The sequence below is a fragment of the Bos mutus genome, chromosome 17, assembly GCF_027580195.1.
Source record: "Bos mutus isolate GX-2022 chromosome 17, NWIPB_WYAK_1.1, whole genome shotgun sequence".
NCBI lineage: Eukaryota > Metazoa > Chordata > Mammalia > Artiodactyla > Bovidae > Bos > Bos mutus.
In genome coordinates this window covers 9766985-9837374 of record NC_091633.1, presented here as the reverse complement: position 1 = coordinate 9837374, position 70390 = coordinate 9766985, and the positions used below count along the sequence as shown (strand labels likewise).

The 70390-nt window shown below is 44.1% G+C and overlaps 3 protein-coding genes across 3 annotated transcripts in view; 1 reads left to right on the top strand and 2 right to left on the bottom strand.

Moving 5' to 3' along the window:
- Nucleotides 1-15083, bottom strand: part of COQ5 (coenzyme Q5, methyltransferase) — a 16981-nt gene extending 1898 nt beyond the window's left edge. The window contains exons 1-4 of the mRNA XM_005891483.3: nucleotides 14848-15083; nucleotides 11758-11907; nucleotides 8344-8565; nucleotides 1264-1370 (exon numbers count right to left, since the gene is read on the bottom strand). Coding sequence (XP_005891545.1) covers nucleotides 1264-1370; nucleotides 8344-8565; nucleotides 11758-11907; nucleotides 14848-15049 — 681 coding nt within the window. The 5' untranslated portion in view covers nucleotides 15050-15083. The remainder of the gene's footprint in view (nucleotides 1-1263; nucleotides 1371-8343; nucleotides 8566-11757; nucleotides 11908-14847) is intronic.
- Nucleotides 15084-18664: 3581 nt separating this feature from the next.
- RNF10 (ring finger protein 10) lies at nucleotides 18665-51995 on the top strand. The gene is made up of 17 exons (XM_005891485.3): nucleotides 18665-18963; nucleotides 29470-29666; nucleotides 34728-34927; nucleotides 35975-36065; nucleotides 37268-37452; nucleotides 37532-37668; nucleotides 40307-40467; nucleotides 42134-42259; nucleotides 42520-42793; nucleotides 43005-43138; nucleotides 44128-44245; nucleotides 44476-44577; nucleotides 45547-45702; nucleotides 47450-47550; nucleotides 50137-50194; nucleotides 50292-50450; nucleotides 51041-51995. The coding sequence occupies exons 1-17, from the start codon at nucleotides 18807-18809 to the stop codon at nucleotides 51115-51117; spliced, it is 2433 nt and encodes an 810-aa protein (XP_005891547.2). The 5' UTR covers nucleotides 18665-18806; the 3' UTR covers nucleotides 51118-51995.
- A 1218-nt stretch (nucleotides 51996-53213) lies between these two features.
- POP5 (POP5 homolog, ribonuclease P/MRP subunit) lies at nucleotides 53214-55527 on the bottom strand. The gene is made up of 5 exons (XM_005891484.3): nucleotides 55437-55527; nucleotides 55209-55351; nucleotides 53967-54116; nucleotides 53710-53793; nucleotides 53214-53611 (listed from the first exon to the last, which is right to left on the bottom strand). The coding sequence occupies exons 1-5, from the start codon at nucleotides 55454-55456 to the stop codon at nucleotides 53496-53498; spliced, it is 513 nt and encodes a 170-aa protein (XP_005891546.1). The 5' UTR covers nucleotides 55457-55527; the 3' UTR covers nucleotides 53214-53495.
- Nucleotides 55528-70390: the final 14863 nt, after the last annotated feature.

Sequence of the window (70390 nt, the reverse complement as noted above, 5' to 3'; positions counted from 1 at the left end):
AGAACAAACCCAGTTTCCTAAATCTTTTAGCCATTCCGCTGCCCATGACTAGAGAAGGTTACCTGGAGTAATCTTCTCTAGTAACTGACTCAGATTGGGGCAGGGCAATTTTTGAATTACTTCTCAAAATCATGATGGCTATCCCTCTTTGATCCAGCAATTTTCCTTCAAAGAGTCTATCTTACAGAAATGTTTCTACCGTGGAAATGACGTGGGGTTATTCATTACAGCACGATTTGAACAGCCTAAGAGCAGAAGCATCTTAATCATCAATGAGAGACTGGTTATATTAGGGAATATATATACAAATGGAATCTATGCAGCTATTTAAAAAAGGAAGAGCCAGAGTTCTTTATGTGCAGACATGGAAAAGTTTGCAGATATATATATATATATATATAAAATTGTTTTGCAGGTATATTTTTAAGGGAAAAAGCAATGGGCAAAATGTTTCATATGCTAATATTTTTATTACAAAAAGAAAGGAAATGAATACACTTAATATGCCCAAGACATCTTTCCAAAGATACGCCACTCAGAAATTGGTGACCACAGAGGGAGGACCACTCAATGGTTAGCACACAAGGATGAAGATTTTTTAGGGATATATCCCTTTTGTGCTGCTTGAGCCTTGAATTTATTAAATTTTTTTTTTAATTTACAAAGAATAATAAACTGGCTATAGACACAGGAAAAAAATGAAATTAAAACACACCATAAACAACATCCCACCCAAAGCTGGCAACCAGGCAACTGGAGTCCACGGTACAGAAATGAAACTGGGGGCCTTGCCTGTCATCTTCAAATGTTTGGACAGAATGTTCAAGTAGAAATAAAAGAAGAGCTGCATCAAATTAAGGGCTGAACATTCCCTTCTTCCAACAGAGGATCCGTGAATCTAGCCACCTTCTGCCAAAATAGGGGCTGAGTGCCTTTTCTGGTGTCAGCCTTGGGAATTGCTCTGATCTGTGAACTCTGAGTCAGGAGGCTTCATGGAGAGAGAGCAAGACTGACGGGCTCGAAGATATGAATACCAACTCAAGCAACAAAGGCTTCTATGGGGATCTGCTCTGTGGTTTTGTTTTTTTTTTAATTTTGTGAGCAGGAAAATTGGCAATTAAAAGGATTAAGACCTCTCAGCCTGAAACATTCAACTCAGGAGCTGGGCCCGGAGAAGAATCTCTCCCTTTCCTCATTCACTGTGGAGCCACCCCCAGAGAGCTAATATCCTGAGTCACACCAGCAGATTCGGCCATGGTTAACCTGATCAATGTGTGTGACGTTCCGGATCCCAAAGGCAATGGTGTAAACATCAAACTTGTTATCGTCGAAGGGCAGTTCTTCTGCATCTCCCAATATCCAGGCAAGTCCTGAAAGAGAAAAGCAGTTCTGGCCTCAGCCTGGACTGCTGTCTCCTCTGCACCCAGGGAACTGTCAAACCTGGGAAGAGGGTTGTGGGAACCCCTGAATTTGTAGTCAGCTGGACAGAAGTATGGGTACCCTGAACACCCTGTTTGTGGCTGTCTTGTGAACTGGGGGCAGTCTTGTGGCAATAAGCCCTAAACCTGTGGAATCTGATGCTAACTCTGGTAACTAGTGTTAGAACTGAATTGAATTGTTGGACAGCTGGCTGGCGCTGGAGAATTGGAGAACTGTACAGTGCTGCAGAGTACATCATGAGAAACGCTGGGCTGGAAGAAGCCCAAGCTGGAATCAAGACTGCTGGGAGAAATATCAATAACCTCAGATATGTAGATGACACCACGCTTATGGCAGAAAGTGAAGAGGAACTAAAAAGCTCTCGATGAAAGTGAAAGTGGAGAGTGAAAAAGTTGGTTTAAAGCTCAACATTCAGAAAATGAAGATCACGGCATCTGGTCCCATCACTTCATGGGAAATAGATGGAGAAACAGTGGAAACAGTGTCAGACTTTATTTTTGGGGGCTCCAAGATCACTGCAGATGGTGACTGCAGCCATGAAATTAAAAGAAGAAAAGTTATGACCAACCTAGATAGCATATTGAAAAGCAGAGACATTACTTTGACAACAAAGGTCCGTCTAGTCAAGGCTATGGTTTTTCCAGTGGTCATGTATGGATGTGAAAGTTGGACTGTGAAGAAAGCTGAGTGCCGAAGAATTGAAGCTTTTGAACTGTGGTGTTAGAGAAGACTCTTGAGAGTCCCTTGGAGTGCAAGGAGATCCAGCCAGTCCATTCTGAAGGAGATCAGCCCTGGGATTTCTTTGGAAGAAATGATGCTAAAGCTGAAACTCCAGTACTTTGGCCACCTCATGCAAAGAGTTGACTCATTGGAAAAGACTGATGCTGGAAGGGATTGGGGGCAGGAGGAGAAGGGGACGACAGAGGATAAGATGGCTAGATGGCATCTCTGACTCGATGGGTGTGAGTCTGAGTGAACTCCGGGAGATGGTGATGGACAGGGAGGACTGGCGTGCTGCGATTCACGGGGTTGCAAGGAGTCGGACACGACTGAGCGACTGAACTGAACTGAACTGATGGTGCTGGGGGAACATCACACATGCGGTATCTGAAGCGGTGTCAGAAAACGCACACCTGCCTTCTCCAGTGGATTCCTGGCCACCGTCTTCAGGGTGTCCTTCAGTCCTGAGAATTTGAAGTTTCTGGTGTCCTTGAAGTTTAGAAGAAAGTTTCCCCCAAGGTTCTCAGAGTAGACACTGGTTACTTACTTATGCCTTACTACTAAGTCACTTCAGTCGTGTCCAACTCTGTGCGACCCCATAGACGGCAGCCCACCAGACTCCCCTGTCCCTGGGATTCTCCAGGCAAGAACACTGGAGTGGGTTGCCATTTCCTTCTCCAATGCATGAAAGTGAAAAGTGAAAGTGAAGTAGCTCAGTCGTGTCTGACTCCTAGCGACCCCATGGACTGCAGCGCACTAGGCTCCTTCGTCCATGGGATTTTCCAGGCAAGAGTACTGGAGTGGGGTGCCATTGCCTTCTCCATAGTTATGCCTTACTCTTAACCAATTTTTATCCAACGAGGTGTAAAGCAGTATGCTTACGAGCCCAGGTCCTGGTGTTGCCTGGGTTCTAATGCCAGCTTTCCCAATTATTAGCTATATAACCTTTTTCTTTTTTTAAATAATACAAGTTTTTGAACAGAGTCATTTTTTATTTTTGGCTGTGCTGGGTCTTCGTTGCTGTGTGGGCTTTTCTCTAGTTTCAGAGAGCAGGGGCTACTCTCTAGTTGTGGTGCATGGGCTTCTCACTGTGGTGGCTTCTCTTGTTGCGGAGCTCAAACTCTAGGCTCCCGGGCTTCAGTAGCTGCAGTGCATGGTTTCAGTAGCTGCAGTGCATGGTTTCAGTAGCTGCAGCTCCTGGGCTTTAGAGCACAGGCTCAGCAGTTGTGGAGCATGGGCTTAGCTGCTTCATGGCCTGTGGGATCATCCCGTACCAAGGATCAAACTCATGTCTTCTGTACTGGTAGGCAGATTCTTTACCACTGAGCCACCAGGGAAGCCCCTAGCTATATAATTTTGGATAAACTACATTGCCTCAGTTTCCTCATGTGTAAAGTGGAGTCAATAATAGTACCTACTTCAGATAGTCATTAGAATTTATTCTAAGTACATAATTTAGCATAGTTATATTGGTTCTACTGGACTCACAGAGAAGCAGAGTGTCTTGACCCCAAGTCTGGTCATGAATTCAGAAAGCACCCAAGGGAGCTGCCTATCAGGGTGGCTATATCCTCCAAGAATCCTGATTCAGCTTCAGTATTATTCGACATGCAGTGAATCAGACACGAAGTATGATTCAGTAGGGAGGCTTCATCAGTTCAGGTCAGTTCAGTCGCTCAGTCGTGTCTGACTCTTTGCGACCCCATGAATTGCAGCACGCCAGGCCTCCCTGTCCATCACCAACTCCCGGAGTTTACCCAAACTCATGTCCATCGAGTCAGTGATGCCATCTACCCATCTCATCCTCTGTCGTCCCCTTCTCCTCCTGCCCCCAATCCCTCCCAGCATCAGAGTCTTTTCCAATGAGTCAAGTCTTTGCATGAGGTGGCCAAAGTATTGGAGTTTCAGCTTCAGCATCAGTCCTTCCAATGAACACCCAGGACTGATCTCCTTTAGAATGGACTGGTTGGATCTCCTTGCAGTCCAAGGGGCTCTCAAGAGTCTTCTCCAACATCACAGTTCAAAAGCATCAATTCTTCAGCACTCAGCCTTCTTCACAGTCCAACTCTCACATCCATACATGACCACTGGAAAAACCATAGCCTTGACTAGACGGACCTTTGTTGGCAAAGTAATGTCTCTGCTTTTGAATATGCTATCTAGATTGGTCATAACTTTCCTTCCAAGTAGTAAGTGTCTTTTAATTTCATGGCTGCAATCACCATCTGCAGTGATTTTGGAGCCCCAAAAAATAAAGTCTGATACTGTTTCCCCATCTATTTCCCATGAAGTGATAGGACCAGATGCCATGATCTTCGTTTTCTGAATATTGAGCTTTAAGCCAACTTTTTCACTCTCCACTTTCACTTTCATCAATAGGCTTTTTAGTTCCTCTTCACTTTCTGCCATAAGGGTGGTGTCATCTGCATATCTGAGGTTATTGATATTTCTCCTGGCAATCTTGATTCCAGCTTGTGCTTCTTTCAGCCCAGCGTTTCTCATGATGTACTCTGCATATAAGTTAAATAAGCAGGGTGACAATATACAGCCTTGATGTACCCCTTTTCCTATTTGGAACCAGTCTGTTGTTCCATGTCCAGTTCTAACTGTTGCTTCCTGACCTGCATATAGGTTTCTCAAGAGGCAGGTCAGGTGGTCTGGTATTCCCATCTCTTTCAGAATTTTCCACAGTTTATTGTGATCCACACAGTCAAAGGCTTTGGCATAGTCAATAAAGCAGAAATAGATGTTTTTCTGGAATTCTCTTGCTTTTTCGATGATCCAGCGGATGTTGGCAATTTGATCTCTGGTTCATCTGCCTTTTCTAAAACTAGCTTGAACATCTGGAAGTTCATGGTTCACGTATTGCTGAAGCCTGGCTTGGAGAATTTTGAGCATTACTTGACTAGCGTGTGAGATGAGTGCAATTGTGCGGTAGTTTGAGCATTCTTTGGCATTGCCTTTCTTTGGGATTGGAATGAAAACTGACCTTTTCCAGTCCTGTGGCCACTGCTGAGTTTTCCAAATTTGCTGGCATATTGAGTGCAGCACTTTCACAGCATCATCTTTCAGGATTTGAAATAGCTCCACTGGAATTCCATCACCTCCACTAGCTTTGTTCATAGTGATGCTTCCTAGGGCACACTTGACTTCTCATTCCAGGATGTCTGGCTCTAGGTGAGTGATCACACCACCGTGATTATCTGGGTTGTGAAGATCTTTTTTGTACAGTTCTTCTGTGTATTCTTGCCACCTCTTCTTAATATCTTCTGCTTCTGTTAGGTCCATACCATTCTGTCCTTTATAGTGCCCATCTTTGCATGAAATGTTCTTTGGTATCTCTAGTTTTCTTGAATAGATCTCTAGTCTTTACCATTCTGTTGTTTTCCTCTATTTCTTTGCATTGATCTCTGAGGAAGGCTTTTTTTATCTCTCCTTGCTATTCTTTGGAACTCTGCATTCAGATGCTTATGTTTCCTTTTCTCCTTTGCTTTTCACTTCTCTTCTTTTCACAGCTATTTGTAAGGCCTCCTCAGACTTCATAGGAGGCTTCATAGAGGAAGGTAAATGGAAATAATCTTCCTGTGAGGCACACTAACAGTATTTAACAAGAACCTCAGCAATGAGCATGCCCTTTAACATAGCCATTTGATTTTTTGGAGGAAATTTTTCAGAGGAAGACACTAACAACATTATCATCAAAGCTACTGCTTACTAAGCCCACGATGACGAGGTCTATGTAATCACTTTACATACATTAGCTTCTACAGGCCCTCTGCAGTGAGAATGCAGAGTCTTAACCACTGGACCACTGGAATTCCCAGGAATATTTCTTTTTAAGACTTATTTTTTTTTTAATGTGGACCATTTTTAAAGTCTTTATTGAATTTGGTTACAATATTCATTGTGTTTTATGCTTTGGTTTTTTTGACTGTGAGGGGCATGAAAGAATCTTAGCTCCCTGACCATGGATCGAACTCCTACCTCCTGCATTGGAAGGCAATGTGTTAACCCTGGAGTACCAGGGAAGTCCCCAGAAATTTTCAATAACATGGAAAAATCTCATGATACAATGCTAAATTAAACAAAGCAGAATACTAAATTATATCTCCAAGATGTTGTCAATATTATAAAAAGGAAATGATTAGGAAAAAGCTAGGGAGCAAATATACTAAAATACTGAGGGTCATCTCTGGATGCTGGAACTATGGTTAATATTTACCTCTTCATAATGTAACTTTTCAAATGTTTGATTTCTAACATCCCAAATTTTCCCAAATATATCACTTTTATAATCCATCAAATCTTTTTAAGGTTTCTGCCCTCCAAACTTCTACTTTGGGAGGAAGTGCTGCATGTAAATACAACATATAATGGTGCTACACACAAAAATGCCTTTCTACATTAACTTTTATAGTTATTAAATAATTTCTAGGATCCTTCTATTTAGTTTCAAATTTATTTTGGCATGATATGTGTTGCAAAGGCATTATTATTGGAGACTGGTACCTTGTAACTCAGCTGGTAAAGAATTTGCCTGCAATGCAGGAGACCCTGGTTCAATTCCTGGGTCGGGAAGCTCCCCTGGAGAAGGGAAAGGCTACCTACTCCAGTATTCTGGCCTGGAGAATTCCAAGGACTCCATGGGGTCGCAAAGAGTCGGACATAACTGAGTGACTTTCATTTCACTTTCAAAGCAGAGGAAAAATAAAACCAAACTCTGCAGCACCTAATGATTCCTACACAGGTGGATCTGTCTTGGCTGTTAGGAGACTCTGAAAGGCAAGCTATGCTATGGCAGAGATGATTCCAGAAGTGGAACGTTACCCATCATTCCCATCTTTGTTCTCCACTCTTCATGGCTGAGCACCAGAGAGAAGGGAAACACGTTTCTCAGTAGGAGTAAGAACACAGTGCCTTTGTCTAGAAACACTAGTGACTGTCCGCCTTCTGATCAGTGCTGATGGTTAACAAAAGAGCCCTTCATCTGGGGGGCCAAGTGGGCTGCAGTTCGTCTAGGCAGCTCGTTCTGGGGGTGGAAGTAGGAGGAGGAAGAATTAACCTAAAACAACCACAGACACTCGTGGTGGGGAGTTGGTGGGAGAGGAGAGAAGTGCTGATGTTGACCCGAGGGACTTGGGTTCTTTGTTGGGTACCACTGCCTCTCACTGGGGCTGCCTGCAGTGCTCGGCCAGTGTGGAAGAGGGCAGTACAGTGGCTCTGAAAAGCTGGGTAAACGTGCTGCAGCTGCCAGATCAATACATCTACTGGGGCAAAATACTGGGGGCAAAAGTATTTCAAAATATAAAAAGAGAAAGCCAAATGTAAAATGTGTATCTTTAAGCTAGAGCAGAAACTGTCCATTTGGGAGCTGCAGCAGCTGCCTGGAGATAGCCAGTCACTTTCCCCTTGGCTGAAGAGCAGACCGTGCGAGGGAAGTTTGAAGAGTACCATTTACGGGTGATTCTTCAACAGCATCAGCTGCGCCCTCTGAGAAACCCATGCTGAAATAGAGATAGGAGGGCAAAGTTTTCTTTTCTGGCGGGGGGGTGGGTTGGTTGGGGGGTGACGGGAGATACCCGGAAAAAAAATAAAAAGAAGAGGAAGCAAGGATGTGTGTGGGAAGAGCCATGAGACCTTGACGCAGATCTGAGAAAGCCCCAGCCAACCCAAGAGGGGGGTTCTGGAACAAAGACTGCCTGTGAAGAGAGCCCACATGGCATATGTTCAGGCCTGGGTGCCCCATGGATCCTTGGTCACTGGCTGGGTGCCACCAGGTTGGAAAGCTGAGGCAGAGCTTAGTTTTGGGAGGGGGATGAAATGGCTCAAGAATAGGGTGCTGGGGTCATCAGAGAGCTGCTGGGAATTGAAAGCCAAACTTCTGTCTCAGGGTCCAAGAGCTGAGACCCAAAGAGTCAGTCCACATTTCAGATCTGCCATTTAAACTGCATGACTTGAATAAGATACTTAACCTCTTTGGGTCTGGGTTGTCTCCCCTGTCACTTGAGGCTGGTAACTGGTTTCTGAAATAACTTATGCAATAGTACACATGCTAGACTCGGCCCCACAAAGTCCACTCCTATGTATCTATTAGTTTCTGAAATCTGGAAAAGAAAGCACTTCAGCACTGTACACATTCCATTTATAAACATCTCCTCCAGGTCCACTTTCTGCAGGACTTACCAGCTTTGTATCCTTGAGCACGGGCTTTCTGTTTTCCAATCTTTAGCATCTCCTTGTTGATGTCACAGACCATGACATGAGAACCACCCAAGGAATCCTCTTCATTCTGGTACTTTCTGGCAATTTCTTCCCAGGATAAATTTTGTTGGGCCCTTAGCTGCCTCTTCTGCTTTCTCTGATGCTGCGCCTGAACATAATTAAGGAACCGGAATGCAATGTCACCTGTGGGAAGCCAACAGGAGGAAAGATCAAACACAAACACAACTGCAGCATTTCTTAAACCCAAAAGGAGAAGCAAAGATACAGGGGTTGAGGAGTGTATGAAAACTGAAAGGCTGTACTCATTTCAATAGTTCATTTTGTTTCTAACAGCAATTTTTTAACTGCTAAGATTCTTTAAATAAAAAACCTTTAAAAACTGCATACGTAATGCATGGACACATTCTTACTCTAAAAGGCTCAATACTTAAATATATAGAATAAAACATGAAAGTTGCCATCTCCACACTCTCCAGACATGACAAGTGGGAAGAGCTGAGTGTACTGCTTCCTAGTCTTTTTCTAATAATTTTTTGACAGTAACATGAAGGTATACTCACAAGCAACAACAACTCACTGCCCCACCACTCCCCATAACCAGCTCAGTTCTTTCCCAATCCCTTTAGCGGTTTCTTCTGTTGGTTACAGCTATTTCTTTACTCACAAAATTTATAAAGCTATCCTGCCCCCATCTCTGCTTGCCTCTGTCCTCCCAATATATTTATATCACTTTTAATAGTTCCTCACAGATACCTGTGTAACCTAGAGTAATAAGCTAATCTATATTTTCTTTTTTTTTAATTTTTATTTTTTAATTAGGGGTACAGTTGATTTATAGTATTTCAGGTATATAGCAAGATGACTCAGTTACACATATATTTTCATTTTCAGAGTCTTTTCCATTATGGCTTATTACAAGATATTGACTATAGTTCCTTGTGCTATATAGTAGGTCCCTTTTGCTTATTTTATATGCAGTAGTATATATCTGGAGAAGGCAATGGCACCCCACTCCAGTACTCTTGCCTGGAAAATCCCATGGACAGAGGAGCCTGGTAGGCTGCAGTCCATGGGGTCGCTAGGAGTCAGACACGACTGAGCGACTTCACTTTCACTTTTCACTTTCATGCATTGGAGAAGGAAATGGCAACCCACTCCAGTGTTCTTGCCTGGAGAATCCCAGGGACGGCGGAGCTTGGTGGGCTGCCATCTCTGGGGTCGCACAGAGTTGGACACGACTGAAGCGACTTAGCAGCAGTATATATCTATTAATCCCATTCCAAGTTTATCCCTCCTACCTTGTTTTATTATTCCATCAACTATAGATAGTAACTTTTGACTCCTTTCAACCTTCCATTTTATATATATATATGTGTGTGTGTGTGTGTGTGTGTGTATGTTCTGTCAAGCCTGATAACATTGTATTTGTTCTATAGCTCTAAGTTTTCTGTGCTTTGTTGATGGTTTGAGTTTAAAAGCAGAAGATCAAGTGTTTACATTATTGTGACCATGTCGTAAATACTGTTTAGGCAAAGCCAGTGCTTTCAGGATCATATTTCCTTTTTTATAATGCTGTTTCCTTGTCTTTGTTTTCTTTTTTTTTTTTCCTTGTCTTTGTTTTCTTCTTTGTTTATTTCTTGTAAGAAATACAGCCTTAGGTTTTCCATTTTCTCCATCCAATTAGGTATTCTTCAGTCACTTTCCTATAAATTTAAATATAATTATATGTACTCATGAAACAACTTAAAAACATAAATGAGGGTTAAATTATATCCATTGTATATAACTTTTCTTTTCCTTCCCACTTAATATGTCCTTGATACTGTTCCATCAGTATTCATAGGCTTTTCTCATTCTTTTAAATAGCTACCTAATATTAATATTTTATAGTATTGATGTATCTTAAAGTCATTTTTCACTGAGGTAGAAACAGGTTACTTCCAACTTTTCACTATTACTAAAAATTATGTAGTGTGAGCATATTTGTAACTGTATGTTTTAAATGTCTTTTTAAATGTATGGGCTTACTTTTTAATTGCATTTTCTAAATGGGCAGTTGTTGGCATGTGGTAATGTTACTGGCTGGGATGCACTGGAGGTAGTGGCAGCTCTGAAACTTTTCTGTAGCTGTATCTCTGTGCAAGGTTTTTTTTTTTTTTTTTTTCAGATTAAATGTCTAGAATTGGAATTGTGGGATCCTAGACTAAAAAGCATTTTAGATTTTGATAGATTCTGCTAATGTCCTCTACCTCACTTTCCTCTGTGCTTCTTTTTGGGGAGAGGACCACACCAACAAAGCCAAACATAAACATGGACATTATTCTATTGCAATTTATTATTATGTATTATTCTATTAGTATAGATTATTACATTATTACATTATATGACATTTTCCTCTCCAAATGCCTAGTGTGCACCAGGAGACAAAGGACCATGCATAAATAAAAAGAGGCTTTTTTTTCCAATAAAAAAGCTTTCAATATCTGATATGATAGTACATTAGGCAGAAAAGGCTGCCTTGAAAACTTATATGATAAAAGCCCCTCCCTTCCTCAGCAAAGAAAGACAGCAAGTGGGCTAAAGGTTAAACAGAAAGCAAAAATAGGTGTTTAGATGGGGAAAGGACACTGGAGGAAAAAAATTGCTCAGTTTACTTTGTAATCCTCTGAATTTTAGAAAAATGACAGGTTTTGCCAAATATCAAAATGGCAAAACTAATACAATTATATAAAGTTTAAAAATAAAATAAAAATAAAATAAAATTTAAAAATAAAAATAAAAACCAAAAAAAAAAAAAAGTGCAACAATAGAGTAGATAAAAAAAAAAAAAAAAAAAAAATGACAGGCACAAAGTTGATATTCTGTGTTTTTGATTGGCATTCAGTAGGGCTTCCCTGGTGGCTTAGTGGTAAAGAATCCACCTGCCACTGCAGCAGACAAGAGTTCACTTCCTGATCCTGGAAGATCCCACATGCTGTGGAGCAACTAAGCCACAACTATTGAGCCCATGCTGTAGAGCCAGGGAGCTGCAACTGCTGAGCCCACGCACTACAGCTACCGAAGTCTGTGCACCCTAGAGCCTGTGCTCTGCAACAAGAGAAGCCACCACAGTAAGAAGTCCACGCCCATAGCTAGAGAGTAGCCCCTGCTTGCTACAATTAAAGAAAAGCCTGAGCTTCAGTGAAGACCCAGCACAGCCTAAATAAATAAAACTAAAATAAGAAAAAAGGAAAGAGTAAATCTTTCTGAGAAGTGTATTGATTTTCAATCACCATGTTCAGCCTAATGGAAGGTGAGCTAGCTCATTACAACAAGAGAAACTAGTTTTTATGAAAAGAGTTCAGTGTTACCCAAGGAGACCAAACTGGACATTACCTGTGCCTCCAGCAACATCCAGAAGCTGGGTCCCAGGAAACGGGCGCATCTTCCAGAGCAGCAAATCCTTCCAAACACGATGGATACCGAGACTCATCATATCATTCATCACATCATACTTCTTGGCCACACTTTCAAACACCTGATAGACTTGACATGAGAGAAATACAACATGACTGGGCTACTAATAATATTAACCTGGAAAAGTCCTAAATGTAAGAAAGTTCCCCGTTCCCCCATAAAATTAACTATCTGCAAGGTGGAACCAAGTCATAGTGCTTATGCCCAAATCTGCACATTACCGCTTTAAAAAAAAGGCTTAACTAGGGACTTCCCTGGTGGTCTAGTGGCTAGGACTCCACACTCCCAATGCAGGGCACCCTTGTTTGATCCATGATTGGGGAACTACGTCCCACATGCCACAGCTAAGAGTTTGCATACCACAAGGAAGACGAAAGATCCTGCCTGCTGCAACTAAGACCCAGTGTATCCAAATAAATAAAGAATTTAAAAAGGCTTAAACTGCTTCAAGTAAGAAATAAGTCAACCTCTTTTCTGTTATCTTAGCTTCACATAGGACCATTACCTTGCAATAATGCCATGCACATACTTAGTAGTAAATCGCTTTCTTTTTTGGCCATACTGCATGGCTTGCGGGATCTTAGTTCCCTAACCAAGGATCAGCCCCAAGCTGAGTCCTAACCACTGGACCGCCAGGGAGTTCCCCAGTTTCCATTTCTTAGAGGAAGGGGTGGGGGGATTGGAATTTTTCTAAAAGTATCATAATTAAAGACAACAAAATCCATTAGAAAGACATGAAAAATGGATGGGAAGACCTCAGCTCATCTCTGCCTGTGTCACTGAGAAAAACCTCAGGTTCAACTTGGTGGGCAGATGAATGGTAGGACGTGAGTCACGGCCAAGTTGAATTGTAGAAGGTTCTCATGACTCCACAGGACCAAGGAAGAATGTGGAATATGGACTGGCTGAAGAGTTAAGGGATTTACTATCTAAGATGCTTCAAAGCACAGGCTACATTTAACTTCTTTGCATCTCCATTTCTGTTCATCAGATAACAATATCAGTGCGAGCCTCCTACCTACCTGCCAGAAGGACTGAATCAGGTAAAGAAGGGGAGATATGTTGAGTTCCTCAGATGAAATGTGCTGCTAAGACCCAAAACATTACTGTCCTCTGCTGAATCAGCAGACAATAGAGCCCTCCTCCTTTCACTCAATCTTGAACACCTATTCTCAATCCTGGGATCTTATAAGCTTGCTCTTTGCTTTTGAACATCTGGGATATTTAGAGGGACACTGAGGCTCAACCCACTGAGTATAAGCCCTTCTTGCTTTATGTGGTTCTAATATGCAAGAATTTCAGTTATTGTGGTTTAGTTCAATAACACCAGTCCTCTAGCAACATCATTCAAATACAATGGTATATTAACTGTGAGTAGTTGCATAAAGTACAAATCTTGCTAGTAGTCCTTCAGTCCACAAATCATGCATAAATAAGAGATATGCATCACGATCAGAAACCAATTAGGTCACTTCTCTCAGAGTCTGTAGGGGGTTGGTCACTATACATCCCTTATTCACATGCAGACAGCAAAGCATGTAGCTGTTTTACCTTCTGATCTCAGTTGTGAATCTCTGTAGCATTTTACAAAACTAGATAACTGAAAGAGGAAACTGGGCTACAAAAATGAAAGTGCAACAAAATAATGAAAAGGGATAACCTTAGAGGTGAAATTTGAACAGAATGTCAATGGAATCATAGGAGAAACATGACCATGGGGATGTTGATACTGCCACCCCAGACATTTTGGAATTGCAGCCACAGGAACTTTGGGAAGATGAACTTATGGCGTTTACTATCATTTTACCTGGCTCCACTTATTTCACCCCACAATCAGTTATCAAGCTCCTAATGTGCATCAAATGTTGAGAACACAGTTATGAATGAGTCTTAACTTTCTGGGGATTCACAATGAAATGTGTTAATTTAAATTTGATATTCAAGGAATTATAGTAGAGCTATGTATTTAGTAAGGTTGAGGTGGAAGGTAATACAATATACTAGCCTATAAGAGGATCAAAAATTCAATTGTAGGCTCTTTTTGTTATTTCCTGGGTGACTACAGGCCAAGTTAAGGAACCTCTCAGAGCCTCACCTTATCTATCTGTAATGTGAGCATAATACCTTTCTCATTACAAATGGTACAGCTGGAATTTTAAAACAGGTCTTTTCCTTTCCCAAGTCTTATGGTGAAAACAAAGAAAGTGCTGAACAATATCTAACACTTATTGAGCAATTATGAAGTGCCAGGCATTATTCAAAATTCTTTAGTGTGTGAAGTAATATAATCTTCACAAGAACTCCATGAAAGAAATTACTATCTTCCCTATCTGGCAAATTTGGAAGCTGAGGCACATATTAATAGATAAAATAGTCTCCTCCTTTCTTTCTATAAAAGACGGCCTATCCCTTTAGCAAGAGATTAACAATATGGGCTCAGTAGTCAGACCGAACTAGGTTGGAATAGCAGTGCCACCACCAGTTAACTACGTTAAACTGGGCAAGGTTCTGCTTAACCTTTAAGTCTCTATTTCCTCATGAGTAAGATGGAATAACAATACTCACCATCAGGAAGTTGAAATGAGAATTGTAAATAATGTCTGCACACTGCCTGGCACATCATAAATGCTCAATTGAAGGGGTTCTGAGATAATTGAAAAGAGAAGGCTCTAATTTTGGCAGAGACAGACTAAGGGTACTCTTTGGAGGTCAGGACTGCACAAGTTAATGCATCAGAGGCGCGTGCGTGCGTGCTAAGTGGCTTGAAGCAGTCGTGTCCGCCTGCCAGGCTCCTCTGCCCACAGGGATTCTCCAGACAATAATACTGCAGTGGGTTCCCTTGCCCTCCTCCAGGGGATCTTCCCGACCCAGTGGATTGTTTACCACTAGCGCCACCTGGGAAGCCCCTCAGCGGAGCTCACAGGACGTTAAATCAATCCTTGGTTTGGGCAGAAGAAACTAGACCATAGACGGTCAGATCCTTCCCATTCAACTTCTCACCCCTTTTACCTTTGCCCCCCTTCTCCTCTTCCGACACAGTCTCAAACCCAAAGTGCGTTTCGGTTGCCTCCTTCTCTTGGGACAAGAGCCGTGCACCCAGGGGGCCCCTGGGCGAGGAGCTACGAAGCCCGGGGAGCCTGCAGCCCGACACTGCCCTCGACCACCCACAGCCGCAGAAGCTCCATAGAGCCCAGCTCCTGGGGGCTGCCATCTTGACAGTCGGGTGACCGCTGTCAGACAGGACGTAGCGTAGCATCGCTAGATGGCTGACGGCGGCCGACCGGAGACATTATTAGCTGAACGCGTCTTGAAATCTGATGCTAAGTAGCTCTGCAGGATCTCTGGGATCCTGAGGCTGTTTAGTCTTTGAGTACGCGAAATCCCTTTTTCTCTGTCTTTAAATTAAATATAGAATTCACAAGGAATCAACGGACCTTAGGGAGAGCCCCAGTCACTTCAGATACCAGGTCTCTGAATCCTGCCAATCTGTAGTGTGTTAGTGTCGCTCAGTCGTGTTCGACCCTGCGATCCCACGGACTGTAGTCCGCCAGGCTCCTCTGTCTATGGAATTCTCTAGGCGAGAATACTGGAGTGGGTAGCCATTCCCTTCTCCAGGGGATCTTCCCAATCCAGGGATCAAACCCCCATCTCTTACATGTCCGGATCGAATCCGCGTCTCTTGCGTCTCCTGCATTACAGGCGGATTCTTTACCATCTGAGCCATCAGGGAATCTCATTAGTAGATTAGTAGATTAGTACTACTAATCGGTAGTACTAACTCTGGAGATACCAGGTAGCTCCCTTTTTCCGGTGCGGAAGAGGGCAAAAGGAGCTTTTGAATCAGTAAATGACACTGGGCATGGATTCTAGGAATCTTTTTGATCGAAATTCTCTGGTGATTTGTATGAGAGGGATGTGCAGAATAATCTTGAGAAACTTGTGCTAGATTACTCTGAATGATAGACATAGGAAAGACAGTTCTCTGGTCTTTCCATCTTATGAACCTAGGAAACTCATAAATGGGAAGGAAAACTCTGGTATGTATTTAACTTACTTTTATTTATTTACTTTTTGGCTACGCCCTGCAGCACGCAGGATCTTAGTTCCTGGACCTGGGATCCAATCTGTGCCACCTGCAATGGAAGCTGGATTCTTCACCACTGGACCACCAGGGAAGTCCTTCTGGTATCCATCTATTTAGTAAGTCACAACCAAGCACCATTCAGCCTGTCTCCTACTATCACAAAGCTACATTTCTAGCTCCAGCTGGCACACAATGAGTGCTTTACTGTAACCTCAGACTTTCCCATTATTTTCTATGGAAAGGGTAACGTAGACCATCTTGCGGAAAAGAAGATGGAGGTGGTGAGTTTTATTTGGATTTCTTTGTGTTTTTGCTTTACTTCTCTGCAAATATATGTTTCCAGTAAATGTTTCACAAGGAGAAAGTGCCAAGGCCCCTAAGAAACTACTTTGAAAGTGGAAAATCTTTTCTTGGCTTAATGTAGCCTAACAGATGGACACCTACTGCTTTATTTGGGAACAACTGCACGGGGCTTTCTCTCTTTTTCTCACTTTTAAGAGTGCTAGAAGAAAGAAATGATTTACTCATGTCATCAGAGTTCCCACATCTTTGTTAAAGGAAATAAAAAATCACCCAGGAAACTTAGTGTATCTTCCAAATCTAGTCATACATAAAAATGGACTTTTAGGATTTTCTAGACTTAATTTGATGCATTATGTAGCCATTCTCTCATTTCAGTATGATTTGTGGGGGAAAAAACTGGAAAAGAAAAAACAAGATAAGGACTGGTGGAGGGCATTTAAGAAACATTAAAAAAATTTGAGATTAGTATCTAATTTCTTTTATCCCAGCTAAAACTGTTAAGTTCAAGAAATTGACTTCTATATACTTATTCATATTTTTTATAACATATAATGATTAAAAAGAAGCCCCAAAGGGCCTAATTAGGAGATGTCTAGGATTTTGTCTGTTTATTAATTTGTTCATGTATGACTGCTGAAATTCCACTCATCTTTCTATGCTCAGCTTAACTAACATCACCTCTGGGGAAGCCCTCCTTTACTCCTCCTACCTTTTTGTACTTCTCTCCTTCAGGCCTCTCCTCTGGTCAGCATTTTGTGTTAACTTTATTATAGTCCTTATCACATTCTCCCATTAGCGTATTTTGGAATTCTTTGTTCTCAGCACAGTGCCTGGCATATAATAGGTTTCTAACTAGCTAAGGTTAACCTTATTTACTGTTATAAGAGTTATTTATCTTTTTCACAGTGTTTTTCTGTGATCCTTTGAATCTAAAAATGCTATGGTTGGAAGGAATCATTTATAATGTTTCAAAGTATGGGTGGGTGTCATATGATTTCTAAAATACATATATAATTTTCTAAGTCTCAATGTCCTTATCTGTAAAAGGGAGAACTGCTTATCTTACAGGTAGTTGAGAACTTCACTTATTAGCTGTATGATCCCATTTCCTCGTCTTTAAGTTTGAGTTATTGTGAGGAAAGATGTGATAACTTCATATAAACTTCACAGAGCAGTGTCTGCTAATAATAAGCACTCAATGATAACTATTAGGGCTTCCCTGGTGGCTCAGATGGTAAAATGTCTGCCTGCAATGAGGGAGACCCCAGTTCAATCCCTGGGTTAGAAGGATCCCCAGAGAAGGAAATGGCAACCCACTGCAGTACCCTTGCCTGGAAAATCACATGGACAGAGGAGCCTGGTAGGCTACAGTCCATGGGTCCCAAAAAGTTGGATAACTATTATTATTAACAACGAAATGAAATATTAACAATGATTTATATTAATAAGTGACAATAAAATGAAGTAATTGTACGAGGAAGTGATATTAAATGTAAGGTATTGTCATTATTGTCACTATTATTATTATTAGGAGACTGAATAAGAGCCATAAATAAATTGATATTAATATTAGAATAAGAACTATAAAATAATGAGCCAGTAAAGGAATTCCACAGGTAGTCCGATGTTTTGATGCATTATTATAAGGACTGATGCTGAAGTTGAAGCTCCAATACTTTGGCCACCTGATGCAAAGAACTGACTCATTAGAAAATACCCTGATGTTGGGAAAGACTGAAGGCAGGAGGAGAAGGGGACGACAGAGGCTGAGATGGTTGGATGGCATCACCGACTGGATGGACATGAGTTTGAGAAGGCTCTGGGAGTTGGTGATGGACAGGAAAGCCTGGCGTGCTACAGCCCATGGGGTCGCAAAGAGTCGGACACGACTGAGCGACTGAACTGAACTGATTAGTAGTTTATATTATTATTACGTGCATTAGTGTAATAAGACTAAAACCTGGACTGCAAGTCCAACCACGCTGTAAGTTCTCTCACACAGCGAGGAGGAAGGAAGAAAAAAAGAATCATTGGACCCGGATGTAGACAGAAAACTACATCTCCCAGCATGCTTCACTCTCACACCTCCACTATATATATAGTCCATCCGGGTTCTTCGAGATGCTGTTTGGCGACTCGTCGCCATTCCCGGAGCATCTCGGCCTCGGCCCAGAGGCGAGTGTCGGTCGCTGTGTCGGAGACAGCTGTCCCCGACACCAAGACAACCAGCCCTCTCCGCTGCCCCGCGGCGGGAGAGCGTGTCCGGCCGGCCGGCGGGGCTCGCGCACCCTCCCTTCTCGCCTCCCCTTCCCCCGCAGCCTCCGCCCCGCCAGGCCCGGCCCGGACCTCCGAGCCCCGGCCTCCTCCTCCTTCTTGGTCACCGCCGCCGTCGGGCTCAGCAGCCCCTCTAGCCGCTTCTCCTTCCAGTTTGAGAAGCCGAGAAAGGAAACAGGGAAAAATGTCGCCATGAAGGCCGAGAACCGCTGCCGCCGCCGACCCCCGCCGGCCCCGAACGCCATGAGCCTGGGTCCCCGCCGCGCCCGCTCCGCTCCGACCGCCGCCGCCGCCAAGGCCCCCGTTGATGCCGCAGAGCTCTCCCAGCGCAGCCGCCACCGCCTCCGACATGGACAAGAACAGCGGCTCCAGCAGCTCCTCCGCCTCTTCGGGCAGCAGCAAAGGGCAACAGCCGCCTCGCTCCGCCTCGGCGGGGCCGGCCGGCGAGTCTAAACCCAAGAGCGGTAAGGGCGGGTTCCCAAGGCGGTGGGCGGGGGGCGACTGCCCCTAATGCTGGGGTGGGGGTGCAGAATCCTTCCTCGGATGTCTCCTGGGTCACCCAGGGTAAGGCTCCGCTTTCTACTGTTCCGGTCTCTTTTCCATGGCTTCCATTACTTACAGTTAACACTTAATGAGAACTGCCTGGTTTACATAAATCCTTGCATTAAGGCTGGAAACACTTCGGGGAGATAATTGCTGTTTCTGAGAACTGAGGTTCAGAAAAGGTCAAGTCACCCAGCTAGTCTATACAGCCAGGCCCGAAGACGCATCAGTGTGCAGCTCCTAAAACCACCAAGTTGATCTACCCTTTAATGTTGAGTTAGCATTGGGTAGTATTCAAGTATAAACGGAGGAGGCTCGCCTAAATATTTGTTAAACTCAAATTTTCATGTTGAATAAGTTGACCCCAGATTCCGCTCAGACGAAGAGGACTCATCTTGGAATGGCTTTGTTTAGTGTGGAGTAGGAGTTAAGAGCACAGGCTCTGGATTCAGTCTTTTTAGGTTTAGACCTTGAGTGAATGTCTCTGTTTTCTTACCTGTATGTTGGAGATGGTGAGAAAATAAATTAGCAAACAAATGAACTAACTGATGGCTCAGGAGAGTACCTGACACCTGTTAGGTACCAAATGTGCATGGACATAACCTGTTAGGCTAGGGTTGTGTCCTTTTAGGGGAAATATTTTGTCATTTCTGTAACCATGTCTCTCAGTATTGAATTTCAACCATCATGATGGTTATAGCTACCATTTATGAGGGCTTACCATGTGCCAAGCACTGGACTAGGCTTTTACTTTTTTTCCCCAATACTCCAGTCACTAACGTGTCCAGCAGGGTGGAATTGTTCACATCTGAAGAAGGAAAAAGGTGAGAGACCAGCAGTTCAGGAGTTGGCAGAGTCTGGAGTTGAATATTCTTGCCTTACTTCAAAGGCAGAGACACTTGTCTCTGCTCTTTTGTATTTCTGATTATATTAGCAGTAATAGGAAAATATTTTCCGTGGGAATAGGGGGGATGTGTGGCAGAGAGGGGAACATTTGGAGCCCTGAAATGTGGAACTCCAGTTGTTTAAAGGGTAAAAAGGTTAAGAAAACTGCAGACCTAACTTAGAAACCACATAAACAGCCGTAATGCTGACTGTGGTTCAGAGTTAATCTACTCGATAGAGCAAACTTATTTACCTGGTATGTTGAGGGTTTCTAGAGTTTGCTTTTGGAACTCAGGTGGAAACCAGTTGTCTGGATAAGAAATGAATGCTTTTAATATCTTAAGCAGAGATTAGTGTAGATTCTCAGGCCACGTCAGGCAGTATTATGGAGACTACTTTTGGAATTTTGCACATGTGTAGGTTTATCACAGATCCCCCAAGATCTAGGGATTTGTCAGTCCTCTTGGCCCATGTTGGAGCTGGTTTAGAGTGAGTGGTCTGCCTAATTTTCAGTGTAGTTGATAAATTACTTTTGCATTCTGTTCCTAGATGTTAAAGATTCTGGTTTTATAGCTATATGAATTCTCAACTAATTTTTCCGGGCGCTCCTGTTTAAGCCACTAACATACGGTCATGAGCCAGTTGCAGTAAATGCCTGAAGTTGTTTTACTGTTCAGTGAGGCCACAGGTGAAAGTTTACCAGAACCTAGACAAAGTAAATTGGAGAAGGAAATGGCAACCCCCTCCAGTAAGTACCCTTGCCTGGAAAATCCCATGGACGGAGGAGCCTGGTAGGCTACAGTCCATGGGGTCGCAAAGAGTCAGACAAGACTGAACGACTTCACTTTCAGACAAAATAGCAACAAAAAACTGAGGCATGTAAGGCATTTCCCTCATGTGATCTCTGACTTGGTGACTGTGCTGACTAGTGCAGCTGTCGTTAACCCATAGGATGATAACAGTTCTGTGTGGTTTGACGAAAGCCGGTATTTGTCAGACTTGTACAGAGTAAATATAAGTTGTTGGGTTCATTCTGACTAAAGTGAATTTTTTTTTAACAAATACATAAAGAGACTTCCCTGACTGTCCAGTGGTTAAGACACTGCTTCAATTGCAGGGGCACGGATTTGATCCCTGGTCTGGGAACTAAGATCCTGCATGCCATGTGGCACAGCCAAAAACCAAAAAACTGCCCCCTCCCCCCCAAAAAAAACAACACTCTATAAAAATACTCTTAAAACACTATTCCGTTTATTAATTGAAAGCTTCTGAGGAAGGAAGTAGAAACTCAGTTCAAGGAGTTCTTTGCTGGGTTTTATGCAATACACAGGTGTCCCCCTGTAGCATTAGTTTTTGTTTAATGTGTTTGTGAGAGAGCTTGAATGTTTGCCATTGCTATTGCCTACTTTTCTGACTACTGTTATTTATTAATATATTCCCTTAGCAAAAAGGAAGGATAGGTCTGTAGCTAAATAGAATTCTTCATAGCATATTCTGCCCTAAGAAGATTGCAGCTAAGACCAGTGCTACCACAGCAGATACCACTCAGTGCCTCTTACCCAGTGACTTCTAGGTGGCCACTCTAACAAAACACTAGATTCAAATTCGGCATAATTCCGTAAAAGGGTTTCTGTAGGATTTCAAAAGCTGGCTCAACACTTGGATGTACTTGATTGAGCTGGAAATTGTTGAAAGGACCTCTTGAGTTTAAGAGTACTAAGTTGAAGGAAGAAAAGGAAGAGTAAGGTGAAAAGACATAACTTGTCTTTCTGTCACCAAAGTAACAAGAACAAGTTTTTCAGTTTTTAACTATTTAATTCCCTTTTCCGCTTCCCTTTCCCTGCTTCCCATGAGAAAAAAAACCTTTGGTTTCTAGTCTCTAAACCATGCCTGTCGTAAATGGTTATTTGCTTCCTAGTTACATGATTAATATACTTGAGGTTTTGTTCCTGCGACTGGCTTAAGTTTGTCCTTCATGCACACAGGAAATAAGTCAATTTGGCTACCAGGATTTACTTGATCTTTCCGGCCAGATTGGCATAGCAGTTTCTTTGCTTTGATTAATTGCTTCAAACAGTCACATAATACTTCTTTTCTTGGCTCTCTTCCTACAGTTTTGTTCCAGTAGGGTTAAGATGTAGTTCTAAGAATGTTCAACAGTGAATATCCCAGGAATGTAGCCCAGAGGAGAGAGGTGGGTTAGAGTTTGGGGAAGGTTGTTTAGAAAGAGCAAAGAAAGCAAAAAGAGGCAAGAGAGAGACCTGGCTGTTTATGGGCAAACAATGGACCCTGGCCCAGAACCAGGTTCTTGCTCCATCCTCCTGGGTGGGGGATGGTACTGCCATGGAGGTTAAAGGAAGGTCAGGTATTATGAAGCAGTTATTTTGAGGTTAGCGATATGAAGCACTGTCCTGACACTCTTCCTCTTGTTCTGGTACCAGAAGCCGGGTGCCTGGTGGTAATCTACCTTGAAGAAAGCCTTTGAGCTGTAAATGGACCTGGAGGTTTTAGATGGATTTGAAAATTGAGGTGACTTGAAACCTTCAATAAACACCATTTAGGGAAGTTACAAGAGTTTGCAAGCTGTAACAGTAGGCTTTCCAAAAAAAAAAAAAGTAGACTTTCAAATGACAGTAGCAACTGTCACCACCACGGTAGGTAAAATGCCTACCAGCCACCATGGTAGGCATTTTACAGAAATTTTCTCTTAATCCTTATGACCCAATGAGGAGAGAGGAGAGAGGATTAACTCTATTTTAACTGATAAGAAAACTAGGGCTTAGTTAGAGTGCTTGTCCAAGTAAATTCGTAGGAAGTCCTAGGCAATATTCCTGAATACACTTTGTATAAATTCACTTAGCAGGCATGTAACTTACTGGTATATGCATATTCCTAATATCTGCCCCGCCCCCTTCCTTTCATTCAGAATGACTAATTTCAGCTGGAGTCAGTTTGTTATCAGTGGATTCTGTAGTAAACCATACGCTGCCCCTCTGGAGGTGCCCCTCTGGATGATGGATAAGCAATCTGCTTGTGGCTACGGTATGAATCAGCAGCAGAAACTTCCTGGCTGCTATTCTGACCTCTAGGTTGTGCCACCTGTTAGAACTAGAAATGTTGATAATGCCAATTGTTTTCACTGAAAAATTTATGGACTGTGATTTGGTAATGGGGAAGAGACTGAGATATGCTTCCTTTTACCTGAAGAGACCTTTCTCGGAGGGAAATGTGGAACAGCTGAGACACACCAATTAAGTTTTCAAGTCTCTTGTTGACTCTGGGATCCTGAGTGCTGAATTTGAGCCATTTAACTAATGGTCCGGTTTGGAATGTGTCTCGACGGTAGTTTTTGGCAGTTCTCGGCTCTGGGTATGCATTAGAATCTCCTAAGGACCTTTTTTTTTTTAAAGTAAGGATGTGTGGGAATGTTCTCTAGCAGTTCTTTCTGATTCTTTACATCTAGGTTGGGCCCTGACATCCATAGTTTTAAAAGTTTCTGCAGGTGATTTCTCTTATGCAGCCAGGACTGAGAACAACCACTTTGAAATCTAAAACTTTCAACAGAGAATATGTTTGTCCTAGGAGCTTTAGTGTGACTATTTTGTCTGTTTTCCAAAATGTAAAGCAGATCATCTCGTTGCTGTCACCTATCAGAGAAGGGAGGCCAAGTTCAACCCCCAAGTTATTCACATGTAGATTCTGGCAAGTTGCCTGTAGGACACCTCAAAAACAACACTCTTGAGTTTTATCTCTGGGGCCCAGGCCTGACTGTTCCTTCAGTCTTTAGCTGCTGTTGGCTGGGTCTAGAGATAAGAGGCAGCCTCTCACTTTAGATGTCTGACTTCATTGTTGTCGTTTAGTCACTCAGTCGTGTCTGACTTTGCAACCCCATGGACTGCAGCACACCAGGCTTCCCTGTCCATCTGACTTCATACCTGTAGGTAAATATAAGATGAAAGAGTTGGTTTTAGCAACTAAAATCATGAATCTTTATGTGGTCAGATGTTGAAATGTTTTAGGAGTGAGCAGTTTTCACTGTCAGAGGAGTTCTGTAAGCGTTACGAAACTGTTTCCTTGCCAGTGTGGTAACAAGTGAAGAAATGAAAACAGCCCTTCTTCAGAGTTCCAGCTTGCTTTCTTGAGCCCTTGCAGTGTAGAACCTGACTTTACCTAAATCTGCACAGTCTAAATCTGTTAAGCTTTGGAAACAACAGGGTCAATGCCAGGTCATCTGAAATAGTCTTGGATAGTAAGGTTTGGGGAACATACGTTTTCCCTATATGCCTATCCTCTTCATAAAATCTCTCTTATTTTCATGGTAAGGTTAGCTGGAGTTCTGTATCCCTGTGAATTCTGTTTGTTTGAAATGTTACTATGAACTAATTCCATGGGTTGAGAGCAAGGCAACGTTTGTATGAGTTTGAAGCCTCATCTTCTAGTTGTTACTACTGATGGCCATGTTTGACAGTAACTGTTGCTAACTGCAATAGTAGGTAAAAGTCTAGTTCTTAAATTCTAATTTAAGATTAAACTCTGGCCACTTTCCCTGACTGGGATTAAAAGGTGACAGACAGGAGTGAACCCTAGCCTGGCAGTGTTTCTTGGACCATCTGTTCTCTGTTTATAGTGCTGCCATCTCACAGGACTGTTTGGTCAGGTTTGAAGAGGATGGTGTACCTCTCATCTATTTTCTATGTTGCTGGAAAACTGAGTGTGAGGTGGTTGCTTTCAAAATTTGGATTCTGGTTTATCAGCTGCCATTTCCTTTTCTCTGAGGATATGCTTTGGATTTATTTAGTCTGCTGTAAAGAAGCTGGTCATCTTGTTGGAAATAATTTCTTCTAGGTACTTATAGTTACTAAATTATCCAAATTATTAGTATACAGAACAGTAAGACTGTTTGTTTAAGTCAGAATCTTAGAGGGTGAGGCCTCAGCACAAGAATCCCTTAAAAGCTCATCTCGGTGATTCCTGCCAACTGTCAGGATTGAGAACCATTGTATTAGGCCAAAGTGAATAGTTTTGTTTCCCAAAGGTTACTGTCATCAACAGCCTGCTGTGTTGTCTTTGCAGACATATTTCTATTAATTGTACATTTTAACATAAACAGGATTAAACTGGGGCGGGGGGCGAGGATTTGTGGTTTCTGAGGCTCATGCTGGAGTCTTCTTGACGTTGAAATTAACCACCACCTTAAAGTTTGAGGGTAAGCCTAGTGGATTTCATTAGTTGTCCCTCCAACTTCTGTTTTCTCTGTTTCTGTTAAATTAAAAGGAAAAATTTATTGACGTATAGACGACTTAGAATGTTTCAGGTGCACAGCAAGGTGGTTCAGTTATATAAACACACATGTTATTTTTTAAAATTATTTTCCATCATGGGTTATTACAAGATATTGACTATAGTTCCCTATGCTGTATAGTAAAGCTTTGTTGCATATCTATTTTTTAAGTAGTAATCTAGCATTCTATTCATACTAAGTCAGACAAGTGGAGTCAAAATGTCATAACTTTTTTAGTTAGGCAAAAATTGGTAAGTTTTCTAAACTGTATATATTATACATATTTATATATGTATATACAAAAGCTTCTCTACTACACTTGATAAAGGCTTGAGAGGAAACGTCAAAAAGAGAAGAGAAATTGGAGAACATAAATGAAATGGGAGCACTGAATATGAAATGGAAAAATGAAACAAATTAGGTAAAAGTAAAACATCATTATGTAGTCCAGTTTAAACATGACTGCTCATTAGAAACATATCTGGAGCTCTGGAGAAAAAAAGCGATACCTGAGTGTGTGTATTTTTCAAAAGTTTTCAAGATAATTCTGAATCAGTTTTCCCAATCAATAGCTAGAGAAAAGCTAGAGAAAAAATAAGAGATAATTACAGTTGCAAGCCATAATGAGAACATGATTAACTTAACAATATAATTGCCTACAACTTGGAGGGGGTCAAGCAGAGTGATGTGGTAAGTGGAAGTGCGTACATGCACATGCTTTCATCTACCCAGCCAGTCTCTGCATTTTCATTGGTGCATTTAGTCCATTTACATTTAAGGTATTTATCGATATGTATGATCCTATTACCGTTTTAATTGTTTGGGGTTTATTTTCTGTAGGTCTTTTCCTTCTTTTGTGTTTCCTGCCTAAAGAAGTTCCTTTTAGCATCTGTTGTAAAACTGGTTTGGTGGTGCTGACTTCTCTTAATTTTTGCTTGTCTGGAAAGCTTTTGATTTCTCCATCAAATCTGAAGGAGAGTCTTGCTGGGTGGAATCTTCTTGGCTGTAGGTTCTTCCCTTTCATCACTTTAAATGTATCCCACCATTCTCTTCTGATTTGTAGAGTTTCTGTTGAGAAATCAGCTAGCTTGGACGGGAGTTCCCTTATCTCTATCTTTAATTTTTGTCAGTTTGGTTTCTGTGTGTCTCCGTGTGTTCCTCCTTGGGTTTATACTGCATGGGACTCTCTGTACTTCCTGGACTTGGCTGACTATTTCCTTTCCCATGTTCCAGAAGTTTTCAGCTCTTGTCTCTTCAGATATTTTCTCAGATCCTTTCTCTCTCTTGCCTCTTTCTGGGACCCCTATAATGTGAATGTTGGTGCATTTAATGTTGTCCCCGAAGTCTCTTAGGCTGTCTTCATTTCTTTTCATTCTTTTTTCTATATTCTGTTCCGTGGCAGTGATTTCCATCATTCTGTCCTCCAGGTCATTTATCCATTCTTCTGTTTCAGTTATTCTGCTGTTGGTTCCTTGTAGTGTATTATTCATCTCTTTGATCTTTAGTTCTTCTAGGTCTTTGGTAAACATTTCTCGCATCTTAATCTTTGCCTCTATTCTTTTCCCAAGATCTTGGATTATATTCACTCCATTATTCTGAATTCTTTTTCTGGAAAGTTGCCTATCTCCACTTCATTTAGTTGTTTTTCTGGGGTTTTATCTTGTCCCTTCTTCTGGGACATAACTTTCTGCTTTTTCATCGTAATTAACTTTCTGTAACATGGTTTTTGTTTTAGTTCCTGTGAGATGGTGCTTCTTGCTGCTTCTGTCTGCCCTCTGATGGATGAGGCTAAGAGGCTTGTGTAAGCTTCCTGATGGGAGGGACTGGTAATGGGAAAAACTGGGTCTTGTTCTGGTGGGTAGGGCCTTGCTCAATAAAGCTTTAATTCAATTATCTGTTGATTGGTGGGGTTGCACTCCTTCCCAGGTAGTTGTTTGGCCTGAGGCGACCCAGCCCTGCGGTCAGCGGGCTCTATGGTAGGGTTAATGGCAAACTCCAAGAAGGTTTACGCCAGGGGGACCTTCCAGTGCCCCCATCACTGTGGTGAGCCCCTGCTAACCCATGTTCCACAGGAGACCCTCCAACACTACCAGGTAGTTCTGGTTCAGTCTCCTGTGGGGTCACTGCTCCTCTCCTCTGGGTCTTGGTCCTTGCAAAAATTTTTTTCTTCCCTCTGAGACTGGAGTCTCACAATCGTGTGGGAGTTCTATAATCAAATGCTGCTGGCCCGCAAGGTCAGATTTCCTGGGGATTCCCAGTCCCTTTGCCGGATCCCCAGACTGGGAAGCCTGACTTGGGGTTCACAATCTTCACAGCACTGCGAGAACTTCTTTGGTATTACTGTTCTCCAGTCTGTGGGTCACCCACCCATAGGGAGGTATGGGATTTGAGTTTATCGTGATTGTGCCCCTCCTACCATCTCACTGTGGCTGCTTCTTTGTCTTTGGACGTGGGGTATCTTTTTTTGGTGGGTTCTAGCGTCGTCCTGTTGATGTTGTTCAACAGCTAATTGCCGTTTTGGTGCTCTTGCGGGAGAAGAGGAACGCACGTCCTTCTGCTCCACCATCTTGAACCAGGAGTCTTGTTATTGCTTTTAAAGCCATTGAATTAGTGTACAGAATTGATTTGGTCAGATCTCTATGTTGAAATAAGGCAAACTGGAGTGAGTATTGAAGGGACAAGAAAAAAAATTAGTCTTTTTTTTTTCCAAAGACTAATCTGGGTCCTTCCACCTTTATTCACCTTTTCTTACTTGGTGTGGTTCTCAGGTTTTATTTTGCTCCCCTTTAAGCTGGCAAACTTTGGCACATGTTAACTGTCTGGTCAGAGTTCTTTGTTCTCCAGTAGGAAAAAATGGGGCAAAAAATACAAACGAACTCTTTACACAAAATACAAACGGTTAATAGAAAAAATGTTTGCTGCTAGTCTTCAGAAATTCACGTTTAAAACAAATTATTTTGACCTTTCAATTTAGCACAGTTTATCCACCTCAGTATTATAAAGAGTGTAGTAAGATATCCTCTTTTGTAGTGCTGTTAGAATATAAATAAACTGGTGCGGTGATTCTAGAAAGCAACCTGAGGATTTTGCAAAAGCCTTTATGAGCATACTTGGTCTGCTAATTCTACTTTGAGACTTTGACATAGTCATGCACACAGGTCTCTATGAAGAGGCTCTGGCACCGTGGTGAAAGAATCCGCTTGCCCTGCAGGAGATGCCAGAGACGTGGGTTCAATCCCTGGGTCAGGTCCCCTGGAGAAGGAAATGGCAACCTACTCCAGTATTCTTGTCTGGAAAATTCCATGGACAGAGGAGCCTGGCGGGCTGCAGTCCATGGGGTCACAAAGAGTTGCAGTCAAAAGCTACAAAGCAAATTGGTTATGTTATGTTTGTATGTATGTAAGCATACAGTAGGTACAATGGGGCCGTTAATCTTGCTTTTGAAGCCTAGGGCTGCATGAACTAGCTCATGGATTAATAAGTGGAAGACAGTATATCTTATATGCCTATCATTTTGTGGAAGTGTGTGATGAGTGTATAAAATGGAGACTAAAAGGAAATTAAACACTATAGTTTGGTATTCTGTGGGCACTGACAAATTTTTTCTTTCTGAATTCCAAAATTGAACATATGTTCTGGTAACTGGAGGAAGAAAAGCAGGAAGCAGTTTTTAAAAGGATATAACTTAGGCTGATACACTGTTAGAGTCCTTTGTTTGTGAATTTAGTAGCCTCTCAGTTTGACCTCTAAAACATTATGTAATTACTGTTTTGTTTTTGTGCCTCTTGAATATATATGTGCTGGAAACGAGACCACACCATTGCAGTATAGGATCTAGCTGTGCTGCAGTAAGTTAAGAAGAATGTTTTGTTTCCTGCCTCCAGATAAAGTACTTTTTCCTGATACAGACAGACTTTTTCCTGTTCCTTTTCTATCACTGTGTCTGAATGGACTTTTGCAAGAGCAGTGGTTAAGCTCTGTTATAAAGAGAGCTTGTGAACTGAGTCTACCCAGTTTGATCTGTAGTGTGTCCCTTCTCAGGGAGGGACCCTTTAGGCTTCATTAAAATAAAAAAGGAAATCCGCCTTACTGTGTAATGTCTTGTCCAAAGCACTAATGGTCTGGGCCAACCAGATTTCTTGGAGGTCATGGAAGGGCCCATTTACCCTTGTTTAAATACAATTTTGATGGGAGGTGGAGGGTAATTGGCCAAGTATGTGAATCATTTCTTAACTAATTTTTTCACATTTATTGCTTTCAGATGGAAAGAACTCAAGTGGATCCAAGCGTTATAATCGCAAACGTGAACCTTCCTACCCCAAAAATGAAAATTTTATCAACCAGTCCCGTCGCTCCAATTCACAGAAAAGCAAAACTTTTAATAAGATGCCTCCTCAAAGGGGCGGCGGCAGCAGCAAACTCTTTAGCTCTTCTTTTAATGGTGGAAGACGAGATGAGGTACGGAATTTTAGAATGTCCTTTCTAGAGCATAAGAAGCATGAGGTCTGACTCCCCCACCCCCGGTTTATTAGTGGTTGGAGAAGGTGTGGAGCAAGAGGTCCCCACTTCTCAGACTGTTTGAGTAGTTGAAGAACCAGAAGGAGCAGTTTTGAGTAGTTGAGGGTTAACTTACTTTGGAACTTTGCCTCCTTTCTTCTCTTAAAGATTAAGAAAATTTCCTTAGAGAAAGAAGACATTATAATCATGGATTGTGAGACATTGTAGCAAATTTGTTGTTGTTGCTCAGTGCCCCAGTGGTGTCCGACTCTTTGTGACTGCATGGCCTTCAGCACACCAGGCTTCCCTGTCCTCCACCATCTCCTGGAGTTTGCCCAAGTTCATGTTCATTGAATGGTGATGCCATCCAGCCATCTCATCCTCTGATGCCCTCTGTAGCAAATTTAGGGTACCTTAATTTGTATCATCCTTTTATTACTACTCTTGATTTGTAGGTACCCTTTGGAATATTTAGGTAATAAAATACCATTACTTAATGACATTAATTTGACATATGAAGTGAAGTGAAAGTGTTAGTCACTCAGTTGGGGTCAACTCTTTTCGACCTCATGAATTAAAGCCCACTAGGCTCCTCTGTCCGTGGAATTCTCCAGGCAGGAATACTGGAGTGGGTAGCCATTCCCTCCTTCAGAGGATCTTCCATGACCTAGGGATTGAAACTGAGTCTCCTGCATTGCAGGTGGTTTCTTTACCATCTGAACCATGTATAGTATCTAGCAGTCCCAGGTACTCTGATTTTAGGAGTTCCTTAGGTATCTTCTGAAAGTGCATGAAGACTTATGTACAAGGGAGTTCACTGCCACATTGTAATTGCGTGATTTAGGAAACAGCCTAACTGCTCTCAAAGTTAAATATATTATTGGTTAAATATATTATCCTGTTGTTCCATACTGTGTTCCATACATAACATTCCATACTGTGTAGCCAGTATAGAATAAGATTTAATGGATGCACTCATGGAAGAATTCATTCATTCACCAGAAATTTATTCCTCACTTAATGTGCACTAAATACCGTTTAGAGCTTGAAATACAACATTGGGTGGGGTTTATATTTTAGTTTGGGGAGACAAATCATTTTGTAATAAATACAATGGTAAGTGCTTATTGAAGCACAGTAGACTGAGAGGGAGAGGTATAGAGAGTAATAAAGACAAGTTTTAGGAGGTGAGTGAGGAAAGCTGCCCTGAGAAGGTAAAAGCTTCTCTGAGGCTTCTGAGTCCTGAAGGAAGCAGGGAGCACCCAGTACAGTTTTGAGGAAGGGTGCGTTAGGAAGAGTGAGTTTACACATACGTAGGACCAGAGGTGGTAGTGCTTTTGCTATGTTCAAGGTAAAGCAGATAGGCTGCCGTGGATGGAGAAGTGGAAATGAAGCCAGAACGGGAGCGAGAGGGTCAGATCACATGGGCCCTCGAAGGACACTGGCTTTTCAGAGAGATGGGAAGCTGTTGGGGGCTTCAAAAGAGAAGTAAGGTAACGAACGTGCCCTTGAGTTTAAAGGGGAGAGTGGGAACAGGGAGACTGGTTAGGAGCTTATTAAGGTATCCCTGGTTCAAGTGATGGAAACAGAGTGGTAATGATTCGAGATGAGCAGACTTGGGGAGATATTTGCAGAAAGAGCCAGCAGGATTTTTAAATAGACTAGATGTGGGGTCTAAGCAGGGAAATAGTGGCTAATGTTTTTGACAAGGGCCTGATTCAGGTACCATGTGCTGAAATGGGGGCAGTCTCAAGAGGTACAAGGTTTTGGGCTGGGGAGGAGACGGGGTGTTGAGATAAAGAACTTCATTTAGAAGTGTTGTCTATTGGATCTCTAAGTAGAGCTAGGCTCTTAGTAACTGAATCTAGAGTTCAAGGAGAAGACCTTGGCTAGAGAGCTGTCCAGGTACACTTGGTGTTTGCAGCTGTGGAACTAAGTATGATCTTGAAGGAGTGAGTGTTGCAAAAAGGGAGTGGATTTAAGGACTGAGCCTGGAGTCAGGATGATAAGGAACCTGCAAAAAAGGAGAAAGAGAACTAAAAACCGTTTGGAGAAAGTGATCAGTTTTTGTCTTGTGCTTCTAGGCTGGGTAAGAAGATTGAGTTGGAAAGCTGACCATTAGATTTGGAAATATGAAGGTGGATCAGGTTGTGGGCCTTGTGCTGCTTTGGTGGAGTGGACGAGGACAAAACCTGATTGACATAGATTTAGAGAGAATGGGAAGAAGAAAGAGCAAGTTTAGATAATTAGTTTCTAGAGGTTTTGCTCTTGTAGGGGACCAGAGAGGCAGTGGCTTGAGGGGAATGTGAACTCAAAAGAGATTTTAAGGTTCAAGAAATTGCAGCATACCTCTGCTCATGGAATTGTTCTGGTGAGAGGGAAAAGGTGATGGAGAGAAAAGGGAGAGAGTTGCTGAAAGTGACCTTGAGTTTTTGAGGAATTGGCTTAGGAGCTTCCCCAGTTCATCCACAGTGATAGAGGAAGGCAGGCGACTGGAAGGAAAGCGTAGGAGTTCTCTGATTGTTCTTACTATCTCAGAGACATATCAAAGAGGAGGTGAGAGAGAAGGTTTGGAAGCCTGAGGACTGGAGGAGTTGTCTCGGGGACTGGGGGGAATCAGTGGAGCACAGAAGTGTAATCAGATTGTAGTGTGACTGCTGGGCAGCACAAAAGTCTGCTTTACTGAGGCTGGTTGGCACGGTATGGTTGGCACAGCACGGCTTCAGCCGTGTTTACTTGCTCTCATGCTGGTGTGGATTAATCAGGGGGACGTTCTGCCAGATGAGTACAGTCAACAAGGAGAATGGGGCGATGGACCATAAAATCAGAGCCAAGGGAAAAAGTTTGGGGAGACGGGGATTGGATCACTGGTTTGGAGATCCCAGTGGAGGTGAAATTGTTGTCAGATTCAGAACTAACAGAAACAAGCCGGGAAAGGAGTGAGATTCTGGTAGGGTGCTCAAAGCTAAGATGGTGGAAGAGGTAGAATTGTTACCACCGCAGTCTGGACTGTAGAGCGGTGCCGTCCAGTTGAGATGCTAAGCCATTGCGGGAGGGAGGGAGGGAGGCTCAAGAGGGAAGGGGTAGATGTATACTTATGGCTGATTCATGTTGTATAGGAGAAACCAACACAACATTTTAAAGCAATTATCCTCCAGTGCAAAAAAAAGGCTAAATAAGCCACATATGTAACAAAGTTTTCTGCTGCTGCTAAGTCGCTTCATTTGTGTCCGACTCTGTGTGACCCCATAGACTAGTTGCCACAGTAAAAACAGTGAAATTAATGTTAATATAGGTAATCCCATATAGCTAAAATGCTGTTTAACAATGTGGTACTGGCCACATATCAAGTGCTCAGTAGCCAACATGCCTGGATAGCAGTGGCTGCTTTATTGGACAGTCCAGCTCTAGGTGGTGTGCTCATGGGAGTGGGCAGCAGAGGTAGGGTAGAGGGTAAGCAGATCAGAGGAGAAGATGTCAAGGAACTAAGAGGCGACAGGTTGGAAGTTGTAATCAGGAATTATGATGGGCAGTGTCGGAGACAGTGGGCCAGTTAGAGTAAAAAGATGAAGGTAGAGGATGAGAATTGGGGGGGTTTTGTTGCATGAACACAAGCTCTTATCCAGGTTTGGGGCATTGGAGCAGAAGACTGATTAGGGAAAGTGGAGCCAATTGGAGATGAGAATCTAGGGAGTAAGAGTAAGAGATGACCAGGAAGTCCTGCGCTTCCTGTGGTGAGTTACATAAACAGTGATGGGGTGGAGGTGTGTGTGTGTGGAGTGTTTGTTACGATAAGAGCTTGTCTGACTATATCTTGTGCTGCTGGATTTAATCATAAAGGTCATGTACTCTGATTCTATAAGCATAAAAGATCTCAAGAGGATATATTGGTTGGCTCTGGAATGGAAGGTATCTTTGACTGTATCCTATCTGTACTCTTTAGATTTCTTTATCACGTATGTGCAGGTGCTGCTTGTACACTAATAAGCAGCAAAACCCTTAAATTTGAATTTCCTTTGATTCAATAATTCCTACTATACATTCAAAAGAAATAATCGTAGGCGCTCAAATATTTGTGCACAAAGGTCTGTTAAGTGTATTTATCATAGCATTATTTTGTTAACGCTGGAAAAGCCATGAACAGTCTGCATCCGATACTAAAGCATAATAGGAGACTCATGTAATGGTATATAGTCTTGTAAGGCGACTGTTTACTAGTATTTAGTGACAGGGCCAAGTGCTTTTGAAATTTAAGTGTAAAAGTGGGGTTAGAAAATGCACTGACTGATTCACAGCAGGTACGTGTACCACTTCAGTCTGGGAATGTCAAGTGGACTCAAAAAGCCCCAGCATGATAAAGATTCCATCTCTGTGTGCAGTGGCATTTCTCATAGCTGGTTTCTTGCTAAACTGTTTTGGAATGTGCTGATTGGATTTATTTCTGGACACAGAGCTAGTCTGCCTACGTGTTCTAATTCTGTCAGTTTTAATTAACAGTGAATAGCAGCGTGTGTCTTAGATGGGAGGTCTCTGGCAGGATCCTGAAGCCTTTAGTAGTTAGCAGCTGCCTGCAGGCCGCCTCCAGAGTGTAGTTCCACAGACTCAACGTTGGCCAGAAACAGACCAGGGAGCAAGTAGCTAGCAAGAGTGAAGGTATCGGAATCTTATTGGACTGTGAAAACATTAATCCAGTAAGTAAATCTCTGTGCTTCAAGATAGCTAGAGGAGCTCATGCTGGGTTTTGTCATGTAATGGTTAATTGCCACTTAGGGTAGACTAAACAGTTTATAAGTATCTGTAATTGTATGTTTGAGGCTCTTTTTCTCTTTTTCCACCCCCGTCTAGATCTTGGGTGGCCTTTTCATTACCCCCTCTTGGGAAGATTGTTTACCAAATAAAAGCCTGTGTTTTACTTAGCTCATAGGTTAAGCCGTGTAGGAGGAGGGGTGTGCTGGCTTCTGCTGTCACGTAGCAAGTGTCATCCTAACTGGAAATCCTCTGCTTTGCTCTCATTCTCTCTAGGTAGCAGAGGCTCAACGGGCAGAGTTTAGCCCTGCCCAGTTCTCTGGTCCGAAGAAGATCAACCTGAACCACTTGTTGAATTTCACTTTTGAACCCCGTGGCCAGGCTGGTCATTTTGAAGGCAGTGGACATGGCAGCTGGGGAAAAAGGAACAAGTGGGGACATAAGCCTTTTAATAAGGAACTCTTTTTGCAAGCCAAGTGAGTACTTCTACTCTTAGGAGGGGAGTGAAATGAGCCTCTGGGCGTTTGTGGTACTGAGAGGCCTCTTTTAAGCAACTGTGGGAGAGGTGGAAAGGGAGTTGATTGCTCCCTCTGTTTCTCACCTGGCCTTGAAAACACATATGTGTTTCAAGCACGTGTTCTTGGTGTTTAAAATAATATAATACTTAAATAAATTAATGCTTTAGTATTGTGATGAGGTAGTAAAAATGTTTCCTTTGGAATTGAATCCAGATTTGAATCTTATTTTGGCTTTAGACCTTGAGTAACTTACCTAACCACTTTGAGATTCAGCTATTCCTCTTACATATAGAGGAGGAGAAATTAATTACGGGAGAATCGAATGCCACGCTGGAGTGTTTGGCATGCATTTGTTCAGATACTGATTCTCTTTTGTTTTCCTTTTGTGTGACCTTGGTTCATGTAAAGTTTGACCTTGGGTCTAGACTGAAGTAACCATTTAGTATTTTATGTAAAAAAACTGGTGGGAGTTTCTGGTGGTATAGTGGTTAGGATTCTGGGCTTTCACTGATGTGGCCTGGGTTAAATCCCTGATTGGGGAAGTGAGATATCCCCAAGCCATACTGCGTGGCCCAAAAAAACCCCAAACAAACAAACAACAACAAAAAATCCTGGTACTCAGATGACTGAGTGGGGACAGTCTTTGCTGCTGCCTTGAAGACTGGTGGTTTCTGGTGGTGAGGAAGGACATCTGGCTTCCCTTCTCGTTGATGGAGCCACTGTCTAGGCTAATTTTAGTTCGAGGGGAGGGCCTGCAGGCAGCTTGGCTGGGCCCAGGAGCAAAGGAAACAGAGTTCATGGATTTGGACTCCTACCCGCTGAGTCTTTGGATTCCCTCCAAAGTCAGGACTTGGAACTCAGGCTGAAGTCCTAGTTCAGTGCCTCACAGACCCTGGCTGCTAATTCCTGCGTTTGATTTCTAAATGAAGAGATGGTGACTTTCTGCTGAGGGCTTGTCAGTGATTTCTGACAGTCTGCCCTTTTCTTGTCTCTCCCTGTTTCTAGCTGCCAGTTTGTGGTGTCTGAAGACCAAGACTACACAGTTCATTTTGCTGATCCTGATACCTTAGTCAACTGGGACTTTGTGGAACAAGTGGTGAGTAGTTCAGCTCAGCTGTGAGCTGAGCGTGGCAGAGTGAACTAAAGAGAGGGGCTGTGGTGACAGCAGCTTTTGGCTGAGTGCACTGCTGACCCATCTTTCTGTCTGGCCTTACTGTGGGCATTTTCCAGAGCTCACTGCTGGTTTCGTCTAAAGTTGATTTTCTGCTAATTGGCTCCTGCAGGACTAGGCATTGCAGGGTAAGAGGGTAATAACAGTCCTGTCTGCTACCTCCTCTCCTCTGGGAAGACATAAGCAGGGGAATAGAGAACTCTGGTTATCCTCCTGACCCTGGAAGGGCTCATAACATGTACACTGCTTCATTGGTAGTCATGTGTAGTCATCAGTATGAGATTTGGCCTTGGCCTCGTGACAGGTGAAATGAGCCCCACAGCTGTACTGCAGTCCAAGCTACTGCTGCACTTGTCTTCTCTTGAAGTTACAGACTCTGGGTATCCCTTTGTTACCCCTAGTTATGTGATGTAGAATACCTTTCAAAGTGATAGACTCCAAGGCCTGCACTCTCATTACTGTGAAAATTCATAAAATCATCTGAAAGTGACATGGAAAGCCTATGAAACTTAAGTTCTATATGCATTGGTTTAGGGAAAAAACAGACATAATGTAGAAGCCTCACTGACTCCTCCTGGTACATTACTTCTAGATCCTTTATATGCATGTGTGTGTGTGCGTGTGCATGAGTCACTTGGTTGTGTCCAATTCTTTGCGATTCCATGGACTGTAGTCCACCAGGCTCCTCTCTCTGTGGGATTCTTCAGGCAGGAACACTGGAGTGGGTTGCCATTCCCTTCTCCAGGAGATCTTCCTGACCCAGGATCAAACCTGGGTCTCCTGCATTGCAGGCAGATTCTTTACCATCTTAGCCACCAGGGAATCCTGCCTTTATGTATGTGTACATATAAGTCTTTTTTTGTTAATGGGATCTATATTGATTGTCATTTTTTCCTTTTGATGCCGAACTCTGAAAATACCTGTTATATGGTGGTTTTATTATATTATTATTTTGGTTTCCTTAATGATTTGCTTGAGGTGCTCTTTTGGATATACCTGCACTGTTGAACTGTATTATGAAGATGTGTTGTTAGAGATGTATAGGGATGAGGAGGGGGATGGAAGAGGCTCTAACAGTCCCTAGTCAGTTCTGAAAGCAGTTTAACCTGTGGTGGTGTTTGTTTCAGCGCATTTGTAGCCATGAAGTGCCATCTTGCCCAATATGCCTATATCCACCTACTGCAGCCAAGATAACCCGTTGTGGACACATCTTCTGCTGGGCGTGCATCCTGCACTATCTTTCACTGAGTGAGAAGACCTGGAGTAAATGTCCCATCTGTTACAGTTCTGTGCATAAGAAGGATCTAAAGAGGTAAGATGGAGGTGTTTACCAGATTAGACCTCAGTCTGCCAACTGCTTGCCCTTCTAAATATGAATGTCCATGTTACAGTGTTGTTGCCACAGAGTCACGTCAGTATGTTGTTGGTGATACCATTACAATGCAGCTGATGAAGAGGGAGAAAGGGGTGTTGGTGGCCTTGCCCAAATCCAAGTGGATGAATGTAGACCATCCTATTCATCTTGGAGGTGAGTTTCGTTAATTTGGGGAACACATAATGGTGGGTATATCCGTTAAGGCTACTTGAGTATGTCTTTCTACTGTCAAAAACTGAGCCTTTAAGCTAGCCAATTCTAGCATTGCCAAATTAGACATGGGATTCCAGTAGGTTGGGGGTGAAGTTTGCAGAAAATGATTTAACTCTTGATTTCGAGTTTAGTTCATTTGTGAAATGAAAAATTAAAATACATATAAGGCTTTGTTGAGTAGTATCTAGCCCTGTGCCCAGTTGGGGGGATTCCACAGTCAGCCAGTCTTGACACCTGTCATCAAGGAACTCAGTAGTCTAATCGAAGAGACAGACTGGTAGCCAGACATTTGGATCTAGAGTGTGGTCAGTGCTTATGGTAGGAAAGTGCAAGGGGTTGTATTCTCTGTATTCCAATGGAGATGAGCATTAAAGTGACATTTCAGTTTTTGGGCAGAAGAGGATTTTCAATAAATGGTATAAACAGTTGACTGTTATGGAAAAAAAAAAATTAGATCCCTATCTCATACCATTCATAAAAATCAATTCCTGATGGATTGAAAAATCAAATATAACAAAATTCAAAACTTTTAAAAGAAAATATAGGAAAATATCTTTATTTGGGGTTTTACCTGGGAAGGTGTTTGAACCAAGCTGAAACCATCAATGCTATAAAATAAAAGATTGATAAATTTGATTTTATGAGAATTAAGATTCAGCAAAATTCCTTAAAGTCAACAGGTGATAAATAGGGGAAGATTTTCACATTTAAAATAAAGATTAATGTCTAGAACATACAGATGTTCTATAAATTAACAGTCAAGTAGAAGAATAGGCTAAGCATGTGGCAAAGTATTTCCTAGGAGAGGATATCTGAATAACTTCCCAAGTATCTACAGAAGTTTAACTTTGCCTAGAGTTACACAAATGCCTGTAACAGTGACACACACACACACCCAGGATGAGGCAAATACAGGCATACCTCATTTTACTGTGCTTCACAGATAGGCAGTTTTTACAGATTGAAGGTTTGTGGCAACCCTGCATTGTCAGATGATGGTTAGCATTTTTTGCTCCTCGTGCTGGGTCTTCGTTGCTACGTGGGCTTTTCTCTAGTTGCGGTGTGTGGGCTCCTCATTGTGTGGCTTCTCTTGTTGTGGAGCACATGCTTCAGGGCGTTCGGGCTTCAGTAGTTGTGGCACATGGGCTCAGTAGTTGCAGCTACCAGGCTCTGGAGCACAGGCTCAATGGTTGGGGTATACGGGCTTAGTTGCTCTGAGGCATGTGGGATCTTCCCAGACCAGGGATTGAGTCTGTGTCTCCTGCATTTGCAGGTGGATTCCTTACCACTGAACCACCAGGGAAGCCCATGGTTAGCGTTTTTTAACAGTGTTTTGTAATTAAAGTATCTACATTGTTTTAATGCTATTGCTAGCATATAAACTGCAGAATAGTGTAAGAATAACTTTTGTATGCACTGGGAAACAAAAATCTGTGACCTGCTTTATTGTGATGCTCACTTTATTACAGTGGAACCAAACAAGCATATCACTGAGGTATGCCTGTGCTGGGTTTCGGCAGGGGTGGGGAAGTGGGTACTCTTGTTCTTGGAGTTTAAATTGATACAGCCTTTAGTGTGTATGTGGGGAGGCGGATAGTATATAAAATAGACCCAACCTTTGATTCAGTATCATAAAGAAATCATTTGTACCAAAGAGCATGTATAGGAATTTTTTTGTTATAGTTGTTTTTTTGTTTGTTACAGTCGTAATAGAAATTGGCAATAACCTAAATGTCCACAGGAAACTTAACTCATTAGAGTATATCTTCCATTTCTAACACAATATAGAAGGTAAAAAAAGAAATAGATCTAGACCTTTATTTATGAATGTGGATATATAAATGTATAGGAAAAAGTGTGAAGGACACACATTCAGATTTGTAAGTAGTTATCTCAGGGTTTTTTAAGTCCATAAAATTTGAGAGATGGATGTGAAGGAAGTAAATCATCCTGGATCCTTTTACCCAGAGGTACCCCAAAATGTTAATTGTAGAGTTTTTTCCTATACATGTATATTTTTGTGAGATCGGAATTGTTTTCTTATTTGGCATCTGTTTTTTCTCCCCCCATGTAATGTGGATATTTCTCCATGTCACTAAATGCTTCCTTCTTAGAAGAGCATTTTTAATGTCTGCAAAATTCTCTTTAATGAATATACCATCATGTCACTGTTTCTTTATTGGACTTACTAGTTGGTTGCAACTTTTCTGTTACTAAAGTTTTTTTGTGTGTGTGTAGGGGAGGGGGTGCGCATCATATTACTTTTTGAATCTTAGTTCCCAACCAGGAATTGAACCCCGACCTTCAGCAGTGAAAGTATGGACTACTAGGGAATTCTCAGAACATTAATTTTTTTTTCTACATCTTTGGTTTTCTTAGGATAGCTTTCTTGTGTTATGGAGTCCAAGTTGTAAATTTTAAGTTAAGGGTCATTGCTAAATATTTTTCTTTTAAGGAAAATACACTAAGTCATTCTATTTTCATCCTAGAAAAAAGCTGTATATGAAAGTTGCTATTTAGCCACACAGCTGTGAGCTCTGAGTTTTGCCTCTCTGTGATCTCGTTGGTGTTGTTGCAGATGAGCAGCACAGCCAGTACTCCAAGCTGCTGCTGGCCTCCAAGGAGCAGGTGCTGCGCCGGGTGGTGCAGGAAGAGAAAGCGGCGCTGGAGCGGCAGCTGGCAGAGGAGAAGCACACGCCCGAGTCCTGCTTTATTGAGGCAGCTATCCAGGAGCTCAAGGTGACGGGAAGCCCTGGGAGTGGGGGCAGGGGTTGGAAATTGGCTACTTCAGCCCCACCCACGTTTGAGATGATGAGTAGGGAACAGCTGAGAAAACGGATTTGCTCTGGGCTTTGGTGATGGGAGGGAGAGGGTAACCTAGTGGTTTTTCAGGTGCTTCCTGGGACTGAAAAGATCAAGTCAGGGTGATCTTAAAACTCTGGAGTGTCTTGGATTAGCTGTGTTCTTTTTTTTGTTCTAAGATTTATTTATTTCTGGCTGCTCTGGGTCTTCATTGCTGTGCGTGGGCTTTTCTGTAGTTGTGGCCAGGAGGGGCTACTCTTGTGGGCTTCTCACTGCAGTGGCTTTTCTTGTTGCTAAGCATAGACTCTAGTGCCCTCGGGCTTCAGTAGTTGTGCCGTGGCATGTGGGATCTTCCCTGACCAGGGATTGAACCTGTGTCCTCTGTATTGGCACATGGATTCTTAACCACTGGACCACCAGGAAAGCCCTAAGAAAGAAAGTAAAGAAAGAAAGTGAAGTCGCTCAGTCGTGTCCCAACTCTTTGCAACTGCCTGGACTGTAGCCTACCAGGCTCCTCCCTCCATGGGATTCTCCAGGCAAGAGTACTGGAGTGGGTTGCCATTTCCTTCTCCAGCTGTGCCCTTAATTAAGCAACATAGGCTTTTGTTTGCTTTTTAGGAAAGCACCTGGATTAATTTTTGGAGATGTTTTATTTAAGGAACATTGTGAAGAAATTATTATGGCCTCTCAAGCAGGCTCTACCAATGCCTGCTGAGGATTTTGGAGCAGCAGTATCCAAATAGAGAATTCCCTATGCCCTGTGTCCTCTACAATAGGAATTCTTAAACTTTAAGAGGCAGCAGAATCGCTAGTTGTTGGGCTCTGCCCTAAGAGACTGATTCAGTAGGTCTAGGCTCAGTAAGGTTAATACTTTGCATTATCACAAGTTCCAGGGGAGTCTGGTGCTGCTCACCCCCAGGTCACACTTTGAGAATCAGTGATCTGTTAGAACAGTGAAAGCCCTGATGGAAGGGCCTGTGACAGGCCCTGTGCTGGCGTACTGCTCTTATTTATCATGTAGCTTCATAACTGGGTGTGATAGAACAGCTGTCCCCTTTAAAGTGGAATCATGGGTTAGGTAATTCACTTGAGGACATACAGCTAGTAAGAGGTGAAGCTGGTATTTGAATTCCTTTCTGTTTGACTCACAAGTCCTCTTTGGGCAGGATTCTGTATTTACTTTTCATTTTCTTTCTGTAATGCAGGGCATTAGTTCAAATGCATTTCAGGGAGCTTATAGGAAAGCTTCATATAAGTAGATCTGTCTAGGTTGAGATGGGGGTTGCACAAACCCTTGTTTCCCACAATGGTTCCCTCTCTCTAAGCTTAGTTCATAAAAACTAGAAGACCACTTCTGTGTCCTTGAATTTCTGTTCAGGAAGCTTTTGTGTAGTGTTGTCATTATCACTGCCAGAGACGTTAAGCAGAATACCATCCCATTGGAGTACCAGATACCTTTTGCTTCCTGCTTTCTTTAAAGAGTGAGAATTTTAAGTACTTAGACTTCCTTTTGGCCTTTTAACTTTTGCTCCTGTCGAGAGGCCATTGTAAACTTTGGTCCTTCAGACTCAGTATGTTTCTGGTTTTCTCTCTGGTGCTCTAGGCTCGGGAAGAGGCTCTGTCAGGATTGGCTGAAAGCAGAGGGGAGGTCCCTGGTGTTGTGGCTGCTCTGGAACAACTGGTGCTGATGGCTCCCTTGGCGAAGGAGTCCGTTTTTCAACCCAGGAAGGTTGGTGTCTTTGTTACCGACTGAGTGGCCACCATTCTTCTCCAGCTGGTGGGCACTGTTAGATCTGGAGAAAAGGGAACTATGAGTATTTCCTATGTGCTTTTTTAAAAAACAGTTATTTTTAAATTTTTCCTATGTGCTGTCTCATGTGTGTTCTTTCCTTAGCGATGTTAAGTCAGTGACCGCTAAGATAGACCTCTAGAGCTTGGTTCCTGCCTTTGCCACATGTTCTTTCTGTAACCTGCAGTTTGTCCCAACAGGGCGTGTTGGAGTACTTGTCTGCTTTTGATGAAGACGCCACCGAAGTTTGTTCTCTGGGTCCTCCTCATCCTGTTGCTCTCCCTCTGGTAGAGGAGGAGGAAACAGTGTCTGAACCAGAGCCTGAGGGCTTGTCAGAGGCCTGTGAGGACCTGGAGTTAGTAGAAGACAATCTTGGAGAAGGGACCATTTGTACCGAGTCCAGCCAGCAGGAACCCGTCAGCAAACCAAGCGTCACTCACCTGAGCAGCTCTCCTTGTTACTACTTTTACCAAGGTGAGCCTCCCTGAGGGGCCGGCTGGGTGCCGCTGGATGTTTCAGGGAAGTGGTCTGGCTCTCTAAGCAGAGGGAGGCAGTGGCACAGACCCTAGGTGGCTGGGCCTGTTGTGCCTTTCAGCCTGGGGAGGGAGAGTCGGGTCGGGTACCAGGAGGGCCCCGACTTGAGGACTGGCCGGGAGCATGGTGTGACGGATCCGCTTGTCTTCAGCGGAGGACGGGCAGCACATGTTCCTGCACCCTGTGAACGTGCGCTGCCTCGTGCGGGAGTACGGCAGCCTGGAGCAGAGCCCTGAGAAGATCTCGGCCACAGTGGTGGAGATCTCCGGCTACTCCATGTCTGAGGTAAGGGCCTGCCTTGCGAGGTGGACGGGCAGGGAGCCGCATTAACCTCATCTCTCTGTGCTAGGCCTAGCCGATCAGGTTCACAGACCTTCAAAGGCCTTTAGTTTTTGTGTGTGTGAGTTTGTGTTTTGGAGCCTGTGAATTTTTAAAAACTTAAATGGGGCTCCCCTGCCATGCGGGGGTTCTGTTAGGTCAGTCCGCCACTGCTGTCTGTATCACAGGTTCCTTTATTGTGGTTTGGGGATAGAGATGTCTCCACTGCTTTCATTTGAGATGAGTTTGTTTTTGTTTCTCTTTCTTCCTACTGCTTGGGAGAAATGGCCAAGAAAACAAAGTCCTTGGAGGCTTTAAGGTAGCTTATGAGTTTTGGCTTAGCAGATACCTGTGAATTATTGTCTGATAATTTACATATGTGAATAGTTGCCCTTTGAGAATTACCCTTGTATTGATCACAGTTCAAAAGCTTAACATTAAGAGACTTTTTATGTACTATAACCTTTCTATCTAATGTGAAGAAAAAGGATAAAAAGAAAATTAAATCAGCTTCATTTTTATTGTTTTAGGCCAAGTTTTGTTCAATAGGGAAACCTGCTTTGTCTACCTTCCCAGTTACCATTAATTCTGTCAGAGGTTCTCAGATTTTTTGCCAATAAGTAACTCTTGTCTTCCTTATTCTCCCTGTTTATTGTGGACCCCCCAGAAAATCAGAAACAGCTGATCAGCTTTGTATCATGCATTACTGGGCTTAGTTAATTCATTTGCATCACAAACCCAATAATTGCTTTTGGTTGCAATTTTGGTTGCAATTTGGTTATTCTACCTTACTGTAGGTTAATTGACAATTTCTGTTCAGCTTTCCAAAATGGCGATAAGTTGAGCCGTAGTGCCATCTGAGTGAGTGTGTTTCCCTGCTGGATATCTGGGTGGGAACCTCTGCTCTCAGAGTCACGGCTGGTCTTAGTTGAGCGTCGGCCCCTTTTCCCTTGCAGGATATGCGACAGCGTCATAGATACCTCTCTCACTTGCCGCTCACCTGCGAGTTCAGCATCTGTGAACTGGCTCTTCAGCCTCCTCTGGTCTCTAAGGAAACCCTAGAGATATTCTCAGGTGAGAATGCTCTACTTTGCTTCCCTTTTTTAGTGGAATTCAGGGATTCTTATGACTAAAAACCCAGTGTAGAAGGAGGTAAGGACTTCTGTCATGAGTCTCCGAACTCCTGATACTCTCCATCTAGTCCAGCTGGGCCCTCCCTTGTGCCCTTAGCTGCTAGTCACCTGGGAGGAGTTAATTGCCAGGTTGTCCTGGGTCTGCCTCCTGACCACCTCACCACCCCGCAGATGACATTGAGAAGAGGAAGCGGCAGCGTCAGAAGAAGGCCCGGGAGGAACGCCGCCGAGAGCGCCGGATTGAGATGGAGGAGAACAAGAAGCAGGGCAAGTGTAAGTTCAGGAGCGCTCATCTGTGACTAGCACAGCTGTGCATCACTGTACAGAGGCCCCAGGCCCGGCCCAGTCGTAGCTCAGCTCTGCCACTTGGTTTCTTCAACTTCTAAACGTGAGTTGTGAGAGCACCTCCCTCATGGGCTTCCTGAGAGAATTGGAATTGGCGCTGGGTCAAAGTGCATAGCACATAGTAAGGAGTAAGAGTGAGTTCATCCTTGGCAAAGTGGGTGGAAAAAACCCGGGGCGGGTGTGTGGCTAGGGAATTGGACATCTGCTGAATGCTGGGGATAATTGGCCCATGTGCTCTCCGGGTATGTTGTTGGCCTCGCCTTCAACTCTGGAGACATCTGTACATAGCTAGTCTACCAGGAGAGTCTGAAATAGTAGAAACCTGTTGACATACTAGAAAATACATGCAGGGAGTTAGACTTGAGCTCTTTCATACCAATAAGTAGAGTCTTTTAATCTGGTTCCGCAACATAAGCTTCACTGAACTAAGGATTTTGTGACATGAGGGCCTGCTTAACCTCCAGGAACAAGGAGTTGAATCCTTGGCTAGGGAAAAGACTTGACTATTTTGAATCCACATGGTATGGTAAATACAAATTTTACTTCTCTAACTGGGATAAGTATGTAGCTGGCATCCTGGTGTTGTGTAGCTGTTTGGCACAAGTCTTAAACAGCTGAGAAAACTGATGTTTCAAGAACAAAGACTTTTATGGGAATAATTAAAAATTATATAGAACAGTATGATTAACCCTCAGGTTTATCACCCAGCTTTAACATGAATAGTTAAAATAAGGGTTTTATATTAAAGACATAAAGTGGCAAATATTACAAATTTTGGTTTTAAAGCTGTCTCCATCCTTCATACACCTGGGAGATTCATATTGACCATCCATAACTGTTGGAAAAGATTCGAAGAATTCTGTAAGTGGGCTTGCTGTTCTCATCTTGTCTTTGCAGACCCGGAAGTCCACATTCCCCTGGAGAATCTACAGCAGTTTCCTGCCTTCAATTCCTACACCTGCTCCTCTGATTCTGCTTTGGGTTCCACCAGCACTGAGGGCCGTGGGGCACTCTCCCTTTCTCCTCTTAGCAGAAGTCCAGGTTCCCAAGCAGGTAAATGGGGTTGGGACTTAGAGAATAAAGTTGACCACCAGCCGTAGACCTTAAGTTGAGCCCTAGTGTCTGAATTTACAATAGTGACCTCAGCATGGTGGGGTCTTTAGGGGACTGATTTTATTTGCGTAGTTAATAGATTCCTGAGAAACACTAAATTCTTAACATTTGATTCACGTATGGACTGCTTTATGCCCTGTTAGCTTCTGAATAACTCAGGCAGACCCTACAGCAGGACAGTTAAACCTAGATTCTTCTCTGCAGCCCAGCTGTTTTATTTCTAGTTCTGCCTTTGAAGTACTCCCTCTGTATGTGTGAACATCTTTATATTTGTCTTATTGTAACATTGTTTATGGTGAGGGGTGGAGGGAACAGCCTACAAAGTCTACTGGTAGGGAAATGGCTCAATTACATCATTTTTACTATGAAATTCTTTACACCTACTGAAAAGGGAGATAGCTCACTTCCTGAACCTTTAAGATGAAAGGAATTTGTAGAAAAAGACAAAGCATGACACCATTTTTGGGTTAAAAATGCCACACAAAACATTTCAGTGTAGGTTTATATATCTAAATGTATAGAAAAATCCTGGGATGATTGTGTTCCAGACCACTAACAGTGTTCCACTCTAGGGACTGAGATCAGGATTAAGAGGCTGTCAGCTTTTTAAAAATAGTTTTGCTTATGTATAGAATATATTACTGTGTTATGAAATTAAACAGTTATAATTTCAGAGAGCTGTCTTCTGATCTTCATCCACCTGGCAGATTGTTTTTGATACTTAAAATTTATTTTTCTCAGGCATTTTCAGTGAATGTCCAAGATCAGAACATTTGGTGACTCTTGTGATCATTTGCCTGTCACTTCGCAGATTTAGGAGCCTGAGATGAAGGCCAGGGCTTGGTTAGTGTCAGGGACTGGGACTAGAGTCTAAGGGCTACACAGCCATCATGCTCTTCAGTTTAACTGAGATGAGACCTACTGTACAAAGGAACATGGCAAAACATTGACTGCATCATCTGTGACACAGATTGTATTTTCACACACTAGTTTTTCTGAAGGTATGTGGGTTTCAACACATTCAGGCAAGAGCAGTTGGATGGGCCTAGAAATAAAAGTACCACAGAGCCCTGGCTGACTGGAAAGGCCTCTCCCTGCCAGCAGTGATCAGGGCAGTGGGTGGGCTGGTCTGTGGGAAATGTTCGCTCTGGTTCAGAAAGGATGGAGAAGACGACAACCTGGGGAAGGGAGTAGCACGGAAGAGCTTGCATTTTGCTGGATTTTGTTGCTGTGTGTGTTTTGAATTCTAACTGAATATTCCCCAGGTCATAGACATCTGCTGGCTGGAACATAAAGGCTGACCTGATTACATTTCATTTCTTTTTCTTGAAGCTTTTTATCCATATAAAACTAGTCCATGACATCCAGTACCTAGGCCTTGAGAGCTGGCTCACGTGGAAAGGGTTTTTTTACTGTGGGAATGGATTTTGCAGTGCTTTCTAGTGTTCTCATAACCTTGAAACTTTTCTCTCCCTATTCTGATCACTTGTGTGAACAGTAGGCCATGTTCTTGGCTTTATAAGCACATGGCAGAGTTGAAGGTAGATCAAGGTTTAGCGTTTTGAGGCAGTGTTGGTAATTATCCAGACCTGATTTGGTGTTAATCTCTTCTGTTTTATTTATTTATTTTTTTCTCTTCTGTTTTATTAAGTTGACTTGTATAATCAGGTCTCTGGTTCCCTTTCAGACTTCCTGCTGACCCCTCTGTCACCCACTGCCAGTCAGGGCAGTCCTTCATTCTGCGTTGGGAGTCTGGAAGAAGACTCTCCCTTCCCTTCCTTTGCCCAGGTAAACCCACTGCTTTTAAAGCAGCCCACGGGCATTTAACATGAACTCTGCTGCTTGTTCTTCCTGGAAATCTCTGCTGGAGACGGGAGATTTACAGGCTAATGTCACCCTGACTTTCAAAATCATGCAAGGCGCTTTAAAGAGAAGCTCATGGATTTAGTCTCAGATACTACCATAAACTTACCAAGGACAGAAGCCAAGAATAGCTGAGGAAGAATCAGAGTTTTAATTATTTAACAAGTCACTAGATTATTCGTGTACTAACACTGATCTAGGGGCTGGGGATATGTCAGTCAATTTTAACTGGCCCCTAGTTCTGGGACCTCTGACTTAGGTGGTATGAAATATAATAAACCATTCTTTGCTTTGGGAAGGGGAAGGTTGTTTTGGTTATCCTGTAACTAACTAGCCAAAGTGGCTGTCTTGAGATGGGTTGAAGGGAGCACTAGGCTACTAAGATTTGATGTCAAATCAGTGTCAATCTTTAAAATAAGCAAACAGTCAGCATTCCTGCATTTGATAACTGAGGAAGATGGACAGACAGCTGACAAGCACCCCATAGGAAGTTAGTGTTCATTTCTTTGGGACTAGTTTGGACTCATTTGCTTAATAGTTCTTTAAAGCAGGTAGTTGATAACAGACGTTTCTCACATATAGATGGAAGTTTGTGCTGAGAAATGAGCAGGAATTCAACTTTGGTGAGGAGAGTCCTTGAAGTCGAGGATGAAATAATTGAGAGTGATCCTGAAAATGAACTACCTGGTTTCAGAGGTATAAGCAAGTGGCTCCCAGGAGTTAGGTCAATGTCTGAGTTGTTTTTTTAGCTAGGTTTTACTGCCATTGCATTTTTCATCATTATATTTTGAAAAACTTCAAACTTAAAGAGTTGAAAGGATAGTGTAATGAATATTCATACTTTTCACTCAGATTGACCAGTAGTTACTGTTTTGCTATATTTGCTTTTTCTCTCTTTTTTTGCTGTGTTGAAAATAAGATACAGACCTCATGAATGACATTTCACCACTAAATACTTGGGAGATACATACCACTCAAATGACATTCTCCTATATGCCCACAGTTATCATTGTTACATCAAAGACATTCAGCTGATTTAATACTGTCTAAGATGGCACATATTTCTATTTTCCCTTTTGTCTCAGTGTCCTATATTGTTTTCAGTCAGATTCAGTCAGACTGTTCATTGCATTTAGTGTTTCAACTCTCTTCAGTCTCCTTTGACCCATAACAGTTCCCCTGGCTTCTGTTTTTTTTTTTTTTTTTTTTTTAACATGTGGCATGGATATTTTGGGGGCTTGCCTCATAGCTCAGTTGGTAAATAATCTGCCTGCAATGCAGGAGTCCCTGGTTCGATTCCTGGGTCGGGAAGATGCCCTGGAAGAGGGCATGGCAACCCACTCCAGTATTCTTGCCTGGAAAATCCCATGGACAGAGAAGGCAGGCTACAGTCCATGAGGTCACAAGAGTTGGACACGACTTAGTGGCTAAACCACATGGGTATTTTTGAAGCATCTAGGCCTGTTGTTCTATAAATGATCCTACACTGTAGATTTTCTGATTGTTTCTTCATGAGTGGACCCAGGCTAAACATTTAAACATTTTTGGTGAGATTAAAATATAGGTGAGATTTTAATGATCTTATAAGATGATTCAGATGTTGTACTGTGTTAGACCCCAAACTCTTGGGGACCAAGGGAGCAGATTTTCACAGTAGTATATGATGAAGGAAGTTCATCAGTGAAATCAGTATCTGCCAGTTGAATTCATTTTGCATAATATGCAAGCCCCAGGTTGGGACACATTCGGGACAGGCATGCTGACGTGAATCTTGTGGGGTTTGTTTCTTGGTACAATACACCCTGCTTTTGGTGGCATGTCATGTGCGGTAGATAGGATGCAAAGTGACCCTCAGCACTTACAGAGCTGGCCTTGGCCAACTGAGATGAAAAATTCCTCTTTCGGGAGGGATTGTTCTGATGTTACTATACTTTCAGGAATCTGGTTTATGGCTGAATCTAAATGTTAATAGTTAAGGAGCTATTGGAACAGCAAAGACTGAAAGGTAATGAGAGCTGTGGGAGCAGTTTCGGGATAAAGTTAAATTGGTTTTTGTGGCCTTAGGTAACTGAGGTTTGCGCGGCAGGCGGTTTGTTTTAAATTTGGAAGGTCCTGTACACTCCTTACTGCAAGAGGAGTAATGTTGATGTTTTTAGGCATCTCCAGAAGAGGAGGGAAATTTTGTCCAGAAGAAAGGAATGACACAAAGTCAGGATTCCCCACTTCAAAATCAGAGTATAAATCTCTTGTGCATTCTTTGCAGTATTCTTTACCTGTTTCCTAAGGAACAGAACAGGTCTGGTTTCCCACCTTGTTAGTTTCACTGCCAGTTCAGGATATAGGGGACATGAGGAAAACACTGTGTTAGGGAAAGAAGTATCCAGAAAATTTTTTCCCAGTGGGGGTAGTTGATTCTTTGTCCCCTGTACCAGTCAGTGTCAAGGTAGCAGTCTGGAGAAGAAATAGGATCAGTAACTTAAATTCTTTCCCTTCCTTTTCCCACTTCGGCAGATGCTGAGAGTTGGAAAAGCAAAAGCAGATGTATGGCCCAAAACTGCTCCAAAAAAAGGTGAGAATGGCCCGCTGATAAAGGGGAAGCTTGGGCCGTTTCAGAAAGTAGAAGGCTCTGGAGTTGTTTCTGCAATTTTAACACTGGTCTTTTTTAGATGAAAACACCTTAGGTCCTCCTGCCCCTGTGGACAGCGATGGGGAGAGTGATAACTCAGACCGCGTTCCTGTGCCCAGTTTCCAGAATTCCTTCAGCCAAGCTATTGAAGCAGCCTTCATGAAACTGGACACACCGGTGACTTCAGATCCGCTCTCTGGTAAAGGCACAGGAGCGGGGTGCTCAGCTCAGGGCTGTGGTTTCCTCCTGGATCCAGGGGCACTGATCACTAATCACTTGGCGCTTTCCCTCTGAACCTCAGGGCTCACGTTCTAGTGTTAACTAACATTCCATCTGGTATATCAGATGGCTCCTTTTTGCACCCCAGATTAATTCTTGAGGCCTTTGTGAAATTCTGTGTAACTTTTTCCCCCCAGCCTTATAGATTTCTGAATCCTGAGGTGGTGAAGGTGGCTAATAGATAGATGGAGGTCAAACTCAAAAGTACACCCCTGTGGTATTCACGACTAGCATTTATGATATGCTTCCTACACGCCTAGCATTGTGCTAATTTTATTCTCCCAGTAACCATATTAAATGGGTAGAATTCACATTACAGATGAGCTGGGCTGGGCATCTAAGTGATGTGTCTGAAGACAAACACCCAGAGAGTGCAAGGTCCAGTATTTGACTCCAGGCAGTCTAACTCCAGAGCCTGCACTCACATTGCTTATGACTCCCATCAGTGGAAACTGGCCAGGGGGCAACGGGGTGGCATTCTAAGCTAAGTTCTTTCTGTGTTTTGTTTAGAAGAGAAAGGAGGAAAGAAAAGAAAAAAACAGAAACAGAAGCTGCTGTTCAGCACCTCCGTCGTCCACACCAAGTGACACTACTGGCCCAGGCTAACTTCTCCATCTGGTTTTCTTTTTATTTGCGCTTTTGTTTTGCTGCTGTAATTTTTAAGTATTTGAGTTTGAACAGATTAGCTCTGGGGGGAGGGGGTTTCCACAATGTGAGGGGGAACCAAGAAAATTTTAAATACAGTGTATTTTCCAGCTTCCCGTCTTTACACCAAAATAAAGTATTGACACTCACAAGAGAGCTCTTCCTGCCAAGGTTTTAGTTTGTCGCCAGGTAGTCTTTTTGACCCATGTGTAATTAGTTTTTTCAACCCCAACTTAAGTTTTAGTCTCTTGGAGCAGCCCAAACCAGTGTTAGGGCACCTTGCTTTCAGCACACCTATTGGTGTGTCTTTTAAAAATAGTTGAATCTTTTCTATCTGTTCAGTACTCCTCTTGTTAAAGAAACAGGGATGGGAATAAAATGGATGCAGGATACCCAGCTTGAATTGTAGTTTTTCTTACAACAACCAGGCTGTGGTGTCAGACCCAGGTTGCACTTGTATGTGTGCTCGAGGGTTTTATCTTTTGTTGGGCACAGAAAGTTGTAACTGTCATTGACTAAGGAGGCCCTAGGACCTGATAGCCTTTAGGTCAAGCCTGTTTCAAGCGACAGTGGCCTGAATGAATTACAGAAACGGAGGAGTCTGGCACACCTGGAGGCAGAGCAGGACAGGTTTGAAAGCAGTGGGATGCCTCCCCAACCCCTGCCCCCCACTGCCTCCCTGTTGTCTAGAGCAGTCTTATGCCTTGGTTTGAGCTGAATGAATTTGAGTGATGTGAATTATTTTGCTGCTTAATAAAGTGACCTCTAGGTATAATAGACTATGAAGGCAAATAGTTGCAATAAATCACCTGCATAAGCATTGTGAGCTTTCTGGTTTCTTTAAGATTTATTTCAGGTCAGCTAGACGTCTATTTCTTAATAGGTTAAGGTAATGGCTGCTGTGAACTTGAGCAAATCTGTTTTCATGGAGTCATGTCTTTCCTAGTGTCAGGCCTAAAGGGTTCTTGATCTGGGCTCATTAATTCTACCCTCCCATTTTTAAAATGACAGATGTTTGTTAAATGTATTATAATATGTAAGGGACTTTTGAGTGATGTCCATTTTATGAAGGAGAGAATATCTCCTTGAAGTGTCTTTGCTGCTGCTGCTAAGTCGCTTCAGTCGTGTCCAACTGTGCAACCCCAGAGACGGCAGCCCACCAGGCTCCCCCGTCCCTGGGATTCTCCAGGCAAGAACACTGGAGTGGCTTGCCATGTCCTTCTCCAACGCCTGAAAAATGAAAGTGAAGTCGCTCAGTCGTGTCCGACTCCTAGCGACCCCATGGACTGCAGCTTACCAGGCTCCTCCGTCCATGGGATTTTCCAGGCAAGAGTACTGGAGTGGGGTGCCACTGCCTTCTCCGAAGGTGTCTTTAGTAGGTAGCAGATCAAAATGGGTCATGTCTCGTCTCTCCTAATTCCTGTGAGTGTATTGTCTCACCTACCTTCAGGTGCCAGGCAGGTATAAGGCAGTAGAGAGGGTGGAACTGCAGAGAACCACCAGATGTTGGCAGCTGCTATTTGACTTTGTAATCATGAGGTCAGGTGACATCATTATTACAAAGATATTTTCCCCCACTCAAAAGTGTAAGAATTGTATTATTATTTATTTTTTTGTCAGGTTACCTGGTAAAGCATTGGCAAAGAATCTGTTTATTTTTAAGGTCCTTTGGGTCATTGAGACCAGCTCTAGATCTGTGCCGGTTTAGTTGCTGTGTCTCACTAACACTATTACTCTGGGGACTTCCATAGATGTCTAGTGGTTAAGACTCTGAGTTTCCACTGTGAGGGGCCTGGGATCAATCCCTGGTCGAGGAGCTGAGATCCTACACGCCCTGCACTGTGGACAGGTAAACTTCAAAACTGCTAGTCCGAATGACCTGGATTGCTTAGGGCCCAACCGAGGGGCAGGGCTATCGGGTCTCCAGTGGGAGCCTATACATCTAGTACCACACAGGGAGCTGGTCTTGCTACTGAGGCCAGGGATAGAAAGGGAAAGAGACTAGGCCAACCATGAACTTCACATGCACACTAAGTGCTAACAGAAACCAAATACATTTAGTAAACCTGCTCTGCCAGGCAGTTAGATACAAAGGTGTGTATAAGGACAGGGGGTTCACAACCTGCAGAACAACTTAACCGGGCAATGCTGGGTAAAGGTGACTTTGATTAGTTTTACGTAAGTCCATTTTGAGCTGGTCACCTGGCCTCTGGTCCGCAGTCATCCAGTTTGGGAACTGCAGAAGATGCTGCTGCCTCTCAGAATGTCCCATCCCAGCGGGTGGACCCCAAGGCCTGGGCACAGCATAACGTGCAAAGGTTCACTCCATTGGCTCAGCAGTCTCCTCGCCGCCACTATCAGAAAGCTCCTCCCCAGCTGACTCCTCCTCTAGTAAACAGCTTTTAGTGACAGACTTCTGGATAGCCTCCCGCTCTCCTGGAGAAAGAGCATGGTGAAGAGCATGAGTGAGTTCTCATTCAGCCAGAGGCCATGGCCAGTCCCTGCTCAGTGGGCACAAGGCTAGCATCCCTTACCTTCATCAGTACAGTTCTGCAACAGGATCAGCAGCTGTCTCCTGTTGTACTGAATCAGGAACTTCTGGCATGTTCTAATTGTACCTGGCATAGGTAAGAGCTTTGTGGTCAGCAGCTTGTGGAAAGTATTTGCCTCAGAGTCTTGAGAGCTCGGAAAAAGTATCTTGCCTTTAGCAGGAGAGCAGGAATAGCCACCTACCACAGAAGACCGAATGCTGAACCTGCTACAAAACCAGCCATATCCCATGCACCCCTACCTCCCACGTGTAAGGTGTTGAGAAAACACGGGTAGCGGTGTCCTTTGTTCTCCAAGGATGTGATGAAGGGAAGAGCTGACCACACAAGCCGATAGAATTCCTTCCTGCATCGAAGTAGCACTATTCCGGTATAGGCATTGAGGTATCGCACTACAGCAGGGGGGAAGAAAAAATCATTTGGACTGTCAGGGATGGGTTAAAAGTCTTTGGATAATTAAACGCCTATGTGCTAGAGATCAGAAATGGCTCAAGACAGTGGCACTTGGAATGAATTCATCAGTAAGTAAAAACTTCATTTCTGAAGGGGGAAAAAAATTAGTAGGACAGCTCACTTACAGATGGTAAAGAATCCCCCTGTAATGCAAAAGACCCAGGTTTGAACCCTGGGTTGGGACGATCCCCTGGAGAAGTAACGGCTATCCACTCCAGTATTCTTACCTGGAGAATTTCATGAATCGGATAGGAGCCTCAGTCAGACAAGACTTAGCAACTTAACACTTCATTTACAGAAGGGAGAAACATCCAGTGCCTTGAACACCACTCAGAATTGGTGAATTTAGAATTTAAAATGTTCTTCTAATGCATTGACTAGTTAATAAATGGGTGGGGAGTGCAGAGATCCACCTTCTTCAGAAAACCCCTGGCTGAAAACCAAGTTGTCCTGTAACTGGGCTATGTAGGTTTTTCAAACAGTCAACTGAGTCTCACCTGAGGTAGGACAGCTATGCCTATGTGAAGCACCTATGGAATTCAATTTCAAAGAATATGGTAAAAGTGAATGGCAGTAGTGTGGATGTTGAGAGGGCCTGCTCCTATTTACATACACGCAACTATGCGTCCTGTACAGGCCCTTTTCAAGGGTAATTAGATACAAGGGCTTCTTGCCCAATGTCCCACTGCCTACTAAGTCGCTTCACTCATGTCCGGCTCTTTTGTGACCCTATGGGCTGTAACCCGCCAAGCTCTCTCTGTCCATGGGATTCTCCAGGAAAGAATACCCTTCTCCAGGGGATCTTCCCAACTCAAGGACTGAACTCGTGGCCTACTATTAGCTAGCTCTCTGCCTAACGATTCACCCAGACCTCGGGATGCGACCCTGCTAAAAAGAACGGTATCTTACATAGGACACAGTACACAAGGCCTGGCAGTTCCCGGGGTCGTTCGTGCCCCTTCTTTCTCCCTCCTGTGGCCACCGCCCCCTCCAAGCCCCGCCGTCCACCCGGTTCCCAAGCACCCTCGCACCCGCGAAGCCGATGGAACAGGCGGCAGCACCGAAAGTCCCGTGCACGCGGGCGATCGTGTCCCGTACCAGGGTGCCCAGCACTCGGTCCTCCAGAGTCAGGCGGCAGCGGGGGTCGTCAGACACCACTTCGCAGAGCAGGTACCTGTGGCGGGCGGGAGGGAGGGAAGTGAGCATGGGGCCAGGCCCACGGGGTCCGGGCAAGGGGCTGTTGGCAAGAGACTGCTTACCTATGCTTAAACCGCACCATGGCTGCCTCCACCTCCGGCGGCCAGACGCGCAAACCGGAAGTCTGCTTTCTCCTCGGCGGCCAATAGGAAGTTGGCCTGGCAGCCACTCAGGGAGGCGGAGCTAGAATGTAGACGGAGCCCTGTGTCAGTCTCCCCTGAACTCCGCCTCTCTCTACGGTGCGCAGGCGTCCTGCTCAGTTCTGAGCTGATGGAGCTCGCGCAGCTGTTGGGAGGTAGGCTGCGCGATTGAGTCCTTTTTTGTGCCTGTGATGGGTGGTTGTGCCCACTCATTAATTTTGTAGGATGCACCCGCGGCATTTGGAGCCTCCACGATGTTTTCTTTCTATTACCTTGCAACACAGTCGTGTGTGCATTTATATTTTCTCCCCATGCTGGAAGGTCTTGAGGGCAAGATCTTGCACTCACAAGCCAAGGATTCACAGAGGGGAAATTAGGACTCTTATATTCAGATTACAGCTCGGTTCAATTCCACCTTACAGCCAAATATGTTATTACTGTTTAGGCCTTTCAACAACCTTATGGAGTCAGGTGTATTGTCTCATCTTTTGTGCAAAAACCATCTGTGATCATTATATTTTGTTTCTGTTTATTCTGTGTGTACTCGTTTTTTAAACAGAAAAGCACAAAGAAGCAAATAAAGATAAGTTATAACCCCAGCATCAAGAGAGCATAATTTATCATGTAGTGGGTTTTCTTCCCTAGTTTTCCCCCATGCCTGCAGTTCTCTGTGTGAGGTCCAGGAACCATTGAGTTTTCTGAGATTCTTTCAGAGAGTCTCCAGGATCAAGTTACTTTCATAATAGTACTAAGATGGTATTTGTTTCACTTTCTCAGAGTGGACAGTAAAGTTTTCCAGAGGCCACATGACATGTACTGACATTATTGCTCTGATGGTGAAAAGAATTGTGCGTTGTGTTTTAGATATTTCTCAGTTTAATAAACATGGTAAATATCAACATATTCCATGAAACAAAAGCTTTTTGGGATCCTCAATAATTTAATGAGTGAAAAAGTGTCCTGAGACCAAAAAAAAAAAAACTGAGATGAGAACTTCTCCTGTATGTTAAATTATATTTTTCCTTTTATTTTCTTTTTAACAATAGAATCATACAGTTTAGTATTCTTTGCCCCCCTGCCCGAATATCCTTTAAAAAATAAAAGTTATCTTAGTGAGGCATAACATACATAAAGAGCATATTAAGTGAATTTTTACAAATGTATAGACTTTTGCAACTATTGCCCAGATAAAGAGATAAAACATTTCCAGTGCCCAAGAAGGTTCCTGTGCCCTCTTCTCAGCCAAAAACCTTCTCAGAAGTGATCTCTATTCTGATTTCTATCATGATTGATAAACTTTGTCTGTTCTTGAACTTTGTGTATATGTGTGTGTTAGTCGCTCAGTCGTGTCCGACTCTTTGTGACCCCATGGACTGTAGCCTGCCAGGCTCCTCTGTCCATGGGATTCTCCAGGCAAGGATACTGGAGTGGGTTGCCATGCCCTTCTCCAGAGGATCTTCCTGACCCAGGGATTGAACCCGGGTCTCTGGCATTGCAGGCAGATTTTTTACCACTTGAACAACAGTTTTCCCATGTTCTTGAACTTTATATAAATATAAATCTCCAACAGCATGTTTGTGTGTGCCTGTGTGTATGGCTCCTTTCTCTTATCATATTGTCTTTAGATTCATTCTGTCTTCTGACTATATTTTCATGTCAACTGTTTACGATGTAGTGACTGAGCCACAACAACAACAATTCTTCAAGGTTATTTTTCAGCTGCCCCAGATGGCATTGTTTAGTTTTACCACTGCTAAACAGGTCTATATTTCCATGATGGACATTTAAATTTGTTCCATAATTTCTTGTTATACCCAGTGCTTTGATGCTCAGCCTTATATCTAACTCTTTGTAGCTATCCTTGACTATTTATTTGTAGACCTGTCAGGGACCTGGCAGGCCCTGTGAGAACCATGAAGGGAGTCGGATTTCACAACCGAATGTTTGCAGTATTTGGAATGAGTTCTCAATTTTTCCATCTCTCACTCTAAATCACCTTAAAGGGGGGACAGCTGTGGCCCTGCCGAGGGCTCTTTCCTTCTCACCCAAGAACCACCTCATTATCTGAAAACGGTCCTCGCCAGCGTCCTCCTTTGGCCAGCAGGGGGCGGCAGATGCTCGTAATGTGTGGAGAAAGTCTCGGCCTCTGCGTTTCCCGCCTCCCCTTCCATCCTTAAAATAACTCCCCTAACTCCAGCCTTCAACTCATTTAATCCCCAAATCGCGCCATTTCATAGATGTAGCTGGGGCTCTGACCAAAGTCACACGTTCAGTCAGAAGCAAGATCAGAATTCCAATTCCAGGCCATCCGACTTCGGGGTCCTGGCTCTGGTCCACACCGCTGAAGTCTTCCTGTGAGCGGTTTCGCCGTCCACTTTGTATATACATTGGCGAGACTACAGGTGTAAGTTAGAATCTCTCCGTCATTTACCAGACACGTGCTGTCGGGGCGATTAATTCATGTCTCCAGATCTCAATTTCCTCATCTGTGTAATGGGATAATAATGGTTCCTCCCTCGTGCGTGGTGCATATGAGGTTTAAACGAGATACCACGGGCAAACGCGTAGCTAGCACCTTGAGTGTACTGTAAACACGATTTTGAGCGAATGATTTACTGCCACCCGCAGGCACAGCCCCGGGGGAAGCACACCGGGTCCGTCCTGGGCCTCCTCTCCTCGGATCCTGCCCGGCGCCCGGCGCCCTGCGTTCCCGACCGACCGGGGTCCCGACACCCGCGGGCCGGGCTGCAGGGAGGGGAGGCGTCAGCGGCACAGGCCGTTCCCGGCGGTAATTAGCCGGTGTCTGCTCCCGCCTCGCCAGCCGCTAATTACACGTCTCCTAATGAGGCCGGCGGCTGTTTGCAATCACTTGGGTCCCCGCCGCGCGGCGCGGGAGGCCATGGGGGAATCCGCCCGCGGGGGCGTGGACGGCGGTTGCGGCCCGGGACCGCTAGATCCGCTGGGCGGAGGCGGGGGTGCGCCCCGGCGGCGTCTGCTACGCAATGTGCGCCTGGCTCAGTCAGTCTTTGGAATCATTATCATCCCACTTTAAGATGAGGAAGGGGGCTGAGGCTCGGAAAAGCGAACTCAGGCGCAAAACTCAAGCTGAAATAATCTAATCCAGTGCTTTTAACACGGTACGGCCTGGATCAATGGGGTACTTGCTGTTGTGACTCCTGGGACTTTCAGATGCTTAGGTCCCAGATCAGATAAAAGAGGTGGCGGAGGCGGGGGGCGGGGGGAGGGCGTGGTGCGGGCGTAGAGGGGGACTTCCTTTGAGCTCTTTTCTTGCTTCCCATTTGAAGGTTCTCACCATCAATTTGCCCTTTTGGATCAGGCACAAAACCGAGTATCAGCTCCAGTAAGGCCTTTAAAGTTTACTTGGAAAGGTAAATCACACAACCCATTTCACAGACTGGGAAACCTGGTGCATTTCCTAGGAGGTGGTTGGGGCTACTGCTAAAATGCTCCCATAGTGATGCATGTGGGTGCATGTGAGATTTAAATGAGATACAATGGGCAAACGCCTAGTACCGTGAATTCCCTGGTGATCCAGTGGTTAAGACTCGCTGCTTTTACTGCTGACGGCCCAGGTTCAGTCCCTGGTCGGGGAACTAAGATCCTGCAAGCCATGTGGGGTGGCTAGGGGGGGAATAAAAGCTCCCATAACATCAAGGTGGGCTTCCAGGATGGCTCAGCCTAAAGAAAAAGTGAAAGTGAAGTCGCTCAGTCGTGTCCAACTCTTTGCAACGCCATGGACCAGGCTCCTCTGACTATGGGATTTTCTAGGCAAGAGTACTGGAGTGGGTTGCCATTTCCTTCTCCAGGGAATCTTCCCGACCCAGGGATCGAACCCAGGTCTCCCACACTGTAGACAGACGCTTTACCACCAGGGAATGCAGGACCCCTGGGTGGGGAACATCCCCTGAAGGAGGAACAGCAATCCATTCCAGTATTCTTGCCTGAAAAATCCCATGGACAGAGGAGCCTGGCGGGCTACAGTCCATGGGGTCACAAAGAATCAAACACAGCTGAGCACACAGTTCAGAGGTTCAACCTGAGGGTAGAAAGCTACAACTGTGTTTCTTGTTCTCTTCTGGGATGGGATCCAGAGTAGCTGCTTTCCTTCTTCTTTTTTTTTTTTTTTAATATTTATTTATTTTTGACTGCATCAGGTCTTAGTTGCACTGCCCAGGGTTCTCTCTAGTTGTGTCCTGAGGGTTTAGTTGCCCCATGGCATGTGGGATCTTAGTTCCCTGCCGGGGTCCAGCCCCGGCTGATCCAGGGTATTCGAAGGAGAGATGGCATAGGCCACCTATTTATTTAAATATTTATCAAAGATATAAAGAGTAATAGAATGAGGATAGCTCAGTAGGAAAATTCAGTGGAGAAAAGAGGCTGAGTAGCTTGGTTTACGCGGGAGACCAATAAAACTTCAAGACAAGAAGCTTGCACCACTTACGTAGGCCGCAGGCGTCCTTCCGTTCTCCCGAAGGAGAGGAGACACTGAGGCCTCCCCGGTCGGATCTTAGAAGCCCAGGCATAATTAGCAAGCACGGTGGGTTCCGCGCTCCAGATGGAGACTCAGCCAGAATTTGGGAGAGAGAGCGACATGGGGAGACCAAATTTTGGTGAACAAGGCCCGCACTTTATTTTCCAAAATAGTTTTTATACCTTAAGTTATGCATAGAGGATAATGGGGGAAGGGGTGGAGTCATGCAAGGACAGCAGTTCCTGGTTCTAATCGAAGCCAGGCTTTCAAACTTATCATATGCAAAAGTTCAGGTGAATTACATCATCTTCTGGCCAGGAGGCCTGTTAACATTTTAAGAAACTTATTTTTCTCTAAAGGTGATTATTCGAAAGTCAGGCACCAGCCTCCAAAAAAGCATTGGACAAAGCTGCATTCCTATAGGGCAAAGGTGAGGTGGGCTCAATCAAGAAAAGAATTAACTCAAGGGTCCAAGGTTACAAACATTGAGGCTACTACTTACATTTCTATACATCCATTATATCAATCAATACACTGCCAAGGACACAGTAGGTAAGGGGTATGGAGACTTAGCAGCAAACATTGGCCCAATAAGTGAAAAACCCTTCACCAATACAATTTCTAATCAATCTTTTAACTACTCAAAAGAATCTGTGTTTAGACAGTTTAGAACATCTCCTGCCTCTCACAGTTGGGAGGCTCTGAACAATCACATGTGGCCGGAAAAACCTATTCAGGCAGGCTAGAGGATTTCCAAAGGAGTTTGTAGGTTAAACACTGTCACACCCAGGAATTATTAACTGGAGCTGTAAGCTAACTCCTTTTTTCAGAGAGAGGTAGTGGGGGACAGCCCCCCGTAAAGTCAGAGGTGTAGGTGAAAGCACAAAGCAGAAAGTAGGCAGACTCTGGTTTTGGGGGTAGATGCTCGAGAATTTCCAGGGGGACTCCTGAGGCTCGATCCCGCCTTTTCGTATGCCGAGCCTCCTTCCTCATGACCTTTGTCATGGGTGGAGCTCCTCACGCTGGCTCCCGGCAGTGATAGAATTCCAGTTGAGCTATTCCAGATCCTGAAAGATGATGCTGTGGAAAGTGCTGCACTCAATATGCAATATGCACTCAATATACAATATGCCGGCTCCCGGTAGTTCCCTGACCAGGGATGAAACCTGAATCCCTTGAATCGGAAGCAGATTCTTAACCACTGGACCACTCAGGAAGTCCCTAGCTGTCTCTATTCTTCATCCTTATGTTCTGGGCTGCCACTTATTAGGCTCTCACTATGAGCCAGACACTGTCCTGAGCACTTTGTGGGCTTGACTTCCTTTAGTCCTCACAATAACCCCATGAACATAGACCCCATTATTCTCCGAGGCTCAGGAAGGAAAGTGACTTTCCCAAGGTCACGCAGTAATTTTGTATTCGAGCAGGCAGTGGCAGCCCTTGCAGGGTGCCATTGCTGTGCCACCCATTACCAGGCAGTGGTTATCGAGAGACCAGTAACGTGGGCCAGTTAGATGGTGGTTAGAAGTCCCATCAGCCCCTGGGCGGCGCCACAGCAGGCCCCTCTCCCAAGCGAGCAACTGTCACCGAGCGACCCTTCATGGGCTATTCAGCCAACAGTCATTGGAGTGGTGGTCCGTCAGGAGGAGAGTAAGGTAAGAGACCGATCACCACCTGCTCTCCGGGGTGCTCCAGCTCACCTGGCCTCGGGCCAGCGAACAGGGAACCCAGGGAACTGGCTGTGTCCTGCAGGGCTCCAGAGCCCTCACTATGGCCATCCATGGCCGGGCCCAAGCCTTGAGGTGGCAAGGACCCTCTCCCCCTTCCCCGCCTCTAGGCTGCGACCTACTGGCAGTGGCCGGCTGTGTGTGATGCCGTCTGCAGGACCTGGCCCTGGCCATTTGGGTGGCGTGAGGAGCCTGAGGGCTGGCTGGGTTGATGCTTTTAAACTGTGGTATTGGAGAAGACTCTTGAGAGTCCCCTGGACTACAAGGAGATCCAACCAGTCAATCCTAAAAGAAATCAACCCAGAATATTCATTGGAAGGACTGATGCTGAAGCTGAAACTCCAATACTTTGGCCACCTGATGCGAAGAACTGACTCATTTGAAAAGACCCTGATGCCGGGAAAGACTGAAGGCAGGAGAAGGAGACAACAGAGGATGAAATGGTTGGATGGCATCACCGACTCAATGGACATGAATTTGAGTAAATTCTAGGAGTTGGTGATGGACAGGGAGGCCTGGCGTGCTGCAGTCCATGGGTTCGCAAAGAGTTGGACACGACTGAGGGACTGAACTGAACTGAACTGAGGAGCCTGAGGGCTGGCTGGGTCCGGATGCCTGGGTCCCTCAGCGATGATGGCTGGGCAGGGCCTGGGGACCTGGCCCTGAGGGTGCCACCGGCTGAGACCTGCCACCTCAGCTGGGCCTGAGCACTGGCGAGAGGACCCAGACTGGATGCTGGACGAAGACTTTGGGACAGGGTGACAGCTCCTGCAGGGACCCCTTCCTCTTAACCAGGGCCTGGACCTTGGAGAGTGACAGGTGTGCCTTTGGGACCTTGCCCTTTCTTTTCAGAACAGAGAATAGCATTTGTTTGGTGGAGATTTATAGGAACGTTTTTACCTGATTGCGACCTGACCTCAGGAACAAAGGATCTGACACCAAGACGTTTGCAACTCACCATGCCCCTTCCTCACCTTTCCTAGAAGAGGGCTTTGCTGAGAGCTTTCTGGGAATTTGGGGTTTTAAAGGCACAAGCCACTGGTCTCCTTTAGGACCCTGCACCAAACCTTTCTCTGTTCCAAACTCTGACATTTCGGTATCGTTTGGCCTTACTCTGTGTTGGGCACATGGATTTGAGTTTCTGTAACAATTTCAGAAGAGACCTTTTGTCTTACTCCTCAAACCTGCGCTCTTGACCTCTTGCTCTCTACCTCTTCTGGGATGTCTGGGACCTAGAAGGATGTTCAAAGGAGGTATATGCAGTTGGGATGCCATTCTGAAGTATCTTTGGCATCTAGGGGGTCCTGACTGGAGCCTGCATGCTGCCACAGTGGATGGTGGCAAAGAAAAATGGTTCCGTGTCAGCATCTTGTTAAGCAGCAGCTGCTCATTAGGGGCTCCTGCTCCTCTAATCCAATCAACCAGTTCCCTATAAAACCTTCATGGGGACAATCTGGATAAAATTAAACCTTCCATCTGCTTGGCCTGGGGCCTGGGGGGCTGCTGCACACTCTGGGTTGCTGGGGCAGGCACAGCCCTCCCTGAGCCTCAGAGACAGAACATCGTGCTTCTCCCTCATCCTCCCTGCCTTGTGGACCTCCTTCTCTTTGCCCTGCCTGCCATGAGGATTCACTTATCCCCAAATTAATTGAAATTACAAGGGCACTACTGTTTGACCCAGCAATTTCTCCACCAGCAATTTATCTCATTGAGATTCTTGGGCTTGTACCCAATGACAAGTAGACCAGAGTGTGTCTTGCATCGTTGTTTGTGATAGTAAAAGGCTACCTTAGTGTCCACCAGAAAGGATCCACTGTATGTCTACATTTATTGGACAACCATGTGCCAGATTATTTGCTAAATGCTTCACATCAGTTCAGTTCAGTTGCTCAGTCATGTGCAGCTTGTTGTGACCCCATGGACTGCAGCACACCAGGCTTCCCTGTCCATCACTAACTCCTGGAGCTTGCTCAAACTCATGTCCATTGAGTTGGTGATGTCATCCAACCATCTGATCCTCTATCATCCCCTTCTCCCTCTGCCTTCAATCTTTTCCAGCACTGCGGTCTTTTCCAAGGAGTCAGTTCTTCGCATCAAGTGGCCAAAGTATTGGAGCTTCAGCTTCAGCATCAGTCCTTCCAATGAATATTCAGGACTGATTTCCTTTAGAATTGACTGGTTTAATCTCCTTGCCATTCAAGGAACTCTCAAGTCTTCTAAAAATAAATAAATAAAAAAAAAAATAATTTTAAAATAAAAACATAAAAATAAATTAAAAATTAAAAAAATAAAAAAGAGTCTTCTCCAACACCACAGTTCAAAAGCATCAGCCTTCTTTATGATCCAACTCTCACATCCATACATGACTACTGGAAAAACCATGGCTTTGACTAAACGGACCTTTGTCAGCAAAGTAATGTCTCTGCTTTTTACTATGCTGTGTAGGTTGGTCATAGCTTGGTCATATGCTTCACATAGATTGACTCATTTAATCCTCACAGCTACCCCATAAGTCAGGGACTTAGTCGTTTTTTTATTTTTTTTCATTTTATTCATTTATCTATTTCGGGCTGTGCTGGGTCTTCCTTGCTACCTGGGCTTTTCTCTAGTCGTGGCAGGCAGGGGCTACTCTCTAATTGCGCATGGGCTTCTCATAGCAATGTCTTTTCTTGTTGCGGAGCATGGGCTCTAGGGTGTGAGGGCTTCAGCAGTTGTGGCACGTGGGCGCAGTAATTATGGCTCCCCGGGCTCTAGGGCTCTAGAGCACAGTCTCAAGATTTGTGGTGCACAGGCTTAGTGGCTCCTTGGCATGCGGGATCTTCCCGGATCAGGGATTGAACCTGCATCTCCTGCACTGGCAGGCAGAGTCTTTAACCACTGAGCCACCAGGGAAGCCCAGGACTTAATTTTATTAACCCCTTTAACAGATGAGGACACTGAGGCTCAAGGAGAACTAGGGACTTGCTGAAGCTTCACATAGCTCGTAAGGAAGGTTGGCTGAAGATGGCAGAGTAGAAGGACATGTGCTCAGTGGCTAGCTGGTAAGCAGCAGGGCCGGGCTTTGACCCAGGCAGTTCTTGTCCTTAACCACTGTCCTAGTCAGCCTCTCTATCTTTATGTGCTTGAAAAATTTCCAGAAGGTCACACAAAAGCTTTAATAGTGGTTACCTCTGGGGAGTAGAATTATAGGTGCAAAATAGAAGGGGAATGTCACTTTTTACTGTGTCCCTCATTGGATCATATTATTTTACCATGAGCATATGTTAGTTTCATAATTTAGAGCAGTTATTGAGCCCCCGTTGCCACAGTGTGTTATTAATAATCCTTCCCTCAACTCTGGTCATGGGTTCTGTCATGAGCCTCGTCTTGCAGGTGAGGAAGCTGAGCTCACCTAGGTGGTTTTGCTCAGTGACACTCTGGGAATGGCAAAGCACTGATCATCAAGCCAGTGCTCATTCCCCTAATTCATACTAGCCTCTTGGTGAAGAGGGAAGGGAAGGTCCAGAGGGCAGAAAAGTAGTTGAAAACAGACCCCAGAGCCTATGGAGTTCAAGTCCTGACTCAGCCACTCACTCACTGTGTGCCCTTGGGCAAGTCACTTCTCCTCTCTGAACCTCAGTTTCCTCTCTGTGAGAATTAAATGACTTACCTCCATGCTAGGGCTTCCCTGGTGGCTCAGACAGTAAAGAATCTGTCTGCAATGCAGGAAACCCAGGTTTAATCCCTGAGTCAGAAAGATCCCCTAGAGAAGGGAATGGCAACCCACTCCAGTATTCTTGCCTGGAGAATCAAGGAGCCTGGCAGGCTACAGTCCATGGGGTCGCAAAGAGTCTTTCACACACATATACTTCCTTGTCAAGTACTTAGAGCCTATCTAATTGTAGATACTCAAGAAATGTTGAATATTTTTACATATTGTCCTGAATGCTGTCTTCCCCAGTTTCAAGCTCAGAGCAGTCCTGTCTCCCAGCTGGTGGGTTCAGCTATGGCTGTTCTAGCCCCCTCCCTGAAGGGAGAGGCCCAACCCCCGCTGCACCCCAGCCTCCAGCAGAAGTCCTTCAGGACTGGTTCTCCTGGGTTATCCCACTGTGGTGTGCTGTAATCAGAATTGATCACATCACCAGAGCTGGAAAAAGGGGCAGAGCTGCAGGGCTGGTGTGGCCCAGATCCAGGGTGAGGCTGAGACGGGCAGCCTCCCAGTTCGGGATGTTCCCAGCGCCTTCCCACCGCTCATGCTTGGAGGGAGAAGGGTCTCAAAATAGCTGTTGCTTCCCCAGCACGGCGCTAGGCCAGGGACAGGAATAGACATCTGGGGGTGGCCGCCTCAGCTTCCCTCAGGAGCCCTAAGGGACCGGGAATAGGCAGAGGCCAGACTCCCCCCAGGGTGGGGAGGTGGATAGTGCAGCTGTCAATATGCAGCAACCCCCCGTGACAGTCCAGCCCCTGCTAAGTGTCACCCCAGCTGGGCTGGGGGGTCAAACAGGCCACCAGCACTGGCTAGATACTGGCCGTGGCCTGGACTCTTAGACCAATAGGAAGTGCCCTTCAACATTGACTCCTGCAGTCCTCTTTTGACAAGTAGGGAAACTGAGGCCAGGAGAGAAGTTCACATGCTTGAGATCACAACACTGGTTAGAAACCAAAGCTAACAGAAGAAGCAGACCCTGGGGCTTTGAGTGGCTTTATAGCATGGTGATTAAAAGGTTAAAGGACTCAGACTATCTGGGTTCAGATCCAGCCTCCACTACTTAGGACCTGTATACGTTCTCTTGGACCTCAGTCCCATTGCCTGTAAAATGGGCACGATAATAGTTCCCATCTTCTTTAGTGCTTCTGGAGGACTGAATGAATTCATACTGGTGGCTATTATGATTGTTAGTGTTTTCTCATTAGTTTCCTCAGTTGTTCATCCCTAAGGCATTGGCTGAATACCTGCCCTGTGCCAAGCACCGTTCTAGGCCTAGAGCAGTGTAGCTCACGGTGTGGCAACAGGAGATTGGTTGATATTTCAGGGAACCTGCCAGGTGCCAGCTACTATACAAAGTATTTTTTACCTAGAGCACCTCATTTATTCCTCATGGCAACAGAAGAGGAGCCATTGTCATGCCCTATTTTATGCGTGAAGGGAGTGAGGCTCAGAGAGGTGAAGTCACTTCTCCAGGGTCACATTGCCAGGAGGTTGCAGAGCTAGGATTTGAAATCTGGACTACCTGCCTGCAGAGCTCATGCAAACGAATGCATGACACTGTCTCTTTACTGGGGAGATGGCCAAAGTCGTTCAGTAGGTACAGTCCAGAGATTGGGTACAAGGTGTTTTTTTGTTTTTGGTCACACCTCACAGCCATGCAGGATCTTAGTTCCCCGACCAGGGATTGAACCTGCGTCTCTTGAAGTAGAAGCAGCATCTTTAACCCCTGGACCACCAGGACCATCTGGGTAGAAAGTGTTGGGTGCATGGAGGAGGGCTCTGCCAGCCTTTAGCTTATCACCCCTGCCCCCAGCAGCCTCTCCCTGACTTCTTTCTTCTCCAGGCCCCTCCTAGTTACCAGGGCCTTTTCACTTAAAATAGCAATTTATTATAAAACAGCAAGCTATTATTTTTCACGATTCTATGACAGTACAGTTCTTCTTTGTGTGGCTGGGGGCACTGGGATAGCTGGAAGTTTCTGAAGCAGCCTCACTCACATAAGCCTGGTAGTCGGTGCTGGGGGGGCCTCAATTCATCTCCATGTGGCCTGTCCATGAGGCTTGGGCTTCTTACAGCATAGCAGCTGGCTTCCAAGAAGTGGAAGTTGCCTTGTTCCTTAAGGCCTGTCTCCGGAGTCCCAGAACATCACTTCTGCTGCATCATAATGGTCAGTCCTAAGACCAGCCTCATTCAAGGGGAGAGGAAGTAAGCACTCTCTCTTTATTATTGCACAATTTAGTGCAATTAGTGCAATTTAGAGACATTCAGTGCATTCACAATGTTGTGTAACCAGCACTTCTCCCTAATTTTAACTTTCATCATCTCATAAGAACATCCTATACCCATTATGCCATTGCTCTCCATTCCCCTTCTTTCCAGCCCCTGGCAATCACTAGTCTGTCTTCTGTCTCTATGGATTTGCCCATTCTACATATTTCATATAAAAGAAATCATAAAATGTGACCTTTTGTGTCTGATTTCTGTAGCCTAAAGTTTTTGAAGTTCATCTATGTGTAGCAAGAATCAGTGCTTCATTTATTTTATGGCTTAGTTGTATTCCACTGTATGGACATAATGCAATTTGCTAATCCATTTATCTGAAGGACATTTGGGTTGTTTCCATCTTTTGGTGATTGTGAATTGTGAATATACAAATGATCATTTGTGTATAAGTTTTTGTCTGAATACCTGTTTTCAGTTCTTTACCTGGGAGCTGGGTCATATGGTAATTCCATGCTTAACTTTTTGAGGCCCCAACAAACTTTTTTTCATAGCAGCTGTACCATTGTATATTCCCATCAGCAATGGGAATTACTATTTTTCCAGATACTTGCTAACACTTTTTTTTTTAATTGAAGCAATTCTAGTGGGTGTGAGATGATAATGTCATTGTGGTTTTGATTTATACTTACTTAACAACCAGTGATCTTGAACATCTCTTTATGTGCTTTTTGACCATTTGTTTATCTTCTTTGGAGAAATGTACTTTGTTCATTTTTTAGTTGGATTGTTTGTCTTTTCTGTTGCTGAGTTTAAGAGTTCTTCGCATATTCTGAACACTAGACCTTTATCTGATTTATGAATATTTCTCCCATCCTATAGGTAACCTCACTTTCTTCATCCTTTGGTGCACAAAAGTTTTTACTTTTCATGAAGTCCTGTTTATTTTTTATTTTCTTTCTCATGTTTTTGGTGTCAAATCTAAGAATTCATTGCCAAATCCAAAGTCATGTAGATTCACCCCTATATATTCTTCTAATTGTTTTATAGTTTTAGCTCTTTAGGTCATTGATCCATTTTGTGTTAATTTTGAGGCACAGAGAGGTTGAGTAACTTACCCAATGCCACCTAGCTAATAAGCAGCAGAGCTGAGACTCAAACCCAGGCCATCAAGCTTCATTGTGCTGACTGGTGGGGAGAGCATTAAATAGGGCAATTTGTTCAGGGAAGAATACTCTAAAGATGTGACGGTTGAGTGGAGACGCATAGACATCAGTCATGGGAAGTCCAGGAGGCTGTGTATATGGAGTGAAGTAGGGGTCTAGCTCCATTCTTTGGCATGTGGTTAAGCTCTATCCCTTGACGAATAGTCAGCATGCCCTTACCGGAAGGGGAGGTATAGTTAGGAGCCATCTTTGGAGACAATCCAACCCAGCAGGTCTTGGTGATGCGTTGGCCATGAAGGCTTGGGGAGGGAAAATGGAGAAGGCAGGCAGGATGCCATCCATATTTCTGGATTGAGTTACTGTCATTGGGCAGATGGGGAAGCCTGAGGGAAGAGCAAGACATAGGCGAAGGAAAGAACTCAGTCCTGGGCATGTTGAGTTTGAGCCCCCTCGTCATCCAGGCACCAAACGCTAAAGGAAACACAGAAGGATGCTAAGGTTCTCATTCATCCAGCGAATTGCTATGGGGCACCTAATACTAACACCAGGTAACATTAACGTGGTGCCAACCATGGGCCAGGCACATGGTACTTTTTTTTTTTTAACATTTACTGTGTGCTCATTGCCTGGTACTTTACAAATATTATCTAAAATTCTTACAAAATTCAGAGTGATGGATATTCCTAGCTCCATTTTTCATGTGAGAAAACTGAAGCTCAGTTTGGCTCCTTAACTTGTCCAAAGTTGCATAGCAAGTTAGCAGCAGAGCCAGAATTTAATTGCAGACCTTCTGTCTGTAAGATCTGAGCTTTCTCACTTTTCAAAAAATTGAGCTGTAGTCCTTCCCTGTGTTATCCCTCAGTTGTATCGAACTCTTTTCGACCCCTTAGACCATAGCCCACCAGGCTCCTCTGTCCATGGAATTCTCCAGGCAAGAATACTGGAGTGGGTTGCCATTTCCTTCTCCAGGGGATCTTCCCAACCCAGGGATCAAACCCTGGTATCCTGAATTGCAGGCAGATTCTTTACCATCTGAGCCACTGGGAAAGCACCCCAGGTGGTCCAGTGGTTGAGAGTCCACCTGCCAGTGCAAGGGACTCAGGTTCAATCCCTGGTCTGGAACGATCCCACGTGTCACGTGGCAACTAAGCCTGTGCGCCACAACTACGGAGCTGAGCGCTGGACTACTGAGGCCCAAGTGCCCTAGAGCCTGTGCTCCGCAACAAGAGAGTAGCCCCCACTTGCTGCACCAGAGAAAGCCTGCACACGTCAGTGAAGACCCGGTGCAACCCAAAATAAGTAAGTAAATACAATTTTAAAAGTTGAGCTATAACGTACATACAGTGAACTGAACAAATCTTGAGTTTGTTCATCAAATTTTGTATATGCCACCTCCCAGGTACAGACATAGAACATTTCCAGCCCCCTAGAAAGCTCCCTCTCAGGCATATTTAATTCCTACGGTAACACTAGGAGGTAGGTATTATTATTGTCCCCATTCTTCAGATGAGGAAACTGAGGCTTAGAGAGGTAAGACCACATGCCCATGACCCGCCCCCCACCACAGGAGGTGGGGTGGTGGA

Excerpts from the sequence above, each read along its gene's own strand:
- POP5 (XM_005891484.3), bottom strand. The coding sequence starts at position 55,456 with ATGGTGCGGTTTAAGCATAG. Across the intron at positions 54,117-55,208 it reads CTGTTCCATCGGCTTCGCGG|TGCGATACCTCAATGCCTAT; the intron begins GTGCGAGGGTGC and ends CCCCTGCTGTAG. Across the intron at positions 53,794-53,966 it reads CAACACCTTACACGTGGGAG|GTACAATTAGAACATGCCAG; the intron begins GTAGGGGTGCAT and ends TACCTATGCCAG.
- RNF10 (XM_005891485.3), top strand. The coding sequence starts at position 18,807 with ATGCCGCAGAGCTCTCCCAGCGCAGCCGCCACCGCCTCCGACATGGAC. Across the intron at positions 37,453-37,531 it reads CATAAGAAGGATCTAAAGAG|TGTTGTTGCCACAGAGTCAC; the intron begins GTAAGATGGAGG and ends TCCATGTTACAG. Across the intron at positions 42,794-43,004 it reads TTGTTACTACTTTTACCAAG|CGGAGGACGGGCAGCACATG; the intron begins GTGAGCCTCCCT and ends GCTTGTCTTCAG.